The sequence below is a fragment of the Euleptes europaea genome, chromosome 18 (genome assembly GCF_029931775.1).
Source record: "Euleptes europaea isolate rEulEur1 chromosome 18, rEulEur1.hap1, whole genome shotgun sequence".
NCBI classification, from domain to species: Eukaryota; Metazoa; Chordata; class Lepidosauria; order Squamata; family Sphaerodactylidae; genus Euleptes; species Euleptes europaea.
The window spans coordinates 13,780,547-13,851,676 of record NC_079329.1 but is presented as its reverse complement, the minus strand read 5'-3'; the positions used below and the strand labels follow the sequence as shown (position 1 = coordinate 13,851,676).

The 71,130-nt window shown below is 47.9% G+C and overlaps 2 protein-coding genes across 2 annotated transcripts; both read right to left on the bottom strand.

The window, feature by feature from the left end:
• Window positions 1–35,361: 35,361 nt before the first annotated feature.
• On the bottom strand, window positions 35,362–57,312 carry LOC130490444 (excitatory amino acid transporter 2-like). Its single transcript, XM_056864272.1, has 11 exons — window positions 57,269–57,312; window positions 55,898–56,064; window positions 47,921–48,073; window positions 46,037–46,287; window positions 45,762–45,939; window positions 43,751–43,877; window positions 42,470–42,703; window positions 40,670–40,864; window positions 39,518–39,652; window positions 37,767–38,007; window positions 35,362–35,466 (listed from the first exon to the last, which is right to left on the bottom strand). The coding sequence occupies exons 1-11, from the start codon at window positions 57,310–57,312 to the stop codon at window positions 35,362–35,364; spliced, it is 1,830 nt and encodes a 609-aa protein (XP_056720250.1).
• A 5,629-nt stretch (window positions 57,313–62,941) lies between these two features.
• FLT3LG (fms related receptor tyrosine kinase 3 ligand) lies at window positions 62,942–70,730 on the bottom strand. The gene is made up of 6 exons (XM_056864270.1): window positions 70,695–70,730; window positions 69,758–69,868; window positions 68,360–68,413; window positions 66,147–66,299; window positions 65,034–65,172; window positions 62,942–63,129 (listed from the first exon to the last, which is right to left on the bottom strand). Exons 1-6 carry the CDS (start codon window positions 70,728–70,730, stop codon window positions 62,942–62,944), a joined length of 681 nt encoding a protein of 226 aa, XP_056720248.1.
• Between the last annotated feature and the right edge of the window lie 400 nt (window positions 70,731–71,130).

The window sequence follows — 71,130 nt, the reverse complement described above, 5'->3', positions numbered from 1 at the left end:
TAGAGACAGCAGCAAGAGATCGTAGATTCTCTGACAGGAATGGACTGTGATTAAGGACGCCTGTTACCCCCCTCCTTTGTCTGTAATGGGAGGTTTGATGCACAGAAATCGGCAGGTGAAAGCTTCCGTTTTCACCTCTGAATTAGCAGTTGGGGGCACTTTCTACTCACAGGAATGGATAATGAGTTTGGGATTTTCCAGTTTAGAGGACGACAACTAGGGGGACGGGACACACAACACGGGTTTGTAACGTGAACACGTGAAGCCACCTTATTCTGAATCAGACCCTTGGTCCATCAAAGTCAGTGTTGTCTACTCAGACTGGCAGTGGCTCTCCAGGGTCTCGGGCAGAGAAAGGTCTATTCACATCATCTACTTGCCCAGCCCCTTTAACTGGAGTTGCCAGAAGTTGAACCTGGGACCTTCTGCAGGCCAAGCAGATGCTCTACCACTCAACCATGACCCCTCTTCATGGCTCTCCAGGGTCTCAGGCTGAGGTCTTTCACATCACCTACCTGCCCAGTCCCTTTAACTGGAGATGCCGGGGATTGAACCTGGGACCTTCTGCATACTCTACCACTGAGCCACAGCCCCTCTGCATGATAGATGGGGTGGAAACAGTGGATAGAGAGAACGTTATTCTCCTCCTTCCAAAATACTGGGACTTGGGGGCACTCGAGGAAGGCAGAGAGAAGGACCTCTTCACACAGTGCATGATTAATTTGTGGAACTTGCTAGTACAGAATGTAGCTTGGGGGTGGAAAATGCTGGTCAAGTTGCCGCCTACGTATGGTAACCATGAAGGGTTTTAAAGGCAAGAGACATTCAGAGGTGGTTTGCCATTGTGTAGGTTGGCAACCCTATCCATAGATCAAGATCCCCCCCCTCAAGGTCTGATTTCTAGAAGAGTGGCATGACTTAGCAGCAGAGCACATTCCCCACATAGGGCTGCCAACCTCCAGGTACTAGCTGGAGATCTCCTGCTATTACAACTGATCTCCAGCCGATAGAGGTCAGTTCACAGGGAAAAAATGGCCGCTTTGGCAATTGGGCTCTGTGGCATTGAAGTCCCTCCCCTCCCCAAACCCCGCCTTCCTCAGGCCCCACCCCCAAAACCTCCCACTGGTGGTGACGAGGGACCTGTCAACCCTATCCCCGCATCAGGTAGGTTTGGAGTTCAATTGCTGACATCTCCAAAATCTCTGGTGGCAGGTGCTAGAAAGATCCTAGCATACATCAGTCCTCAGGGAATTGTAGGCATGGTGGCAGCAAGCGTCGGAGGATGTTGCCCCCCCCCCCGGTTGCTGACACTGCCAGGGAGTCATTTTCATGCCATATCTGAAGGCAGCCCATCTGGGGGTCCAGTTACAGATAAGAACATAAGAAAGACCCTGCTGGATCAGACCAAGGCCCAACAAGTCCAGCAGTCTGTTCACTCAGTGGCCTCAAACAAGATGGCTGCAGCAGCATTGTCCTGCCTGTGTTCCACAGCACCTGATATAATAGACCTGCTCCTCTGATCCTGGAGAGAATAGGTATGCAACATGACTAGTATCCATTTTGACTAGTAGCCATGGATAGCCCTCTCCTCCATGAACATGTCCACTCCCCTCTTCAAGCCTTCCAAGTTGGCAGCCATCACTACGTCCTGGGGCAGGGAGTTCCACAGTTTAACTAGGCGTTGTGTGAAGAAATACTTCCTTTTATCAGTTTTGAATCTCTCACCCTCCAGCTTCAGCAGATGACCCCGCATTCTGGCGTTATGAGAGAGGGAGAAAAGCTTCTCCCTGTCCACTCTTTCCATACCAGGCATAATTTTATAGACCTCTATCATGTCTCCCCTTAACCGCCTCCTGAGTATCATGTGTAGGTTGGCCTTAATAAACATTCTCTTTTGGGCCACTTGTTCCTTCTTCCATGCCTGCCGTCATTTTGTTCCAACCCCTCTTTCCCCCATGCCCTTCCCCTTTGGCGTCGCCACTCCTTTCCCAATAAAACACAACAGTTTGATTTGCATTTGGTTTCCATATTTGTCCTAAGCGAGAAAATCCAAACCAAACAAATGCTTTCTTTTATTAGCACAGAGGAGGGGAAAAAATAAGCCCAACGGGGCGTGTAAGAAACATGCACAGCAAAGACAGGCACAATGCCCTCGGCCCCCGTAAGTTTTGTTTTTGCTTAAATTGGGACGAACTACATGCTCCAGTATTGTACAGGTCCATCCTGTGTCCACCTATAATGCTGCAGTTGGTTCCAGTTTTTTTTTACAGCAATCTAGTTCTTGGAGGGTATCAGCAAATGGTGTAACACAGCTAGCGGGACCCTCGTTGCCCCCTGTATTGCCCCCCTTGCCCACCACCTCTCCCTCTTACTCCGAGTTCACCACCAAAAACTTCTGTATATAGGAGTTGAGCCATTTCTGCCTCTCCATGGCTGTCAGCATCTTGCTTTTTTCCCGGAAGGCGGCATCGTCCGCCACCACGAGGCTCCGCTTCCCACCCCATCCTTGCAGCCAGCTAGGTGGGAACAGTGCCATTTTCAGGCCTTCGGGAGGCAGAGCTTCCTGTCTCTCTGGGTCCCCGGGACGGGACTTCTGGTTTTGCCCTTGCGCATCTTTCCGTTCTTGCCGTGGAGCTGCGACATCGGAAGACGTCCACTTGAGGCTCCAGTCGCGCAGGGTGATGGAAGGGATGCGGCTGCCCCAGGGGACAAGGAGGGATCTGAGGTCAACATTGCTGTCTGGCGAAGGGTTCTGCGATGCTTCGTGCTTCCAAAGCAAGCTAGGAAAGAAAGCAGGAGGGGGGAAAGCCTTTGGTTTTCCGAACGGACACTGGGATCTGGTGGGTTTAGGGTTGCCAGGTACCTCTTGGCAACCAGTGGGAGGTTTTTGGGGTGCAGCCTGAGGAGGGCGGGGTTTGGAAAGAGGAGGGGCTTCCATGTCATGGAGTCCAATTGCCAAAGCGGCCCTTTTCTCCAGGTGAACTGATCTCTATCGGCTGGAGATCAGCGGTAATAGCAGGAGATCACCAGCTAGTACCTGGAGGTTAAGCAACCAAAATAAACACCTCTGTACTACTACCACAGGTAAGGAATTCAGTACAGGAAGGGCTAATGCTATTAAATCAATCACAAAATTATAACAACAAAGTGTATTAAGTGCAGTGAATAACATACAACATACAAGTCTATATACAATCCTGTGTTAACAGACCTGAAGGGTACAAGTCTCACAACTTCAACTATGAGCAGTCTTCATAGAAGAATAACAAGGGAGTTTGATACAATAAGTCCCATAAAGGTACAAGTATCCAAAACTGCAGAAAACTCTTCATAGAAGAGTAGCAAGGGGGACGATTGTTTCTGTTCTTCTTCAGCCCCGTTTTCTGTGTATAAAAATTCATTTATAATTTTATCTAGCTTAATATTCTCATGAATATGGGAGAAAGGAAATGATATGAGAATACATACAAACTGACTTTAACTGTAAGTAATATATTATTTTGTAATTATATATGTGATTTATATTCATGAGAATACTAAGCTAGATAAAACTCCCTCGTTGATTTAGTACCTGGAGGTTGGCAACCCTAGGTGGGTTTGAGCAACGGGAATATGGCTTTGAGAGGAATGCATCACAGAAGGTCTTTCAGACACTGTCCAAAGATGAATCCCCAAGGGCTAGTCCTAGGGTACACAACTCTAGGTTGGGAAATGCCTGGAGATTTGGGGGGGAGCGAGGCTGGGAAGGGCAGGGTTTGGGAAGGGGAGGCACCTCAGCAGGGTACAATGCCATAAAGTCTGCCCTCCAAAGCAGCCATTTTCTCCAGGGGAACCGATCTCTGTCATCTGGGGATCAGTTGTAATTCTAGGAGATCTCCACTTAGGGTTGCCAACCTCCAAGTACTAGCTGGCGATCTCCCGCTATTACCACTGATCTCTAGCCGATAGAGATTAGTTGCCCTGGAGAAAATGGCCGCTATGGCAATTGGACCCTACGGCACTGAATTCCCTCCCCAAACCCTGCCTTCCTCTGGCTCTGCCCCCCAAACCACCCACCAGTGGCAAAGAGGGACCTGGCAACCCTATCTCCAGTCTCCAGTGGGAGGTTGGCAACCCTGATTCCCACGTATGTTCCAGTCAGGCTTGGACAAAGGATTCCTTGCCACAATTAGTTTCCCATTAATTAAACCTGCATCATTGCCCATCAACTACCAGGCAATATTGGGGTAGGCAAATCCCTGTATGTGTGCCAAACCATTGTACACAAGGGCATTTTGCTGGCACGTAGGACCAGATCTTTGCCCAAGCAGCTAAAATAGGCTCAAGGTACTGGCATGGTTTCTTTTCTTTGCAACTCCATTGCTTCTAGCTGTACCACTCCCAGCACCATCCTCTGCAGGATTACACCCTCTAAGCCCATTGACTTCAATAGATTTGTTTAGGATCACACTTGTCAATCTGCCCCTTGCATCTCACACACTCTACCCAAGTCTTCCCAGCCAAGTTCCCACCCCCAGATATCCAACTTTCCCAACAAATGACTAAATATTTCGGCAAAAATGTCCAGCTCTCTGTTATGAACTTGCTTCCTTTGGCACCCCTTTTTGTTTCTCCTAACAGTCTCCCCTCCTACAGAAGGGAAGAGGAAATGTTTGTGGGCTCTCAGACTAGGGTTGCCAGGTTCCTCTTTGCCACCGGCGAGAGGTTTTTGGGGAGGAGAGTGGGGTTTGGGGAGGGGTGGGACCTCAATGCCATAGAGTCCAATTGCCAAAGCGGCCATTTTCTCCAGGGGAACTGATCTCTATTGGCTGGAGATCAGTTGTAATAGCAACTGTTTCTACCTGGAGGTTGGCAACCCCTATCTCAGACTGGTCTAGGAGTTTCCTACATGTCTGCTGAAATTACAATCCCCAAAACATGGAACAAATGAAGACTCCTTCAGATAAAGAATTAGCAGCCCAAGGTTGGAAACCAGAGTGGGGAAGCTGCTAGAAAGGGGCTGTGTATGTGTTTCCCCCTTTAAAATCCCACCATCTACACAATTGAAGAAGAAAAAAAAAACCATTAGTAGAGAGAACCTCTTTTTAACTTCCTTCTTTGCCACAGACTCTTTTGCAGGACCTTGGTCATGTTCCTGAGCATTCTCCCAGTTCTCCGGGGGTTAGCAGGGAAGGAAAGAGAAACCCCCACCCCCCACACTCCACTTACCTGCCTGAATTATGCAGTTTTGGAAGCAAGGTCCCAGAGGAGAACAGCACGCATGAGCTGAGAAAGAAGGTGATGAGCCAGAGGCCCCTGCAGCTTCCGATCTCAGGTTCCATCACCCCCGATCCTAGGATGGGGAAAAAAACTGAGATGGAAATAGGGCTGATCATGGGCAGATTTACTTACAGCGTAGTGCCCTCTTCCGGCGAGCTCCCAGGGATCCTTACCAGCGCGTGAGGGCACAGCAAAGTTTCCTTGTAGCCAAAGTCCGTATCCCCCTTCAGCCGCCTCCTGCAGGGGCATTTATACCCCGGGTCCTCTGCTTGTGACGCAGACGAAGAGCCTAGTGTAGGGGCAGGTGGAGGCGTCGGGGTCCCGATCAATGGGAAGGCAGGCCACTCTCTTGAAGTAGGAATGGATTGCTCCACATCACTCCAGCCAAGAAAATAATGAGGATGTAAAATGGGAGGGGGGAGGACACAAGAATTATGATGGTGGAGGTCAGGAGAAAGAATGGTTTGTATTTAAAGTGTAAACAGGAGGGAAAGAACGACCTGATGATCAATTGATGGAAGGAAACGTACCGAAGGGACAGTGTAAGAGGAGTGAAGGAAGAATGGAAGAAAAAAATGTGTACATGGAAGAGATCGGGAGCCCCTCTCTATTACATTTTTATTCCATCTTTCCTCCATCCCAAAGCGGCTTATGGTGAGAGAGCCAGCATGTTGTGGTGGTAAAGAGCGGGTAATGCTCCTCAAGATCAATGGATCAAGGAGCTTCTAAGGGATAAAGGAAAGGGAAGGTAAAGAGCGGTGGTTTGGAGCGGTGGACTCTGATCTGGAGAACCGAGTTTGATTCCCCACTTCTCCACATGAGCGGTGGAGGCTAATCTGGTGAACTGGATTTGTTTCCCCATTCCTCCACATGAAGCCAGCTGGGTGACCTTGGGCTAGTCACAGCTCTCTTAGCCCCATCTACCTCACAGGGTGTCTTGTGGGGAGGGGAAGGGGATTGTAAGGCAGTTTGATTCTTCCTTAAGTGGTAGAGAAAGTTGGCATATAAAAACCAACTCTTCTTCTTCTTCTAACATTCATTCTCTCAGCCTCCATTTTATCTTCACAACAACCCTGTGAATTAGGCTAGGCTAAGAGAGAGAGAGAGTGACCTCAAGGTCACCTGGGGAGTTTCATGGATTTGAACCTCAATCTCAAAAGTCCTTGCTCAATATTCTAGCGACCCAATGCTCTCACGTAAGGGTAGTTTGATCATTTTGACTAGTTTGCCAAAAGGTGAGGAGGCTTTTAGTTCATGCTCTGGGCAGCTTTGGAAGAATCTGTGGTAAAATGAGCTGTCTGGATAGCCTCAAGCTTGCCTATGACAATTCAGACCCTGAGGTAAAAAGGCACCTCTGGTCCCATGTTCAGCAAACAGTATAGGCCACAATTCAGCAAGAAGTTGCTCATGTGTCTCCTAGGGTTGCCAACAGCCTACAGGGGAAAAAATATCTCCCACCCCTTTATTAGAGGCTTAATGGGATATTATTTAAAGGTAAAAGTCCCCCGTGCAAGCACCGGGTCATTCCTGACCCATGGGGTGACATCACATCCCGACGTTTACTAGGCAGACTTTGTTTACGGGGTGGTCTGCCAGTGCCTTCCCCAGTCATCTTCCTTTTACCCCCAGCAAGCTGGGTACTCATTTCACCGACCTCGGAAGGATGGAAGGCTGAGTCAACCTTGAGCCGGCTACTTGAAACCAACTTCCGTCAGGATCGAACTCAGGTCGTGAACAGAGCTTGGACTGCAGTACTGCAGCTTACCCCTCTGCGGCACGGGGCTCTTGGGATGTTATTTACCAGGCAATATTATTTACTTTCTGGCCATGAAATGCCCTCAAGTGCCCCCCACATCATAACCTTGTGTGAGCTTTGTAGCTGAGTACAGGTGTTGGATGCAAAGGCCGGACCCCGTTCTGTGCCACAGACCCACCAAGAACGAGGACGACTCAGGTTCTTCTTTGGAAGCAAGAGGTGACTTTATTATGCTAGCAGGAAGAGCTTTGTCTCAGGACAGCAAATGCAACTCTTCAAAAAGCATGCCGTACAGGTGAGTATTTATATCTCTCATGAATCCTTTGTCTAGTGCACCCTCTTATCTTTGGTTACTTTCTACGCATGCCCATGATCTCACATAATCAATTCTGGGCTTACTTTAATTGGCCCTGGCCTTTGGCCTTTTCCCTACCTTCTTTGGTTCATTGTGCCAACTTTACACCTGTGAGGCTTCCCAGATACCTTCACTATCTTCCCTGAGTGAGATAACGCACAAGAGATGTTAATCTTGGTGTCATCTTGGCATACCTTTGTCCAGTTAGCCAGATGCGTTATCGGACAGTCTATAAACTACTTCATGATTTAATGTGTTCTTGGATAAGTTTCTGAGCTACTGTCTTATCTAGTGAACTTTTGTGCTCTATCTGCGCTCTTACTTCTACCTCTCTGAGGCCATTAATCTAGTTTAGGTGTACATCTAAGGATTAAGCATACATTTTCTTACGTGCTTCAGTGAAGTATGTTACCCCCTACGTGGGAACTGGCTATTATCCTGCATAAATTTATGGCGATTATGTAATATTCAAGCTGGTGACAGTACATGATGACTGATTTTTGTAAGTATATTTATAATGCTTGCATTTATATAATTTTGGACAATTGTCGGGATGATATTACATCAGTAGATATTATGTTTTATATATCAAAGGAGGGACTGATGAAGAATTTAAACGCAAGAATTCGAAACGGCCGTATCCCCTCTGTATTCTTCGACAACTTTCTTATGATGACATCACACAACACACAAAGCTGCCTTCTACTGAATCAGACCCTCGGTCCATCAAAGTCAGTATTGTCTACTCAGACTGGCAGCGGCTCTCCAGGGTCTCAGGCAGAGGTCTTTCACATCACTGCCTTGCCTAGTCCCTTTAACTGGAGATGCCGGGGATTGAACCTGGAACCTTCTGCAGGCCAAGCAGATGTTCTACCACTGAGCCATGCCCCCTCCCCAGAGAAAGGTGCTCAGGGGACTTGGCTTCTCTTCCTGGGAGAAACATCATTTTTAGAACGTCTGAAACATAATCCTAAAGCTTGAAGAGGATACAAGCATTTCCCTTTGAGGATTGAAAGTGATATCATGGACTCGCTTAGATACTGAATCCTTTGTCTGGTTTGTTCCAGCCCAGTTGTTGTTATATTGTATATAGTAGGATAGTTTGTTGTGATTGTTATATTTAGTACCTGGAGGTTGGCAACACTACAGTTTCCCTAGGCTTAGTTCAGTGTTCTAACCACTGCACGCACTGCCCCTCTGATGGACACAAAGAGAGGAGGAAGAAACGATGGAAGTTGCTAAGGGACAGACAGGCACATCCGTGTCAAAGTCAGACATAAATGCCAGAATCATCTTGTTCCCCCCGGAAATAACACACGTTAGAAAACGATGTGAATACCAACAAGACGGGGAAAATTAGAATGCCCGTTTCCCCTTTGATTCCTATTATTAAAACATCTCTATCGCAGCCAATTGACCCCTCTGGAAGGGTCATTTTCAACACTGCCACTAATGAAGCCCTCTCCTACGCCAAGACGTGACTCACAGCTTGGGTATCGACGGAGGGTGGGTGGCTAGTGGTCTTCTTTCTCATTAAAATAAGCGCTCATTAGTAGGCATGCTAGCAAGCCACAGTGGGAAAGGGGGTTGCGCCTCTATAGAGGAAAAAAAAGCATCTCCTCTAGGGTTGCCAACCTCCAGGTAGTCTAGCTAAACAAAAGACTGTATTGTACAAAGACCACATTAACATACATACATATACAAGAGTTTCATTTCCAAGAAATATATTGTCCCGTTATTCCGAACTTTCAGTCCTATAGACTAATAATCTTTTCTTTTGTTTGTCTTTCAGGTACCTGCTATTCATACCTGAAAGACAAAGAAAAGAAAAAATTATTAGTCTATAGGACAGAGTTCAGAATAACGGGACAATATATTTATTGGAAATGAAACTCTTGTATACGTATGTTAATGTGGTCTTTGTATAATACAGTCTTTTGTTTAGCTATACGAGGCATATAGTTTGTCTGTGTCAAATTTTGAATAACTACATTTGTACACAGAGGTGTCTGCTTTGGATTACTAACCTCCAGGTACTAGCTGGGGACCTTCTGCTGTTACAACTGATCTCCAGCAGATAGAGATCAGTTCCCCTGGAGAAAATGGCCGCTTTGGCAATTGGACTCTATGGCATTGAAGTCCCTCCCCAAACCCCACCCTCTTTAGGCTGCACCCCAAAAACCTCCTGCCGATGGCGAAGAGAGACCTGGCAACCCTAGTTTTGAGGGAGAAATGGGAAGAACCATGTAGTAAGCAAGTATACACACAAGTAGTCTTTAGATCTGGATTTTATAAACTCTTTCTGATCTACAGAAGGCCAAATAAGGTAAAATTATGGGCTGGGACTGCTAGGGAAGCACCAGGGGGACAGATTCTGAGGTAGGGTTGCCAACCTCCAGGTACTAGCTGGAGATCTCCTGCTATTACAACTATCTCCAGCCGATGAGATCAGTTCACCTGGAGAAAATGGCTGCTTTGGCAATTGGACTCTATGGCATTGAAGTCCCTCCCCTCCCCAAACCCCGCCCTCTCTTGCCCCACCCCAAAAATTTCCTGTTGGTGGTGAACAGGGACCTGGCAACTCTATTCTGAGGGCTTCTGAGTTCTCTAGGAAGGGATCAAGTGGATTCGAATTAGGGTTTCCAGCTCTGGTTTGGGAAATTCCTGGAGATTTTGGGGGTGGAGCCTGGGGAGGGCAGGTTTTGGGGCGGGAAGGGACCTCAGCAGGGTATAATGCCATAGAGTCCACCCTCCAAAGCAGCCATCTTCTCCAGGGAAGCTGATATCTATAGTCTGGAGATCAGTTGTAATTCTGAGTGACTGCCAGGCCCCACCTGGAGGTTTTCAAAACAAGGAATAGCGCTCACAATATTTCAGCATATGCAAAATTTATAAAGAAGGAACTACACTGAAGCACCTAACTAGCTAACTTATCTAATGACATGCAATATAAGCAAACATGACAGAAGACCTATTTCGTTTGGAAATGCTGGACCTCATTTTGAGGCTATTGCGAATTATTCTGAGACGTGCAAGGCTGACGAAGCCTTATTTGGTGAAACGCAAAATAATACCTGGGAATTGCGCCCCTTTTTTGCGGTCCTGAACAAATCTTCTTTGTGGGTCCCACCGGACATGAGAAGTTACCCTTTTAAGGGACTCTCGCTGATCTCAATACTACTAGTGAAAACGGAAGAAAGCTAACGTGCTCTGAAGATTGTTTAAGCCCGTTTTTAAGCCCATTTAAGGTTTTTGATTTTGTACATTTAAGACTATTATTGATATCTTGTGGGACTACTTTTGGCTATCACAGCCTGCTGTATACATTTGTACATATTTGTTGTCCAGTACCACCTTGCATGTATGTTTGCTTATATTGCATGTCATTAGATAAGTTAGCTAGTTAGGTGCTTCAGCGTAGTTCCTTCTTTATAAATTTTGCATATGCTGAAATATTGTGTGTGCTGTTCCTTGTTTTGAAATTCTCATTACAGCACCGGGTGACTTTTGCTTTTGTATTCCCACCTGGAGGTTGGCAAGCCTAATTAGAGTGGAAGCGGACGCCAGGGATAGCTAGTTTTTAAACATCTTTTTCCCACGTCTTGAGTGTTTGTTGGTTGATGTTTTAATCCGATATTCCGACGCAGACTTCGTGGGAGAGAGAGCGCGGTTGTCGGTGTCTCTGAAGTTATCGATAGTGCCTCGGCCGCCAGAGCTGACCCCCGATGCAACTAATTGGGCCCTGGGCTCAGAGATGCGGAGCTAGATAGAAAATCACTTTAATAAATTAGCAGAGTTGCGGACAGCCCCCGGATGCTCAGTGTTCTCAGACGTAGCCAGCGCGGGAAGGTGGGCGCTTGATCTTTAGCCTAACACGCACGCACGCAAACTCAGCCTTCCAAGGCAAAAGAGGTCTAAACACCCGAACAAAATACAATAAAACATAGGCTTTCACACCAGAGATTGGTAGGGTTGCCAACCCCCAGATAGTAGCTGGAGATCTCCTGCTATTACAGCTGGGGTTGCCAACCTCCAGGTATTAGATGGAGACCTCCGGCTATTACAACTGATCTCCAGCTGATAGAGAGCAGTTCCCCTGGAGAAAATGGCTGCTTTTGCAATTGGACTCTATGGCATTGAAGTCCCGCCCCTCCCCAAACTCCACCCTCCTCAGGCTCCACCCCCCAAAATCTCCAGGTCTTTCCCAACCCGGAGCTGGCAACCCTAGAGATTGGCCATGAAAACAGATGCAAACTTGTTGGAAGAGGGCGGTGTGAATGTTAACAGCTAAAGGATTTCTTTACTTATTTTATTAAATATACCATACCTTTCCCCTCACCAGGAGCTCAAGGAGGCTGAGGGAAAAGACTGCTCATGCAAAAGAATGAGGTGGTAGAATCCTGAGGTGGCCAAGAGGACTGTATCACCCAATGGCGAGTGCGGGGGGGGGGAAATATAATTTTTTAATGCTCCCCCCAAGGACAAAGTCCCCTATAAACAGAACAACATGAACAAGTGCATTAGAGAGAAAGATTCTATCCCAGCCTGGTTTTTGCTGTGCTAGTTTTCTAGTAGCAAAGTTAAAAACAGAAGAAGAGTTGGTTTTTATATGCTGACCTTCTCTACCATTTCAGGGAGAATCAAACTGGCTTACAATCCCCTTCCCTTCCCCACAACAGACACCCTGTGAGGTAGGTGGGGCTGAGAGAGTGTGACTAGCCCAAGGCCACCCACCTGGCTTCATGTGGAGGAGTGGGGAATCAAACCCAGTTCTCCAGATCAGACTCCACCGCTCTTAACCACTACATCATGCTGGCTCAAATGTTAAAGGTTAAAACATTTTTTAAAAGACTGAAAGACATTGGAAACAGCCAAGCATTAAAGACCTTTCATGCAAGTAAGCCAAGCTGCCACAGGCCTGGAGAAACATGCCCCGTTCCATTTAATAGAAGCTCAGTGTGTAGAAATAGCCAGCTGAAGCTTTTCATTTCATTGATAAATAACATCCCATTAAACCCTCTATTAAAGGGACAGGGCATATTTTTTCTCTCTAGGCAGTTGTCAAGTCCAGGGCTACAGTTTCATGCATGCTTATTTAAGAATGAACAGGGGAACTTGGAATAAGATCTGAGTAATCACATAGGGCCTCAAGCCTTGTTCAGCGTAGAGCATTCACCATCAGTTTTCTTTCCCTTTAAATACCCCCCCACAAGTCACAACCAATAAGAGAATCTGTGATCTTAGCTGAGATTTGCTTGACCTGAAGATGAAGGGGGTGCTGGTTATATTATTTTGTGTGGGCCTCTTGGTTCCTCTTGAGTCTTCTTCCCAGTTGGCATTGGGTGAGTGTCTTAGAAAGGCCATTGTGGAAATTGTTTAATAGGGAATTATACCCTTTATCTCTCTAGGGTTACTCGCAGTCATGGTGACTGAAAGGCATATATCTCACCTTTTAAATGCGTGGTTAGGTTTGCCACTTAAAAAGTCTTGAAATTTTAAGCCTCACTGAAGAGGATTTCTGTGCCACTGCATATTTATATTGAGAAAAGCTGTACTTACTGAATTTCTTTTCTATGCTGTTCAGGCAAAAGAGCATTTCCAGGTGGTAACTCTGTTAGGAGTGTTATGTGAATACAGAGCTATATTGGGATGGTTGGTTACTAGGATTGTTTCTCTGTTTGTATGCATGTAAGGGTTTAGCTCTCTCATGGGGATATATGATACCTGATTTTTCAACTTAACATAAAAGTGCTCTGCACTTTCCTTTACAAAAGTATTAAACGGATAGTCAGTGTACAGTGGGAATCAGTTAATGATGATAGTAGATGTTTATAGGAGGATTTATTGTTAGTACTATAATTGTTAGGATTTATGACTGATAGGATTTATTGTTAGTACTGCAATTGTTAGGATTGATAACTTTAAGTAGGCTAATAAATTGTTTGTGTTAAGTTGAGCCGTTGTGCTGTTGTTTGGTTTGAAACATTGTTAATTCAGCATAAGTTATTTTGTTATTATCCTCCTCCAGGTACTAGCTGGAGATCTCCTGCTATTACAACTGAACTCCAGCCGATAGAAATCAGTTCACCTGGAGAAAATGGCCGCTTTGGCAATTGGATTCTATGGCATTGAAGTCCCCTCCCCTCCCCAAACCCCGCCCTGCTCAGGCTTTGCCCCAAAAACCTCCCACCAGTGGCAAAGAGGGACCTGGCAACCCTAGTTCTAAACCCTTGCTTGATAAAGGGTTGGCCAATAAAGGCATGAGAAAGGGTTGGCCAGTATATAGGCCAATGAATACAAATGTGTTGGGGTAACTTAACAGCAAGTATCTGTACAGACCTGACAATTGGTTAATTGGCAGAAGGATATGGGTTTGTGCGTACGGAGTTGGATTGGACAGTATATCTTGTGAGGGGGTTGAGAGACAGGTTCCCTTTCCCTTATTTCCCCTTTCTTCCTTCTCTCCTACCCTCTAGATTATCCCATTTCCTTTTATTTCCGAGATTCCCGGCTCTCAACTGTGCTTTGGTTCCGCCCTCCCTATTGCCTGTATGAGCTATGGACTCTGAATGCCCTGGATCCCAGGCAGGCCACCCGGCAGACAGCCTTCGTAGAGATGGAGGTGAAACTTGAAGGTATGGGGGGGGCGGATAGGGATGGAGCATGTGAAAAGTTGCTGGAGGGTTTTGTCTGCACAAGGGGAGGCAACCTTTGTGAGCACTTGGGCACCTTTGGAGTTTTGAGAGAGGATGGTGAGCACCACACCAAAATAGCTGCCACAAGAGGTGGAGCCAAACCAAAAATTGCTGCCTTGAGAGACAGAGCCAAGAGGAATACTTTCCTCCAGCATAGTGTAGTGGATAAGAACGGTGGACTCTGATCAGGAGAACCGGGTTTGATTCCCCACTCCTCCACATGAGCGGCGGGCTCTAATCCGGTGAACTGGATTTGTTTCCCCACTCGGATACATGAAGCCAGCTGGGTGACCTTGGGCTAGTCACAGCTCTCTTCGAGTTCTCTCAGCCCCACCTACCTCACAGGGTGTCTCCCCTTAAGGGGGAGGGAAAGTTGGCATGTAAAAGCCAACTCTTCTCCTCACACCTTCTAGAAAAGAAGGCAATCCCGAAGGGGAATGAAACCACACACTGGCTAAGGAAAACCCAGTCTTCCTAATTCTCCATTGGAAAGCTTCTTCATTTGAAACAGGGCAGCCAGTAACAAGCCCTGTCGCAGAATGGCCCCATCCACTTTCTGAAAAGCTTGGCGGGTGCCAAGAGAAATACTGTCATAGAATCATAGAGTTGGAAGGGACCACCAGGGTCATCCAGTCCAACCCCCTGCACAATGCAGGAAATTCACAACTACCTCCCCCAACACCTAGTGACCAGAAGATGGCCAAGATGCCCTCCCTCTCATGATCTGCCTAAGGTCACAGAATCAGCATTGCTGACAGATGGCCTTCTAACCTCTTCTTAAAAACCTCCAGGGACCACCTCCCGAGGAAGCCTGTTCCACTGAGGAACCGCTCTAACTGTTAGAAAATTCTTCCTAATGTCTAGACGGAAACTCTTTTGATTTAATTTCAACCTGTTGGTTTCTGGTCCGACCTTCTTCTGTTGGGCACCTGGTCTACGCATGGACTCTCTTTTGCCTATTCTGAGGACTAAAGCTGTGTCAGTTTCCTTGCATGGCTCCTCTGGCAGCTGGGACCCCCAGTACTGGGCTAGAGGGGCTGGTAGTTTCCTAACGCAGCTTCTTGTGTTTCTGAGCTTTCTGGCACGTTCTGATTGGCTAAATATTGGCATAAAGGAATTGCCTGCCCTCCTAGGCTTTAAATAGACTGGCCGGAGGATGGTTTTGGCTGACGACCTACTCGGGAGTAATCCCCACTGAACAAAGTGGCACATACTTCTGACCAGAGCTGGTGGCGACGATTGTATTGAAACAGTTGCTCGTGTCTTATTTTATCGTAGGTTCGATACAGAATCTCACAATGGTCTTTTAAGACCCCCGTTGATTGATAGACAGAATGTCCCAGATTCTTTTTAATGTCGCCTATTTATTGAATAACCATTCGCCTCAAATATTGGAGATGGTGGCGCAGTTTTTAAAGTTTGTTTTAAAAGCCCGCCAAACAGTTAACTAATGGTATTATCAACAAACAGTGTTGAACACATGAAGCTTCCATATACTGAATCAGAGCCTTAGTCCATCAAAGTCAGTATTGTCTACTCAGACTGGCAGAGGCTCTCCAGGGTCTCAGGCAGGGGTCTTTCACATCACCTACTTGCCTAGTCCCTTTAACTGGAGATGCTGGGGATCGAACCTGGGACCTTCTGCATGCCAAGCTGATGTTCTACCACTGAGCCACAGCCCCTTCTATTCCTTTCGTATCCTTTTGTACTGTGCCTTTTTATGCCAATAAAGGATTGATTGATTGACTAGAACTGTTTAGTTTTTTTTCTCTTCTTCTAGGGGACTTTTGGGTGTACAAAGCCACCCAAAGATTCCCTATACCCATTTGCACCCCGAGCGTATCACAGTCTTTGGCCTTGGGAGACCACGCGTGTGAAATGGGGCCCACTCTAGCTTGCCTTAATGATACCTGCACAACAGCTGTCCTTCCTGATCATGAGTACAGGTGAGAGGTCTTCTGGGGGGTGGGGCACATGAACACATGAAGATGCCTTATACTGAATCAGACTCTTGGTTCATCAAAGTCTACTTTGGTACTTTGTACCAAAGTCTTGGTACTTGGTCCATCAAAGTCTATTGTCCACTCAGACTGGCAGTGCTCTCCAGGGTCTCAGGCAGAGGACTTCCACATCACCTACCTACCTATTCCCTTTAACTGGAGATGCTAGGGATTGAACCTGGGACCTTCTGCATGCCAAGCAGACGTTCTACCACTGAGCCACAACCCCTCCCCTGGGGTTATTAATTACAGCCAACTTCTTATTCATAGGCAATGGTGTGCAAGGGTCAGACTTACCTACGAGCCCAGTTTTCTGGGATGGGTTGGGAGCCGGCACAAGGTTCAGGGGCTTGTCTGGTGAGGCGGGAGCTCAGCTGGGTGGCCAGCATGCTGCCACAAAATGGCTGCTGATGGGGAAGCTGGAGAAGGAGCCATCGCGTTTATAAATCCAGCTGGAACTTTTCCTACCCTGCTGCATACCTTCCTGGCCCACCCTATATTTCAAATGGACCAATCTGGCCCTGGCTCAATAGGGGCGGGGTAGGCAGAGCGCTCATCAGGCCAGAAGAGGCAGCCACCCCCCTCATCCCGATCTGGGCTGGCGAGGCATGGCCTGGCCCAACCAAGTAACATTTACGTCATATCCGGCTAGGGTTGCCAACCTCCAGGTATTAGCAGGAGATCTCTTGCTATTACAACTGATCCCCAGCCGATAGAAATCAGTTCACCATGAGAAAATGGCTGCTTTGGCAATTGGACTCTATGGCATTGAAGTCCCTCCCCTCCCCAAACCCTGCCTTCTCAGGCTCCGCCCCAAAAACCTCCCCCCAGTAGCGAAGAGGACTCTTGGCCATCGGCGAGAGATTTTGGGGGTGGAGCCTGAGGAGGGCAGGGTTTGGGGAGGAACATCAATGCCATAGAGTCCAATTGCCAAAGCAGCCATTTTCTCCAGGTGAACTGATTTCTATCGGCTGGGGATCAGTAGTAATAGCAGGAGTTCTCCTTCTATTACCTGGAGGTTGGCAACCCTATATCCGGCCCTTGTAACAAATGAGTTCGACACCCCTGGACTAGACAGATTCGGAGAGGAGAGGTCTTTCAATGGCTACTAGTCATGGTGACCAAAGAGAACCTCCACATTCAGAGGCAATAAAACCTCTGGACACCAGTAGCTAGAAGGCAGCATCATCACTTGTTTGTTGGTGTTCTAGAGAAACTGGTTGGAAATTTCACCATTAAATGGATTGTGTGGGAGATACCAAGGATGCTGGGATTTTTGGGGAGAAGGGCAAGGTGCAAGTAGGAAGATGGATATGTGTGGGGTAGAGTCTTAAATTACTTGAAACCTGTTCTTGTCTCCCCCACCTGGACAGTATCAGATACCTTCTCTACAATCAAGACCATACTCTGCTTGTTGCAACCGACTGGTCCCATGGTTTCCGCACACGGGGTGAGATTCTGGAGAAGGAGCGAATGGCTGCCTCTAATCTAGGGTTGCCAGCTCCGGGTTGGGAAATACCTGGAGATTTTGGGGGTGGAGTCTGAGGAGGGCAGGGTTTGGGAGGGGAGGGACTTCAATGCCATAGAGTCCATTTGCCAAAGTGGCCATTTTCTCCAGGTAGGGTTGCCAGGTCCCTCTTCGCAACCAGCGGGAGGTTTTTGGGGCGGAGCCTGAGCAGGGTGGAGTTTGGGGGGGAGGGACTTCAATGCCATAGAGTCCATTTGCCAAAGTTGCCAATTTGCTAATAGCGGGAGATCTCTAGCCTTCCCCCATGTCTCTATTAAAGCAGACGCGATCTTTTTGGATTACCTTCCAGCATGGTGTAGTAGTTAAGAGTGGTGGACTCTGATCTGGAGAACCAGGTTTGATTCCTCACTCCTCCACATGAGCGGCAGATGCGAATTTGGTGAACTGGGTTGGTTTCCCCACTCCTGCACGTGAAGCCAGCTGGGTGACCTTGGGCTAGTCACAGCTCTCTTCAAGCTCTCTCAGCCCCACCTACCTCACAGGGTGTCTGTTGTGGGGAGGGGGAGGGAAGGTGGTTGTAAGCTGGTTTGATTCTTCCTTAAGTGGTAGAGAAAGTCGGCATCTAAAAACCAACTCTTCCTCTTTCGGCATTTGATTTTTCTTTAAATGTTCCTGGTGGCTACCCTCTGTTGATATACCGTAACTTGGATGAAGCACCCCTGAGTATTTGGGGGTCCTTCTCCTTTAATTAACCCCTTGATGGAAATATTAAACTGTTCTCAGATATATGGCATCCACTGTTTCTTCTTTTCCCCCTACTTTAGAGCTGCCCCATGATTTCCGCACCATGGATATTGACTTTGGAGACCACCATACTGGGATGGTGGTTGTCACGTCGCTAGCAAGCACTGCGGAGTTTATCCTGTTGGGAGCTGCCGGAATAGCCCTATTTGTGAGGCCGCCGTGAGCCTTTTCGATCAGAAGCCCGCCATGTCACTCTGAAAGGAATCTGGCCCCGGAGTGGATCCTAGCTAGATCTCAGCTCTCTAGACCCGCCTTACAGATATTTTGACAGTAGCCTAATAAACACGACTCGCATCTTTCTGAGGCTCTCGGCTGGCTGTTTTGTGACCTGTGAAGTGAATCAAATTTTGAACACGTACGCGAAGCTGCCTTCTGTTGAGTCAGACCCTTGGTCTATTGAAGTCACTCTGACTGGCAGGGGCTCTCCGGGGTCTTGGGCAGTGGTCTTTTGTATTATTACGATCTGGTTCCTTTAACGGGAGAGTGAACCTGGGACCTCCTGTATGCAAAGCAGATGCTCTACCCATGCAATGTCTCAGAAGCTTCTGAGGTGACCTTCCACAGTGAAGAAATGTTGGTTTTTATACCCTGATTTTCTCTAAGGCAGAATCAAACTGGCTTACAATAACCTTCCCCTCCCCACAACAGACACCCTGTGAGGTAGGTGGGGCTGAGAGAGTTCTGAGAGAGTGTGACTAGCCCAAGGTCACCCAGCTGCTCATGTGGAGGAGTGGGGAATCAAACCTGGTTCTCCAGACTGGAGTCCACTGCTCTTAACCACTACACCACACTGGAGGAAGAACATGGACGTAGCATTGGAAGAACAATGAAGCATGCCGTTCTCTTGTGCACCACTTCCTTATTGCTACCACAGTTTTCCCATGGGGAAATGGAAGCCCAACCCATCATCTCCACTCAGGGCAGGGCCCTTTACCAGGCCATACACCTCAGCAGATGCCCTGATATGCTGGCAGCTAACACCAGCCCCTGTTCTTCCCACTCCGCTCATATGCTCAGAATTCACTAATGGCTCCCACTTCCCTGTGAATATAGTTTGCCATTGAACTGAAGGATGATGGTTTGTGCCAAGCACAAGGGGTGGGGGACGCCAACATGAGTGCAGGCTCATTCACAGTGACTACACTGTGGTTTGACATCATGTCTGAGTCATGCTGATTTCCGATCTGCATAGGGTTGCCAGGTCCCTCTTCGCCACTGGTGGGAGGTTTTTGGGGCAGAGCCTGAGGAGGGCAGGGTTTGGGGAGGGACCTCAATGCCGTGCAGTCCAATTGCCAAAGTGGCCATTTTCTCCAGGTGAACTGATCTCTATCGCCTGGCAATCAGTTGCAATAGCAGGAGATCCCCAGCTAGTACCTGGAAGTTGGCAACCCTACACATGGGGTGGGGTGGGGATAAGAGCGCCATGCTATTGCCCCAATCAGGATTGGGCTCCAGTGGCATTTTGAATTGACAGCAGGGTTCTTGTGGCAGCCATGAGGATGCCGTCACATTTAGTTTAGCCCTTTGGGGAGTTACAGTTAGAGCGGTTCCTCAGTGGAACAGGCTTCCTCGGGAGGTGGTAAACTCTCTTTCCCTGGAGGTTTTAAAGAAGAGGTTAGATGTCCATCTGTCAGCAATCCTGATTCTATAACCTTACGCAGATTATGAGAGGGAGGGCATCTTGGCCATCTTCTGGGCCTGGAGTGGGGGGGAGGTAGTTGTGGGTTTCCTGCATTGTGCAGGGGGTTGGACTGGATGGCCCTGGTGGTCCCTTCCAACTCTAATATAACAGCCAGAGTGTCCGACTAAAATCTTGGGGGTGGGGGGGGGGCAGTTCGAATCTCCACTTTGCCATAGACTTTTGCTGGGTGATCTCAGGCCAGTTTCACTCTCTAAGCCTAACCTACCTCATGGGGTTGTTGTGAGGATAAATTTGAGAAAGGGGAGAAAAGTGGGGTATAAATGCTGTATACCGTGCAGTAAATGCAGGATAAATCCTGGTGTAATCCTCATTCATGCCATTGTGTTCACTATTACTATGTATGGGTGTGAAAGCTAGACGATGAAGAGAGCTGATAGGAAGAAAGTAGATTCCTTTGAAATGTGGTGTTGGAGGAGAGCGTTACGGATACCGTGGACGGCCAAAAAAACAAAGCAGTGGGTTCCTGATCAAATCAAGCCTGAACTGACCCTAGAAGCTAAAATGTCTAAACTGAGGCTGTCGTATTTTGGTCACATCATGAGAAGACAAGAGTCACTGGAAAAGACAGTCATGCTAGGGAAAGTTGAAGGCAGCAGGAAAAGAGGAAGACCCAACCAGAGACGGATTGACTCAATAAAGGAAGCCCCAGCCCTCAATTTGCAAGACCTGAGGAAGGCTGTTAAGGATAGGACATTTTGGAGGACGGTGATTCATGCGACTTGACGGCACTTAACACACACACACACAATCCTTACAGTAAACTACAATCTTGTTCCGCTGTAAAAGTCCTTCTGGATGCTTCTGTCCTGCCACAGTTCTAATCCCTTCATACAAATGCCCTCTTGAACATTAGCCGGGTTGCTAAGCAGTTGTTCTGTTTCCCTCGGGGCTTATGTTATGCTAGATTCTTCTCTCTGAGGGGGAATAGGATGTTTGGGCTGGGGCAGCTCTCCTTCATTGCATCTGACTGCGAGAGGTTCCTTTTAACTTCATCTGTGCCTGTCCCTATTCTTTAGGTAAGTGTTTGCAACCGTCTGAATGGGAGACTTCAGCTTGTACTGGGCGGTGTACATGCTAACCTTTTACAATTTCTTCCTTTATTGATGCTTTTCAAAAAACCCTAACCGCTTTCTCTGTGTTAAGGTGTTTAGAAATCTTCTAGGAGTTTGAGCCCTTCTTCGGTTTATTTCTGGGTTTAAGTGTCTTGTAGATGCCTTGGTTAAATTTTCCAGAAGCGGCGATTAAATTGACTTGCTCTCTGTGTGAGCCCCCTTTAAATAAATTTCCTAGATGTGTCTGTTTGTAGAAACTCTTGAGCATCCTGATCCACAAAGTCAGTTAAATGTAGGGTGTGGAACTGTGACTGGGGGAGGGAGGAGAAGAGGAAGAGACCTGGGTTCAAATCTTCACTGGGCGATGAGCTATGAAGCTCGCTGAGTTACAGTGTCTCTGGGATAAGGTGCTGCATTTTTTGACAAGTCCGGTCTGGGTTCCTCCTACTTGACTCCCTTTCCCAACATCTAGTTTGATCTTCAGCCCAATCTACCTCGCAGGGCTGTTGGAGGATAAAATGGGGGAGGAGACCCTGTATTCTGCCCTTTGCTCCTTGGAGGAAGGATGGGATAAAAATAAAGTAAAAATGGCATTTTAAAGGCATTCGTGTGTCTTCTTGGAGGGTGGTGTAGTGGTTAAGAGCGGTGGTTTGGAGCGGTGGACTCTGATCTGGAGAACCTGGTTTGATTCCCCACTCCTCCACATGAGCAGCGGAGGCTAATCTGGTGAACTGGGTTGCTTTCCCCACTCCTCCACATGAAGCCAGCTGGGTGACCTTGGGCTAGTCACAGCTCTTAGAGCTCTCTCAGCCCCACCTACCTCAGGGTGTCTGTTGTGGGGAGGGGAAGGGAAGGTGATTGTAAGCCGGTTTGACTCTGCCTTAAGTGGTAGAGAAAGTCGGCATATAAAAACCAATTCTTCTTCTTTTTTGAGTGACACCGTCAAGCCTGTTAAACACCATGTATGGAGACCCTGGCTGAAATATACATTTCATTTCTGATATGAGCTCTTTCTCATGCTTTGCATTTCTGCATTGATGTGTTTCTGGCTTGAACTTCAGCCCAACATCCCCCCCCCCTCTGAAAACCTTTTTCCCTCTCCACAAAGATAGGGAGAGAAAGCATCAGAGTCTTGTCTTGGCTTGCCGCTACTCAACAGTAGACGAGCTGAAAGCTGTAAACAGGGATTTCCCAAAGGGGCATTTGTCGACACGCAGGAGAGTTTGATTCCCCATTTTGTATCTAGGGCTGTGCCTTGCCTGAGAGGGATGGGCTTAACTTCACCGAGGGTACGGCTTCAGAAACTGTTCTGTTCTGAATGCAAATGCTCAGCCATGGATACCTTATATATATATATATTTTAAAGTGCATGCTGTTTTCTGTCTGTCATTCAAGGCATGCACAAAATGGTTTGGAGAGAGTGGACAGGGAGAATTTTTTCTCCCTCTCCCATAATACTAGAACGCGGGGTCATCTGCTGAAGCTGGAGGGTGAGAGATTCAAAACAGATAAAAGGAAGTATTTCTTCACACGACGCATAGTTAAACTGTGGAACTCCCTGCCCCAAAATGTGGTGATGGCTGCCAACTTGGAAGGCTTTGAGAGGGGAGTGGACATATTCATGGAGGAAAGGGGTATTCATGGCTACTAGTTAAAATGGGTGCTGGTCATGATCCATACCTATTCTCTCCAGGATCAAAAGAGCATGCCTATTGTCTTGGGTGTTCTGGAACACAGGCAGGATGCTGCTGCTGCAGTCGTCTTGTTTGGGGGCTTCCTAGAGGCACCTGGTTGGCCACTGTGTGAGCAGACTGCTGGACTTGATGGGCCTTGGTCTGATCCAGCGGGGCTTTTTATGTTCTTATGTAAAATCATTTTAAAATACAAGCGATACCTACAATAACACCACGAACGTTAAAAGTACATCAAAACTGTTGTGTATATATGTAGGTAGGCGTATGGTTCTAGGGGAAACAAGCACCTTGTGGAGCTTGGAATTCTTCGGGCTCCTGAACTGCATGTTCCTATTGGCTACTGGGGTTATCTTCCCCAATCACGGACTTGGGGGGGGGGGGAGTGGCCGCAGGTGGCCAAGCGGACATATAAGCAGGGGTCTGGTCACAGTAGTTCTGTTCTGCCTGTTCTTAATAAAGCGTTGCTGTTGGAACGCCGTCTCCGTTCTTCGTGTCTCGCCCACCCGACACAACAAAAACCACAGCTGAATAAAAAGCTCAGGCCAGACTGACCGGCTAATTTCCAGCCTCCAGACCAAAGCCTGCTGAAATAAAAATGGCTTGCAAGTAGGGTTTGGGAAATCCCTGCAGGTCTGGGAGTGGTGTGAGGGAACAGGTGGAGTTTGGAGAGGGAGCTCAGCAGGGATGATGAAGAAGAAGGGTTGGTTTTTTATATGCCGACTTTCTCTAGCACTTAAGGGAGACTTAAACCGGCTTACAATCACCTTCCCCTCTTCACAACAGACACCTTTTGAGGGAGGTGGGGCTGAGAGAGTGTGACTAGCCCAAGGTCACCCAGCTGGCTTTGTGTGGAGGAGCGGGGAAACCAATCCAGTTCACCAGATTAGCCTCCCCGGCTCATGTGGAGGAGTGGGGAATCAAACCCGGATCTCCAGATCAGAGTCCACCGCTCCAAATCACTACTCTTCTCCACTACACCACGCTAGCCCTCAAAAGGTAGAGAAACTCTGTTGGAGGTGCCATGTCTTGGCTGTATTGTTTTTGATTCTTTTTTGTTGTCCTCTGCAGAAATTCCCTGGCGCGACTGTCTGAAAATGAATCAGTATCACCTTCTCTTGGGCTCCTTGCTCATCTTCAGGACAAGCTATGCTATAGCTGATACAACCCCTAGCACGTCTCTTCCTTCCTCCTCATCCTCGCTCCCAACTACTTGGTCCACCACCCCACAATCGTCCGCTGAATCCACGTCAGAGCCTGAGTCCCTCCTTGCTCCTGGGCCTGACACCACATCTCCACCTTCCCTGCCTCAGCAAAACCAGACTCAGCCCGTGTTCTCCACCAAGCGGACCCTAAAGGCCGGGCTTTCCCAGGAGAAGACAGGCCGTGCTCCCTTCAAGATTCCTGCTGACCCGGAGAGACACAATTCTGGTGCAAGCCAGCCATGGGTGGCTGCAGCAGGCGGAGTGGAGATTGTGCTAATGGAACCAAAAGGTGAAGCAGTTTAGCTGTTTTCTGAGTTTCCTTGGACGGAGGGTTTGGGATCATTGAGCTGGATCTGGGATCGGTGGATAGGGTTGCCAACCTCCAGGGACTGACAAACCATCTAAATCCAACAGTTTCTTGTTTATTCTACTAAGCAAATGTTAAACATCACTCTAATTATACAAATACCAATTATACCTGAAGGTACTAACTGGAGATCTCCTGCTATTACAGCTGATCTCCAGCCGATAGAGATCAGTTCACCTGGAGGTTTTTGGGGCGGAGCCTGAGGAGGGTGGGGTTTGGGGAGGGGCTTCAATGCCATAGAGTCCAATGGCCAAAGCTGCCATTTTCTCCAGGTGAACTGATCTCTATCAGCTGGCGATCAGTTGTAATAGCAGGAGATCTCCAGCTAGTACCTGGAGGTTGGCAACCCTAACTATATGGCCTTGAAGTCCCTCCCCTCCCCAAACCCTGCCCTCCTCAGCCTCTGCCCCAAAAACCTCCTGTGGGTGGCGAAGACGACCTGGCAACCCTAGGTGGCATGCTCAGACTCCTGACAAAATGTAGGCAAGTGTCTAGGGTTGCCAACCTCCGGGTACTAGCTGGAGATCTCCCGTTATTACCACTGATCTCCAGCCGACAGAGATCAGTTCCCCTGGAGAAAAAGGCCGCTTTGGCCATTGGACTCTATGGCACTGAAGTCCCTCCCCTCCCCAAACCCCACCCCCTCAGGCCCCACCCCAAAAACCTCCCGCTGGTGGCAAAGAGGGACCTGGCAACTCTACAAATGTCATGTACCATATGCAAACCTAAGTGATTTGGGCTTAGCTGATTGTACCAAACAGACCCTGGGAATCAGAACTTGTGTGTGTGTGTGTGGGGGGGGGGTTTGCTCTCTGTACAACATCTTTCTTTTTCCTTTGCAGGCCGAGGGTCGATGAGGGAACCCCGAGAGGCGGCCAACCATGCAATGGGGCTCTTCCTGGGAGGCTGTGGTTTGCTGCTGTGTCTTTTTATCGGCATCTATTGCATCTACAGCCGCGGGGCCAAGAAGGAGCCCTTTTCTCACCATCGACTGTACGAGGATGGATTTGACGATCCCGGTAAGTGGGAAGGGGTTGCACTTGCCAGGTCCCTCTTCGCCACTGGCAGGAGTTTTTTGGGGCGGTGGCTGAGGAGAGCAGGGATTGGGGATGGGAGGGACTTCAATGCCCTAGAGTCCAATTGCGAAAGTAGCCATTTTCTCCAGGGGAACTGATCTCTGTCGCCTGGAGATCAGTTGTAATAGCAGGAGATCTCCAGCTGGAGGTTGGCAACCTTAGCCACCTGCAGGAGGGTTTTGGGGCGGTGCCTGAGGAGGGCGGGGTTTGGCGAGGGACTTCAGCTCCATAGAGTCCAACTGCCAAAGCAGCCATTTTCTCCCAGTAAACTGATCTCTATCAGCTGGAGATCAGCTGTAATAGCAGGAGATCTCCAGCTAGTACCTGGAGGTTGGCAACCCTATAAGTGGGGTCTGTTAGGACTTTGGGATGGGAAGTATGCCCTGGAGGGTCTGAATAGAAGAGGGAAGTTGGGAAGGCAGTGCGCATATGTGCATCATGTCCCATAACAGGAGGGTGGGGATTTTCCAGCAATTAATCTTCCATCTGATACTAACGTTTCCAGCCAGGTAGTAACCCAAAAGTCATCTAGGAAAGGACTTTACCCCAGTAGGAAGAGAGGCCAGCTGGCTCCTTTTATGGCAACGTAAAGTTGTCAGGTTTTTTTGCCAGTTAGGTAGCTGAGACTTCAGCTTGGTCTCAGTACCAGGAATTGCTCAATGAAACTAATCAGCTGTAGGTACGGAGGAGATAAACGGAAGAATGTCTTCTCACAATGTCTAAATAATGTATGGAATTCACTAGCACCAGATGTGGTGATAGCCTGTAACTGAGATGGTTTTTAAAACAACAACTGAATTCATGAAGTAGAGGTCAATACGCTGTGGGTCAGTGGTAGAGCCTCTGTTTGGCATGCAGAAGGTCCCAGGTTCAATCCCCAGCATCTCCAGTTAAAGGGACCAGGCAAGTAGGTGATGGAAAAGACCTCTGCATGAGACCCTGGAGAGCCATGGAGAGGGGCCGTGGCTCAGAGGTAGAGCATCTGCTTGGCAGGCAGAAGGTCCCAGGTTCAATCCCTGGCATCTCTAGTTAAAGGGACTAGGCAAGTAGGTGATGTGAAAGACCCCTGCCTGAGACCCTGGAGAGCCACTGCCGGTCTGAGTAGACAATACTGACTTGGATGGGCCAAGGGTCTGATTCAGTATAAGGCAGCTTCATGTGTTCATGTAGTTATTGGGCATGACAGCAAATTAGAACCTCCATAGCCAGAGGCAGCACACCTCTGAATCTTGATGAGTATTTCCACACACCCCTCCAGATTTCCAGTGCATCTTTAAGGGTCGCGTAGGCATTCTTTTCGCTGTTGCTATGCCGTGGTGAGATTACATCTTTATAAAGTGGGATCAGAGGGAATTAAGAGGTAACCAGTTCAGGTCATCTTGTTTGTGCCTCCTGAATGTATACCTAGCAATTGCAAAGGAATCCTCATGGAACGTTTAGCGCTGAAGACGTGTGCCCAAAGCCAAAAGTGGAACCTCGACGGTACGGACAGCAGAATTTTTATTTTGTTTTAACTCCCTCGTTTCCTTCCCAGCTCTTTTCCTGGACAACCCGAAGGATTACGACTGGTTCTTCTACGAGACAGATGGTTACGTATACCCCACGCCCTCCCAAAGCCACCCCAAACCAGTCCACGCCCTCTCCGTCCCAGCTCTGCAACAGCCTGCCCCTGCTCTCGAAATGTCGCCTGGGAAGCTGGAAACGTTGGCGGCTGCACCAGACACCAAGCCGCCCCTGCCGAGGCTGGAATGTCTCTCCCCTGCCAACCTGCATACCGGGAACTTCATCTGAGGCTCCCATCTAGGGTTGCCAGCTCTGGGTTGGGAAATACCTGGAGATTTTGGGGATGGAGCCTGAAGAGGGTAAGGGTTGGGGAAGGGAGGGACTTCAGGGGGGGGGGGTACAATGCCATAAAGTGGCCATTTTCTCCAGGTAGGGTTGCCAGCTCCGGGTTGGGAAATACCTGGAGGTTTTTGGGGCAGAGCCTGAAGTGGGCGGGGTTTGGGGAGGGGAGGGACTTCAATGCCATGGAGTCCAATTGCCAAAGCGGCCATTTTCTCCAGGGGAACTTATCTCTGTCGGCTGGAGATCAGTTGTAATAGCAGGAGATCCCCAGCTAGTACCTGGAGGTTCAGCAAACTAGAAACAGCACTTCACAAAGCTAGGCACAATAACTATATAGTGGTGGTATTTAATAACATATCCACCACTGATAGTGTGTAGGCAAAAACATGTGTTGTTAATTATTGCCTTAAAAGTAACACCGAAGAGAGGACTATGCCTTGTTACAAACAAATAACAACATTATAGGTAAGTCCATGAAAGGGGGTGCCAAGCTCCCTTTCTTCCACAGATATGCTTCTTGAGAGTAGTAATTCAGTAGTACAGTTGTTCTCAACAGAAGCCCGGTGATCTTTCTGTTTCGGCGATTGACGCCTTCTTCAGGGACCAACGCTGGCTGTTATTAACAATCTCTGAGGGGGCCATGATTAGGTTTACCAACCTCCCGTTGGGGCGTCCCGGAAATACAACTGATCTCCAGATGACAGGGATCAGGTTCCCTAGAGAAAATGGCTGATTTGGTGGATAGGCTAGACTCTATGGCATTATACCCTACCCTACTGAGGTCCATCCCCTCCCCAAACCGTGCCCTTCCCAGCCGCCACCCCAAAACTATCGGGAATTTCCCAACCCAGAGTTGGCAACCCTGGCATAGTTTATTAAAGGTACCCTTATCTTCTTTGCCCCCGCCAGCGCTTTGCAAAGCATTCTGGGCCAGTTTTGAGAGTGCGCTCCCAGCTTTTGTGGAGGGCTGGCTAGGCCTGGTTCTGGGTCTAGCGGTCACCCTGGCAACCAGAACATGCTCACATTTCCTCTGTGCTGTCCACTGCAGGGAAAATCTGTAATGATATGATGTGGGCTATCGGGTGGCTTCTCTGTAAATACCAATCTTTCTTTGGAAGAAATCCTGATATGCTTTTGAGCAAAGCTGACTCCTTTCTAAAACTTCTTTGCTATCTTAGGTCTTTTGTGCATAGCTGTTTTCCTCGCCGTCACCCCTCCGACGACTTTGGGTCTGTGTTGATTATGCATGCCGTCTCTGACTGTCAGAGGTCGCCTCGCTCCCCCCCTGCGTTTCCCCACGTTTTGCCTGCGTTTTCAAAATTTGAGATAAAACGGGTCTCTAAAACCGTGGGCATAATGCGGGGAAACTCGGGGAGAGTGAGGCAGCCTCTGACGGTCGGACACGGTATGCGCAGTCAATGCAAACAGCCGAAGTAATCGGAGAGGGGACGGAGAGTGAAACAGCTGTGCATAAAAGACCTTAGACAGAGAGGAATAAAGGGGCGGTTGATTGAAGAGGGCGGCTTGTACCCAGTTCATAGGAGTAGTTGCTGTGATGGGTACCTTTATAACTCCTGCCCCCCAAGAGCTGTCTAGCCTGTCCTGTAGGGTAGAGCCACCTCTCTGTCTAAGGCATCCCACACTGTTGGAAACCCACTGGTCTGGATCAAGTTCCCCCTATTTTATTCTTCTCCCCTCTAGGGGGCGCCGGCTCAGGCTTTTAGGCTGCGCTCCGGTACATGATTACTTGTGAGTGAATCCCATTTAATTCAGTGGGACGTCCTTCCAGGTAAATGTGCGTAGGATCATTAGCAGCTCCTTCCCACAAGAATTTGCCGAATCCCAAGAGATGTGGGAAGATCACTTACTACTTTGGGGAGCGTGGTATGGGACCAAAGGGTGTACATTTTGCTCTAGGCTGAAACTTTAATAAAACATTGATGCTTAAACATGTTTCTGTCTCTGATTCTTGATTGCTCAAATTGCCTGTTAAGGACACAGACACCCAGTCCGTTGAACTTGCGATTCATTCATGAATGTATGTAAAAGCCTGTCACATTCTGAGTGTGTTAAGACTGAGGAAAGGGTAGATTATGCTATTCTGTTTGAATGTGGGCACAGAAAGCATCCCAGTTTGCAAATGACAGCAGTATTAGTAAAAAGAGAAAATGCCAGAAACATTACATGTCCAGATATAAAGTTGCCAGCTGACCAGCGGAAAGGCAGATCTGCTCCTGTGCCTTCCTTGAGCGACAGCAAATCTTCAGGCAAAGGTTTCACAGCAAGTAAGCAAGCGCCATCGCCTGGTAAAGTGGTTGTAGGGGCAAGCGGCTATAAGAAGGCCAACTGAAAAGTTGGCAACCCTATTTCACGGGAAGCTCATTCTTTAGAACCCTTATGCAAAGCTTAGTGACATAGAGACACATGACCTGATGGGGGTTGCTCTGAGCATGTTAAAAGATAATCCTTCCACCATCTAATCGGTGGAGGCAGGAAACCTTAAAAAAAATAAAAGGTTGGCCAACTTTTCAAGGAGCCTCCCTATCTGGGCCTTTCACAACAGCTTGATCTGCAGTTGGTCATTATGTATAGTCTCCGTATAGCGCAAAACCTCCCTTGCCCATTTCTGCATAGCAAGAAGGCACGAAAGCACACTTGGTCCCCCCCAAGATCAGTTGGCAACCATTTGTCATGCGTAAGGTTGCCAACTGCCAGGTAGTAGCAGGAGATCTCCTGCTAATACAACTGATCTCCAGCCGATAGAGATCAGATCACTTGGAGAAAAATGACCGCTTTGGCAATTGAACTCTATGGCATTGAAGTCCCTCCCATCCCCAAACCCCGCCCTCCTCAGGCTCCGCCCCAAAAATCTCCTGCTGGTGGCGAAGAGGGACCTGGAAACCCTAGTGGTGCGTGATGTTAAATATTATGAGTGAATGTGATATCCAATATGAACAGCAGGTGGCGATGTCATTCCAAGATGTCGTTCTAAGGCGCTGCAGGGCCAGTCTCGAAGAAGGGACCACTGAAATCTGGAAGCGCATTTGCGGCGCGGAACCAGGATGAGATCGGAGCAGTGCCGTCTTGTTTGCAGGGCTGTTTCACTCGCCATCACACCGCCGACGAATTTGCGTCTTTGTGTTGATTGCACATGCCGTTTCCGACTGTCAGAGGTCACCTCGCTCTCCCCCTGCGTTTTCAAATTCGAGATAAAACAGGTCTCTGAAAATGCGGACAAAATGCGGGGGAAATGCAGGGGGAGAGCGAGGCGACCTCTGACAGTCGGAAACGGCATGTGCAATCAACACAAAGACCCGAAGTTGTCAGAGGGGCGACCGCGAGGGAAAAAACCATTCATAAAAGACCCCAGGGAGGAAGAGTTCCTGACGTGCCAAAGGGCCTTCACTTCAATCGCTGGCGCAAGAAACAATGTGCAAGGGCCTGGGTCTCTTCGCCTTTGCTCACATGGATTGCGTAATGCGCCCGCCCAGCTGCTCGCTCCCTTGGCGACCCTTTCCTGCAATCCGACTCGGCCTCGCCGCTGGGATCACCGGCCGCCAGCCGCTGCACAGGATTACGCCGGCGGCTTGAAACCATTGCAGCGAAGCAGCCTTTTGCGTCATTGCCCTCCTGCCTCTCCCCAGGCATTGATTAAATTCCTAGCTTTCTGCTGCTTAAGCCCAACAGACGGAGTCGCCTCCACCCCCCCACCCCCCATCTCCCTGAAATCCGTTTCTGTGTCTCTTCCTCTCCTTCAGAGCTGGGCGCACCACTTTCAGGGTGCCGCCTCTCCCGCTGAGCGCAGCGCAGCCCACGGTTTGCACAAAGGTCCTCTCGGGGCCACCGCCTGGCCTCGCCAGGGAAAAAGGATCTCTTATAGTTGGTGTCAGGCAAAGGCCTTTCTCTGCCTCAGACCCTGGAGAGCTGCTGCCAGCCAAGATGGGAAACGTGTGCCAAAATGCACCACCCTGTGCAGGGCAGCTTCTTAGATTCTTATGCCTATTGACCTGAAAGGAAAACCAGGGGGGATTTTTCCTGTCAAGGAAAAGGGAAGGGGTTGCCTTTAACGTGCATACAAGTTACATCCAGCCAGGGTTACCAACCTCCAGGTACTAGCTGGAGACCTGGATGGCCCAGGCTCGCCAGATCTTGGAAGCTAAGCAGGGTCAGCCCTGGTTAGTACTTGGATAGGAGACCACTGAGGAATACCAGGGTTGCTGTGCAGAGGAAGGCACTGGCAAACCACCTCAGTTAATCTTTTGCCTTGAAATCTGCCCTAAGTCCACTGTGACTTGGTAGCTCTTTACACACATATGCTTAACTTTGTTTTAGGGAAACCATCTTACATATGGGGGGTCATCTTCCTTTGGAGGAAAGATGGCATTTGCTCAAATGTGCAAGGAAGCTGTTTCTGATCCCTTCCCTGAACATGCCCCGGTGAGGGTTTCCTCGTGGTAGTGAGATGTGCTCTCCAAATACCGATCCAATTCCCGAGAAGGAGATATGGGGACAAGGAGGCGTCAAGGTTGCATTTCCCATAGCATGGCTTTGGCGTGAGGACTGTCATTTCCTCCTGCAACTAGAGGGCTCACTTTTCAGCAATGGTCAGTTTGGTTGGGACGAATGAGAGATCTCCCTAAAATAAAGGAGCAGTTACAGATAGTAACTGTATTAAGAGTTAACGAAGGGTTCTCGTGGACAGAAATGGGTAGCTGGAATGACTTTGTCAAATGCAACAGCCGCCATACTCTCCGCCAAGGTGGTAGGAAAGATCTCCAGCTAGTATAGGGTTGCCAACCTCCAGGTGGCTGCAGGAGATCACAACACAGATCTTCTGCTATTACAACTGATCTCCAGAGATCAATTCACCTGGAGAAAATGGCCGCTTTGGCAGTTGGACTCTATGGCATTGAAGTCCCTCCCCAAACTCCGCCCTCCTCAGGTCCCGCCCCCCAAACCTCCCACCGGTGGCGAAGAGGGACCTGGCAACCCTAAGCTAGCACCTGGAGGTTGACAACCCTAACCTGTAGACAAATGGTCATTTCCAGCGTGAGAAGTGATCAGACAGGAAGCCCAAGAGATGTGGATTGCTTGCTTATTGTTTGCGGACAATCACTAAAGTAAGTAAGTAATCGCTAAAGTAAAGTAACTTCACCAACTGAAGGCAGGCTCCTGGCTGACAGGCAGAAACCCACTGAGGCTGGCAAAACGCTGAGTAGGAGACATGGGATTTTGCGGCGGAGGTCTCTCTCACTGTGAAAACTGGACCGATATAACTGTTTAATTAATGGTAGAGTGCCTAAGGCCCTGACCCGGTTGGCCCAGCCTAGCCTGATCTCATCAGAGTTTAGTACTGGTTAGTACTCGGATGGGAGACCACCAAGGAAGTCCAGGGTTGCTACTCAGAGGCAAGCAATGGTAAACCACCCATCTGTTCATCTCTTGCCTTGAAAACCCTGCGGGGTCCCCATAAATTAGCTGAGACTTGACAGCACCCCCACAGTGTCTAAGAGCCGGGCTCAAACCCTTTTACCGGATCCTCTGGAAGCCCACTATCTTGTTTATAAATTAACCAGAATAAGTTTACCAGATCTAGGCTGCTGGACAGCTCAGATCTACAGTCTTGCATCACTTGCTGGCAGGACTTTAGATCTGAGCATTAGATCCGCCTGGAATTAGCAAAAGCAGTTAATTAAATCCAAATTAGCTCTACAGAAAAACAGATGAAGGCCATTTATGCAGGGCTGTTTCTCTTGTGGTCACCCCCGCTGACTGCTTCGGGGCTTCATTTTGATTATGCACACCTTTCCCGACCGTCGGAGGTCGCCTCGCTCTCCCCCTGTATTTTGCCTGTGTTTTCTGGATGCTGTTTTAGCCCGAATCTGGAAAACGCAGGCAAAATGTGCGGAAACACACAGGGAGCACGGGGCGACCTCTGATGTTGGGGAAAGGCATGCATAATCAAAAGGAAGCCCAGATAATCAAAAGGTGGGGATGACCGTGGGGAAACAGCCTTGCATAAATGGCCCATGTAAGAGGCACTCAGAAGTTACTCATAGACCAGAATAATACAGCAGGCCACCGAGAGAATATTCAGAGTTTTTCCAAAAATTGGAAGTTTAGGTGAGGGCTGTCAGCCAGTCTGGAAATCAGGCTTGCAAGAGTCCATTCACCCTCGCCACCAGAGCCCATTTCCCTAATCAAAGGGTCAATAATATTGAAGTTGGCTGACTTGTAGAAAATACATGCTCAATGGTTTCCAGCTCCTCAGTATTACACGGGCAAAGTCTCTCCACCCTGGGCAAAGTCTCTCCACCACTTCTTAAATCTCCCTTCTAATATGGCAGATGGTAGGGCTGCAAATCTGGCCAGTGTACAGAGGCATGCAAGGGAACGAAAGCCTGAAAGAACTGTAAAGAGACACACCTCTGAATTATAAGAGCTGTTTTGGAAATGTGATAAAGTGCCCAGGGAAGCTATGGGGAATAGTCTCATAAGAACATAAGAAAGGCCCTGCTGGATCAAATCAAGGCCCATCAAGTCTGTCCACACAATGGCCAACCAGGTGCCTCAAACAAGATGACTGCAAGCCCACAAGATGACTGCAGCAGCACCATCCTGCCTGTGTTCCAAAACACCTAAGATAATAGGCATTATAATATTATAATAGGCATTGAACCCCTCCTGGAGGGGTTGAAGAGAAGATTGACTAAGGATACTACAGTACCCATAAACAATCCTCTTGTGGGACCATATAAGTCTGGATTAGAAGAGATCCCCTTGGAGTTATCCTCTGAGATGCTGAAGCTCGATGGCTTTGTGCAGAGATGAATGGATCACTGGAATTTAATAACAATACTTAGTATTTATATAATACTTTTCTCCAAAGTGCGTCAAGCATGTCATGTACATTTCGCTCCACGTGGCTTACAGTCATCCCAAAACATTGGCCAGAAATATCATTTCCGCATTAGTGATAGGAGAGAGGGGAAAGTCAAGGCCTTCCTCCCTGCATAGTGGTGCTGAGGCATTGGTTGTGGTCTGTCTCTGAAGATGAAGCACTGGACGGATTGATAAAAAGGAGTGCACGGCTGGAGATGGACTGACTGAATGAATGGACGGAGAGATAAAAGTATATTGATTGGATGAACCAGTTAGAAACGTCAGGCTCTGGAGGAGGCTGGAGTAACTCTCTTTAGGATTGCACTGTAAGTTGGCTAGATTCCTGGCTTTCAGTTGGTGGGCTGGGACCCAAATGGGGATCATAAGCCAAGTTAAGGTGGTTTGCAATCCAGGCACAAATACTGGGGTGGATCCATCCAACTCCCCTCCCCCAGTCTTGCTCGATTCCTCTCCTTCCTACAGCTAGGGTTGTCAACCTCCAGGTAAGTAGCTGGAGATCTCCCACTATTACAACTGATCGCCAGCTGATGTAGATCAGTTCACCTGGAGAAAATGGCCGCTTTGGCAATTGGGCTCTATGGCATTGAAGTCCCTCCCCTCCCCAAATCCCTCCCTTCTCAGGCTCCACACCAAAATCCTCCCTCCGGTGGCAAAGAGGGTCCTGCCAACCCTATACATCCTGTACACAAAGCTTAAATCCTGCCCTCCCGGGCTGATATTTAGGTGTTTCCCTCCAAAGAAAGAAGGAGCGGCCTGTGCTCTGCTGGCGTTTAGACTGACCTAAGCATTGGACAATTGCACAACTGTGCTCTGTAGCAATAGCTGCAGACATAGTTAAAAAACAACAACGAAGAGCATCCCTTCTTCCCCCCCTCTCCAAAAAGACGATCTCCTGTACTTGAGATTCCCCAGTGATAAACAGAGCAACATCCCGAGGGCAAGACTGGCGGAAGAGAGACACCCCTCTGCCATTCCAAAGCACCTGCAAAAGGTATGCCCCCAAATATACTTTTCTCTCTTTCACTCATGCATTAAAGGCAGTGAGTTGATTCCCTGGCTGGGTATAAATAGGACATTTGCCAATTTGCCAATTGAATAAAGATAATCGGTGTGTTTTTCTCCCACCCCTCTGTCTTGCAGAGGCCAGCAGCAGCTAGTAGGGGGGACCTGGGGGGAGAGATGTTTATTCCTCATCTTCCTCTTTCTTCTCTTCATCCTCTTCGTCATCTGCAGGTCCCCCTTCGTCCTTCTCGCTGTATTGTGATGCCGCATCTATTTTCTCTGGTGGCTATAAGGGAAAATGGAGGAGGGCATTATCATCCATCCAGGCTGGTGTGGGGTTGCGTCCAGGATCTCTGCTGGAACCCCGTCTGTAAATCCTGTGGTTGGCAAAGAAGGATTCCAGAGACTTCACTTAACCCAGGCTGTTGGGCCTTCAACAGCTTCATGATTAGGGTTGCCAGGTCCCTCTTTGCCTCTGGTGGGAGGTTTTTGGGGCAGAGCCTGAGAAGGGAGGGGTTTGGGGAGGGGAGGGACTTCAATGCCATAGAGGCCAAAGCGGCCAATTTCTCCAGGTGAACTGATCTCCATCGGCTGGCGATCAGTTATAATAGCAGGAGATCTCCTGCTAATACCTGGAGGTTAGGAAATTAGTAAAGGAAAAAGCTGACACTAGCATAGCATAACAAAATTGTATTGACTTGCTTCAAACAACAAGTGAAAGGTATATACAGTGATAACGGGTTACTATCTGTATCCCAGCTGGGAACCTGTTGACTCGATACCAGATGCTGTGAATAGTTGGCTGAACTATTGCTGAATAACTGTTGTCATTAAATGATATAATATCCCTACTTGGGAATATTGGAGAATTGTATATGCAGTTACAGCAAGTTTCCCTACGGGGATTTTTTTGTGAAAAATACTGAATAAGTTGAACTTGGAACAAGTGTGTGCACTGTTGCTGATATAAGTGGGACTGAGTAAGACTCCGAAACGATTGTATTCCATTTTACTCTTCATTTTGAAGATACCATTTTTGGACAGATTGATATTGTGGAAACCATCTACGTGGACTTCTTTATTACATTGTGCATATTTTATTTCATTATCACTGTATACACCTTTCACTTGTTTGAAGCAAGTCAATACAATTTTGTTATGCTATGTTAGTGTCAGCTTTTTCCTGTACTAATTTCCTAATCTTTGGTAAGAGTACAGAGGTGTTCTTTTTGTAGAGAATACCTGGAGGTTGGCTACTCCATTCATGATGGCAAACATGTAAGCAGAGCAAACTTAGCAGAGTGTAGGGTTGCCAACCTCTAGGTACTAGCTGGAGTTTGGGGAGGGACTTCAATGCCATGGAGTCCAATTGCCAAAGCGGCCATTTTCTCCAGGGGAACTCTATTGGCTGGAGATCCGTTGTAATAGCAGATCTCCAGCTAGTACCTGGAGGTTGGCAACCCTAGGCAAAAGCCCCACCTGGCTCCACCCACTTTTAAAAACACTTGGTCGGCGCCAGGAAAGGTGTTGGCCCACAGGCGTCACATTGGGGACTTCTACTCTCAAAAACTCAAATGATGTAAATCAGGAACTATTTGATTTATTTTCATACAATTGTGTTGCATATTCATGGGGGGGGGGGCATGGGACAATTAGGATTACCACATCGAATAGTAAACCAAGAGTCAGCATGCTGAAGTGGTTCAGAGCGATGGACTCTAATCTGGAGAACTGGGTTCGACTCCCCACTCTCCACATGAAGCCTGCTGGGAGACCTTGGGCCAGTCACAGTTCTCTCGGAACTCTCTCAGCCCATGCTAGGGTTGCCAACCTCCAAGTAGTAGCAGGAGATATCCTGCTATTACAGCTAATCTCCAGCCAATAGGGATCAGTTTACCTGGCGAAAATGGCTGCCTTTGGCAACTGGACTCCATGGCATTGAAGTACTCCCCTCCCCAAACCTCGCCCTCTTCAGCTTCCGCCCCTGAAACCTCCCGCCAGTTGTGAAGAGGGACCTGGCAACCCTAGAATGTCTCTTGCCTTGAAAAGAAGATGAAGAAAAAGAAGAAGAGTTGGTTTTTATGTGCCGATTTTCTCTACCTTTTTAAGGAGAATCAAACCGGCTTACAATCTCCTTCCCTTCCTCTCTCTACAACAGACACCTTGTGAAGTGAGTGAGGCTGAGAGAGTCTAAAGAGAGCTGTGACTAGCCCAAGGTCACCCAGGCAGGCTTCATGTGTAGGAGAGGGGAAACCAACCCGGTTCACCAGATTAGAGTCCACCGCTCATGTGGAGGAGTGGGGACTCAAACCCAGTTCTCCAGATTAGGGTCCACCTCTCTTAACCACTACACCACGCTGGGGGTGGGTGGGTTTCGCCATAAGTCAGCTGTGACTTGACGATACTTTCCAACACCACAACAGTAAACTCCCAGTGTCAGGCGCGGTTTGGCTGTTGGAAGACCACCGAGGTAGACAGACATGACTAGACCCCATAATGTCAGTTTTCAAGTTTGTGTGACCTCAGCAGTTGGGAGTCCATCCTGGTTCATTTTGGTACGTTCATTTTAAGATTACGCTTCCTCACCTCTTCTTCTTCTTCCTCCTCCTCCTCCTCATGGCTGGGGAGGGCTGTATACCCGGCCCCAATGGAACCTTCCAGAGGGCCCTGGTGATTGCCCACAGCCTGCAGTTTGAGGGCGATGGAGTCCGGCTCGCGCCCCTCAGACCGGGCATCAAGGATCGCCAACTCTTTCTGAGAGAGGTGATAGATTATGCCGGCGCCAAAGGAGTCACCCACCACGTTGATGGAGGTTCTCATGCGGTCCCTTGGAAGGAGAGTTGAAAACAGGGGAATGTATTAAAATGATATGGTCCCCCCCCCCCAACCCATCCACGTGTCTTTGTGGTTGCAAATGGTTTCTTATTGCAGAAACCCATTCTGGATTTTGACAGAAGAAGAAGAGTTGGTTTTTATATGCCGACTTTCTCTACCGCTTAAGGGAGACTCAAACTGGCTGACAATCACCTTCCCTTCCCCTCCCCACAGCAGACACCCTATGAGGTAGGTGGGGCTGAGAGAGTGTGTCTAGCCCAAAGTCACCCAGCTGGCTTCGTGTGTAGGAGTGGGGAAACAAATCCAGTTCACCAGATTAGCCTCCGCTGCTCATGTGGAGGAGTGGGGAATCAAACCCGGTTCCCCAGATCAGAGTCCACCACTCCAAACCACTGCTCAACTACTACAACACGCTGGCTCTCTTGAGAGCCATGTATGCAGGTTGTTTCCCTCGTGGTCACCCTGCTGACTGCTTCAGGGATTCCTTTTGATTATGCATGCCTTTCCTGACCCCCAGAGGTCGCCTCGCTCTCCCTGCGCATTTTGCCTGTGTTTTCCAGATGCTGTTTTAGCCAAAATCTGGAAAATGGGGCAGCGAGGGGACCTATGACGGTCGGGAAAGGCATGCATAATCAGAAGGAAGCACCAAAGCAGTCGGTGGGGAAACAGCTCAGGCGCAATTAACCTGGATGGATAACAAGCAGGGTCTTTTCAATGGTAGCCCCTTCAGGGAAGCATTTCCTCTCTAGAGAAGTCTGCCAATGCCCATCTTTAGCTGTCTTCAGAAAATTCTTAAATACCACTTTAGTAAACATTTTAATGAGGCACTCTATGATAATGCTGTTTCCTTATTAAAGTTTTTGTGTTCCTCCAGAACAGTGGAAGAGTTCCAGAAGAAATGGGCATTCTATTTTGATTAAAGTAGAAATTAGAACTCAGTAAAGAAGGGCGGAGGCATACTAATAAATAAAAGAATATTAATATTAAGGTAGCAGAAATACTGTGTATACGAAATAGTTAAGTTTAGAGCAGCAGACAAAGAATAAAAGGGAAGTATAGAATGGGAAATATGAATTGTATCACGTAATAAATAATGCTTTGATAGATAGCCGGGAAAGTAGTGGAAATATGGATAAAGGATTTAGGTAGATTACTGATTAAAAACAAATGTCCAGTATAACACGATTAATTCAAAATGAACTCCCTGAAAGATTGCGCATATTGTATGTATCTGAACAATTGGGATTGTTATGTTTGTCTCTCTGATTGGTTTTGAAAACATTAAATAAAAAAATTATTGTAATTTTTTTTTTAAGTTTCTGTGTTTCTTCAATGGCTATGCTAAGTGCTTTGACGTTTATAAGCAGAAGGATCAGAAGAAGAGGGATAAGTCAGATGAATAAATCCATATGGGGAAAATGCATCAAGTTCAGGTTCTGGCCAGGTCCCACCTCCCGCTTCCCAGACCAGACATTTTGACTCCCGTCCTTGGGGACACTCACAGTAGCCAGTCCACGGCAATGAGAAGGCTGATATCCTGCGTAGGGAGTCCCACCGCTGTCAGGATGAGCAGCATGGTGACTAACCCTGCACTAGGTATACTGGCTGCCCCAACACTGGCCAATGTGGCTGTCAGACTGCAAGAAGAAAGAGAGAGAGAAACGGGATTAGGGACCTTCACCCCCACCCCTATGGTTCACTGTATCTGACTCACGAGAAACAAGCTGTCCCAAAAACATAAGTGTTGTTTGCGCATGGGAGTTTTACCTGAGGTTCGTTGCTGGCTGGACCCACACTTTCCTGCTGGGAATCTATGCACCAGCAGTCTCCAAGCTCAAATCAAGAAGCATTGGAGTCCCCGCCCCTTGGAATGCTGCTTTGTAATTGGCTTACTTGTAACAAGGTAAAGGTCCCCTGTGCAAGCACTGTGTAATTCCTGACGCATGGGGTGACATCACATCCTGACGTTTACTAGGCAGACTTTGTTTATGGGGTGGTTTGCCAGTGCCTCCCCCAGTCATCTTCCCTTTACCTCCAGCAAGCTGGGTCCTCATTTTACCGACCTCGGAAGGCTGGAAGGCTGAGTCAACCTTGAGCCGGCTACCTGAAACCAACTTCCGTTGGGATCGAACTCAGATCGAGAGCAGAGCTTGGACTGCAGTACTGCAGCTTACCTCTCTGCGCCACGGGGTTCTTGGCTTACTTGTAGTGTGAGAAAAAAATCCCCCCAACCCAACTGCCACATAAAAAAACATTTTAAAAACAACAACAAAATGGAGCAATCTGAAAGGAAAGTGTGTGTGTGTGGGAGAAATCCAAGCCTTGGTTTTAAAAAGATTTTCTTCAGCTCAGAAAGAGCTCCGAGGAAACAGGAAGTCTTTGAATCCCCACCTCTGTACACGCTGCTTTGTAATTGGCTGTGAGCAAAACAAGCTTCCGTGTCCCGCACTTTGCCTTCTGCACGGAGATTTCACCCGGGCTTTGCTCAGGGAAGATGGAAGAGTCAGGTTAACAGAGGAATGGGAAGACCTGGACATGGTGGGAGCTGGGAAGGAGGTCATCTCTAATGGATGGAAAACTCATGCATAACTCCAAGGAGCAACCAATTCAGACCGGGGGCGAATGTGAGTGAAAGTACCCATGCGTAAACTCACCTGACTGTTGCAATCTGTCCGCTGTCCAAGATTATATTGTTCATCTGGGCAATAAAGATGGCAGCCACAGCCTCATAGAGGGCAGTGCCATCCATGTTGATAGTGGCGCCAATGGGCAGCACGAAGCGCGTCACCCGCTTGTCGATTTTCAGGTTCTCTTCAAGGCAGCGGAAAGTGACGGGCAGCGTACCCGCACTGGCAGGAGGCAGCAGGAGTGGGGATGGGACACAGGGGAAACAAAGGGGGTATTAAACCAAACAGACCCAGTTCTTTATAACTCACTCCAATTCAGTTTCAAAAGAATTCACTACATCAAGAAATGACGAAGGAAGGTCATGAAACTTTTATATTGTCTGGCACCAGTGGGAGGAAGAGGGGGAGAGGGGCTCAGCAGGAATGTGCCTGACAGGGACATTGCCCGATCAGAAGAGTTGTCCAATGTTTTCATTGAACAGGATCCTCCCAATAGGGGTTTCTTCATGCAGCATTTCCACTTTCCACTAATCATTGTACATTCACTACCGATGGTGGCGACAGACTGAAAGGAGAGTCACAAGCCTAGGATTCTCCACCCACTCCCTGTTAGAGCTTAATAGTGATCAAGCAAAACAACTAATCAGGCAGAGGCTTTTTGAGATTGAACGCCAAAATGAGCTTGTGAACTCTCCGGCGATTTTGGCCCTAGTCAGCGATAGGTATGTGCTAACGCAGCAGAATATCTTTCATTCCAGGAATCGAACAAACAGAGAAGGGCTTTTTCGCTTGCTAGAAGTTTTGCCCTGCCCTCGGCGATTCTAGATTGAAGAGATTACCAAAATCAGAATAGGGATATCTCTGCAAGTCCGGTGAAGATGAGTCTATTGCACATGTTGTTTTTTTCAGGTGCTCTTTCTACAAGGAAGTCCGATCCAAGCTAATTTCCCCTCTCCTTAATCTAAGGCCATTTATCCACGGGGAAACTTTGCCTTGGATTTGCTGTTCTCTTAGATGCACATTTCCCCCATCTGAATTCTCAAAACTCTGCATGGGGGCTTATTGTTGAGTTTTGAGAATGTGGATGGGAAAAATGTGCATCTATAGAGCAGCAAATCTAAGTCAAAACCTCCCATGCATAAATGGCCTAACAAAGGACAGCTCTGAGGAAGGGAGATTGAGGAGTCTCCTCTGGGAAGGGTCAGACCAGATGGGGCGAAAATGCATGGGAGGTTTTGCCTTGGATTTGCCACTCTCTAGACGCACATTTTTCCCATCCACATTCTCAAAACTCTGCACAGGGGCTTATTTTTGAGTTCTGAGAATTTGACTGGGGAAAATGTGCATTTAGAGAGCGGCAAATCCAAGGCAAACCTTCTCATCCGTTTTCGCCCATGGTGAAACAAGTAGCTAAATTCTGTGCTGCAATATATAGGATCCCTCAGACAAAGCTGGGGCTCGGTAATTTAACTTAAAAAGGAAAACGTTATATTAATTCGAGGCCTTTTAAATTGCTTATACTATCTAAGAATCGTATATTATATAGTTTTAGATACTGTATTTTTTCTCTTTTTTTCAATTCTATCCTGTAATTGATAGGAATGTTTTAACGGCAGTCGCCGTATTAATAAATACCTACCTACCAGTGGTAAATTGTGGCAAACACTTTCCTCCAGTTTGCAGAGCTCTCCAAAGCTGCCCCAAAGAGCTTTGTAGGCTGTTTGTAGGCTGAATGAAGTTTGTGTTAGCTCGACCCCACCTCCCAGATTACTGTCATGTCAACCATGCCCAGTGAAGAAAAAAAAAACCCAGCAAAGTTGCCCACACCTGGAAGCTGTGCCAAGGGCAGTGATCCAGGCCTGGAAGATGCCCGCGTAGAAGATGAAGGGGTTCTGGCGGGTGATGACGAAAAAGATAAGAGGCAGCACCAGAGCACCGTGGATGAACAAGCCCACAATGACTGTCACCATGTACATGCCCAGCTGCCGGGCCACCGTCTCCAGGTCTTTGATAGCGGCGATCTTGCCGCAGATCAGCGAGCCAATGCCGAACGGCGAGTACCTGTGGGGAGGAAGGGCAAGGGGTGAAATTTCAAATCGTGTGTATAGCCACTAAGTGAGGAGGCAACCTCTTTCTGAAGAAGAAGAGTTGGTTTTTATATGCCGACTTTCTCTACCATTTAAGGAATAATCAAACTGGCTTACAATCACCTTCCCTTCCCCTCCCCACAACAGACGCCCTGTGAGGTAGATGGGGCTGAGAGAGCTCAAAGAGAGCTGTGAAGACGAAGATGTTGAAGAAGAAGAGTTGTTTTTTATATGCCGACTTTCTCTACCACTTAAGGGAGACTCAAACCGGCTTACAATCACCTTCCCCTCCCCCCAACAGACAACTTGCGAGGTAGGTGGGGCTGAGAGACCTCTAAGAGAGCTGTGACTAGCCCAAGGTCACCCAGCTGGCTTTGTGTGCAGGAGCGGGGAAACCAACCCGGTTCACCAGATTAGCCTCCACCGCTCATGTGGAGGAGTGGGGAATCAAACCCGGTTCTCCAGATTAGAGTCCACCGCTCCAAACCATCGCTCTTAACCACTACACCATGCTGACTCTTTAGCGTGGATGTGCCGCATCAGCAGTGGGAATTAAGGTTGCCAACTTCTGGTTTAAAACTGAATTGGTTTTCCACTGCAAAGGAATATACAAGTTTCACCATTAGGGTTGCCAGCCTCCAGGTTCTAGCTGGAGATCTCCTGCTATTACAAGTGATCTCCAGCCGATAAAGATTGGTTCACCTGGAGAAAATGGCCGCTGTGGCAATTGGACTCTATGGCATTGAAGCCCCTCTTCTCTTCAAACCCCGCCCTCCTCAGGCTCCGCCCCAAAAACCTCCCACCGGTGGCAAAGATGAACCTGGCAACCCTATTAACCATAGAGATGACGTGAGGCCACCTTGCATCCACACAGAATTGTGGTTAATGGCAGATGGAAATTCAGGCTGTATACCACTCTAGGCTTATTCTCTCTGTGTGGTCTAGCTCTGGGAAGATCCTGGCAGGCCTCAGCCCTGGTGCTTCTTTCTCTAGGCTGCCTACCTGTGTTCAGGAGACTCACCACATGATCATAGAGACCAGCTTCATGATGATCTCATTGAGGATATTGAAGAAATCGGCCACAGGCTTTGCCTGTTCCCCCATCTTTCCCATGCAGATCCCAAAGGCGATGAAGAAGCCAATCAGGCCTGTTAGGGTGAGGTGGGAAAGGGGAATTAGAGCAAGATGAAATCTCCTTCTCTGTAAACTGCCTTAGAACTCAGGCCCCACAGGATGGTGAACAGTATGCCAAGCATTAATCCATGATGGTGAGGGGTCTGGAGACCCAAGCCCTATGAGGAAAGGTTGAAGGATCTGGGTATGTTTAGCCTGAAGAGGAGAAGACTGAGAGGGGAGATGATAACCATCTTCAAGTACTTGAAGGGCTGTCACATAGAGGAGGGTGCCGAGTTGTCTTCTGTTGACCCAGAAGGTCAGACCAGAACCAACAGGTTGAAATTAAATCAAAAGAGTTTTGGTCTAGACATTAGGAAGAGTTTTCTAACAGTTAGAGCTGTTCCTCAGTGCAACAGGCTTCCTCGGGAGGGGGTGAGCTCTCCTTCTCTGGGGGTTTTTAAGAAGAGGTTAGGTGGCCATCTGTCAGCAATGCTGATTCTATGACCTTAAGCAGATGATGAGAGGGAGGGCATCTTGGCCATCTTCTGGGCATGGAGTAGGGGTCACTTGTGAATTATCTGCATAGTGTAGGGTGTTGGAATAGATGACCCTGGTGGTCCCTTCCAATTCTATGATTCTATGAACACATGAAGGCCTTTTATTCAGGGACGTTTCCCCATGGTCACCCCCGCTGACTGCTTCGGGGCTTCCTTTTGATTATGGATGCCTTTTCCACCCGTGCAAAGGTCACCTCACCATCCTGGTGCGTTTTGCTCGCATTTTCTGGATTCTGGATAAAACAGCAACTGGAAAACACGGGGAAAATGCTTGGGGAGAGCGAGGCAGCCTCTGACGGGCGGAAAAGGCATGCCTAATCAACAGGAAGCCCCGAAGCAGTCAACGGGGATGACTGCGGGGAAACGTCCCTGCACAAAAGGCCGAAGCTGCCTTATACTGATTCAAACCAGTTTGCCTACTCAAATTAGTAGCAGTTCTCTAGGCCTCAGGTAGCAGTCTTTCACATCACCTACCACCTGAATCTATGAAGTGGAGATTCCGGGGATTGAACCTGGGACCTTCTGCAGGCCAAGCAGATGCTCTACTGCTGAGCTACAGCCCCTCCCATGCATTTCTCCTTGCTCTGCCTGACCTAGAAGCTGAAGGAAAACGGAAGACTCCAGTAATTAAAAACACGGGTGAATGTTCAACATCCAAATCTAAACTTGCTTTGGTTTGTAAAATTTAGCTTGAAGGATAATTGCCCCACTCAGATTCTGGCATCAGATATATGATGTCTGATGAAGGGAGCTTTGATTCTTGAAAATTTATACGCCCAAACTTTTGTTGGTCTCTACTGGAAGTTGAGTTGCCAACCTCCAGGTACTAGCTGGAGATCTCCTACTATTACAATTGATCTCCAGCCAATAGAGATCAGTTTACCTGGAGAAAACAGCCGCTTTGCCAATTGGACTCTATGGCATTGAAGTCCCTCCCCTTCCCAAACCCTGCCCTCCTCAGGCTCCGCCCAAAAAACCTCCCGCCAGACCATAGAGTCCATTTGCCAAAGTGGCAATTTTTTCCAGGTGAACTGATCTCTATCAGCTGGAGATCGGTTGTAATAGCAGGAGATCTCCAGCTAGTACCTGGAGGTTGGAAACCCTATTTCAGGGACCTGTTTTATCTCAAATTTGAAAACCCGGGAAAAACGTGGGGAAACACAGGGGGAGAGCCAGGCGGCCTCTGATGGTCGGAAATGGCATGCATAATCAAAACAAAGACCCGAAGTCATTAGAGGGGTGACCATAAGGGAAACAGCTATGCATAAAAGGCCAAGATCAGGCTAGCTTGGGCCATCCAGGTTAGGGTGCGAACCTGTTTACTTTCTGTCAAATGTCACAGAGTATCTTAAGGCTCACCCAAAACATTCATTCCAGCTTTGAATTCCAACCGCTTCTGCGTCACAGTGCTGGGGCCCACGTTCACTTCCGTGATGGTAGCATTGAGCACTGAGCCGTTGGTCCGGACTATCTGACTGATGTTTTCCTTACGCACAACCACCGGCGGTACAGAGACCTTTGTTGATACAGTTTGGATCTAGGTGCAGAAGAAGGGAGGGCAGAGACAATTATGGCAACAGGGTACCCGCGGCCAAGCTCCCCCTGGCCCACATGGTACCAGCGAGTTGTGTTACCTGCTGGAAACAGGCCTGCACCAGGTTTTCTGGGAACAAATTCCGGATCAAGTCCAGAAAAGCATCCAAACTGGAGACTTCCTCGTTTTTGGTCATCACTGAAGGTGTTTTCCTGAGTTTTGGGTTGCCAGGGTGGATGGTCAGGACAAGAATGACCCCCAGTATGGCGGCCAGCACTGTGGTTGATATATAATAGACCATGGCGCGAGTGCCCATGCGCCCGCTGGATCTGGCGTCAAGGCCAGCCAGACCTGCCGACAAAAGAAAGTTTTGTATAGTATAGTAGGGTTGCCAGGTGCCCGGTGGTGGCAGGCAAACCCCCAGTAATTCACCCCTCTGCCCACAGACCACCTAAGGGTTGGAGGGCAAACGTGCACACGCACGTACACCAAGTGCGCATGGCACTTCCAGTTTACAACCGGAAGTGCCGCCTCGCGAGAGGCCTTATATCACTCAAACTCTTAGTTTGAGTGGTAAAGGGCCGCTTTACCACTCAAATTAAGAGGTATAAGGCCCCTTGTGAAGCGGCACTTCTGATTGCCACGCACGCGCAATCCTGACCACAGCCCCATAGCCTCCCGCCGGAAGAGAGGGGGGACCTGCCAGCCCTACAGTATAGAGTTAAAATGGACAGAGAGGCTTTGTGTAACCCCTCCCCTCCCCTTCTCCCTATGTTATTTTGTTCATGAGAACAAAAGGAAGAAGAAATGCTGTATCAGACCAATGTTTTATAAAACCCAGCATCCTGTTTCCAACACTGGCCAGCCAGACCCTAGAGTTGGAAGGGACCACCAGGATCATCTAGTCCAACCCCCTGCACAATGCAGGAAATTCACAACTACCTCCTGCCTGCAGGAGGTTCACAAGCAGAGTATAGGGATGCCAGAATCCAGGTGGGACCTGGGGACCCCCTGGAATTACAGCAAATCTCCAGACTACAGAGATCAGCTCCCCTGATAGATGCTTTGAAGGGCATCGAGCGGTGTTCCACCTCCCTATGCCCCCTCCCACAAATCTCCCAGGATTTCCAGGCTTATGCCTGGCAACCCTAGCATGAAGTAGCCCTTCAAAGGCTTATTCGCAGCTTGTCCCTCTGTGGATGGAAGTTCCATTTTGCTAGCATGGTTAAATAGATATTGATAGACCTATGTGACTTCTTCCAATGCCTATCTTGTAAATATGAGTTCCACAAATTAACTATGCACTGTGCAAAGTATCTTTTTGTGTGTGCCTGATTTGAATTTACTGCCACTCAATTTTATCAAGCATCACCATATTTTAATATCAATGAAGAAGAAGTAGAAGTAGAAGTAGAAGAAGAAGAAGAGTAGTTGGTTTTTTATGCCGACTTTCTCTACCACTTAAGGAAGAATCAAACCGGCTGACAATCACCTTCCCTTCCCCACAACAGTCACCCTGTGAGGCAGGTGGGGCTGAGAGAGCTGTGACTAGCCCAAGGTCACCCTGCTGGCTTCATGTGTAGGAGTGGAGAACCAAATCCAGTTCACCAGATTAGCCTCTGCCACTCATGTGGAGGAGTGGGGAATCAAGCCTGGTTCTCCAGATCAGAGTCCACCACTCCAAACGACCGCTCCTAACCACTACACCATGTTGGCAATCCGTCTATCCAGCTCCCCACATATCAACCCACACAACCTTTTCTGCTCCACAGAAAAGGTAGGAGGACCATCTCAGATGCTCTTCAAGGATAGGTGGCCATAGGCTACCTGTTGAGAAATGGAACACTCTTTCCTCTAATCCCAGAACTCCATGGGTTCAGTTTCCTGCCTGGACTAACCAATGTGAATTCCCACTGGGGTGGAGGACAGAGCAAAGGCCTGGGGCGTGGTGCCTTCTGCCCCCCTCCCCTGAGCTCGCTCTTACCCGAGATGAGGCTGGAGATCACGAGAGGCAAGATGAGCATTTTCAGCATCCGCATGAGGATGTCACCAGGAAAAGAAATCAACATGAGCAGGTCACTATCCAGTGGCGGGAGCAACCTCAAGAGACTGCCAAACACGGAGCCCAAAATTACCCCTAAAAGGAAGAGGGAGAAACCCATAAAAGTCAGCTCAGGATGCAGCTGGGGCGGGAGAAGAAGCCACTGTTGATACAAGGATCGGCTAGCTGATATGTACGCCTTTGTACCTCCCACATTTCACAGATGCGAAGAGGGGCTTGGAACACCCCTTTTCTTGTACCAAGGATTGCTGTCATAGCCCTTTCCACATTAGGCAAAGGTCTTTTATGCATGGCTGTTTCCCTCGTGGTCACCTCTCTGACAACTTTGGGTCTTTGGGTTGATTATTCATGCCGTTTCTGACCGTCAGAGGTTACCTGGTTCTCCCCCTGCATTCCCCCCATGTTTTACCCGTGTTTTCAGGGACCTATTTCATCTCAAATTTGAAAACCTGGGGAAAATGCGAGGAAATGCACGGGGGGGGGGGGGCACCAGGCGACCTCTGATGGTTGGAAACGGCATGAATAACCAACACATAGACCTGAAGTCGTTGAAGGGGTGACTTAAAAGTTTTTTTTTTAATCAGTTGGTTGGATCCACCTCTTTATTCTTGGGTCCCTTAAAAGTCTGCCATCTCTGCCCTTTTATGCCTGGCTGTTTCCCTCACAGTTCCCTCACAGTTAAAAAAGGTTTTTTCTTCTTCTTTTGGCATCTAAAGAGGCTATGACAAAACCCGTGTGGAATAGGGCATGAAGTAGCCCTCAAACCAGGTTTGATTCTCCACTCCTCCACACCATAGTACAAAACAGCATTTTTTGGGAGATATTTACCTGTTATCCTATCACACTTCTCAGCAAAGCATAAAGCCCTCCTCCGGCTGAAGCCCTACGGTGCCTTCCTCCAATTTAAGTGGCTCTTCTGGCACTGGAAGTCTTCAAACTTTGCTGAGCAGAGAGGTAGGACTTAGGTGGTTAGATTGCATCCCATCAAGCCCCTAAGCTAACTGTTAAGACTTCCTCCGGCGGCAGGAGCATATCTTCACCAGGAGGGGCTCTTCCTTTGCAGGAAAGCCCCACACTTGGCTGTGTGGAGCAACTGGAGTGACCAGTGTCATCCGATGGGGGAAGAAACAAATAAACTGTGCTCCAAGTTACAATTTGTTTGCCCCACAGTGAATTCCAGATTATGCCCAAATAAATCTGATAATAATAATAATAATAATAATAATAACAATAACAATAACAATAACAATAACAATAACAATAACAATAATAATAATAATAATAATAATAATAGATTCCAGGTAGCCGTGTTGGCCCAAAGAGCAATCTGTAGAGAAAAGCTATATAATACTAAAACCAACCAACCATCAGTGTGCAAACCTTTCGATATGGGATCAGTGCAAAGAGGCCGTGCCCTACTTGGAGAACAGCCAGGCTACAGGGGTTCACGCCCCTGAATCCTCACTGGGAAAACATCCAGAATAAGAATGGCTAGATACAACCGGAGCAAGATGCAGAGCCAACACCCGGGTGGGGTGGGGAGTCGAGGTGGAACAGCAGCCCTCTTCTGATGCCACTTGCATGTACTGACATAAGATCCCTTTATATGTTTATATTTTGCAAAGACATCCCCCAGTTCTTTAGAAAGGAAACCAAAACATGCATTCAGAATCAGCTGTGCAAATGGGAGAATTTAAGCAAATAGAGTTGTTTTTATTCTGAACTTTTGGAATGTACCACTTGTAGGGTTGCCAACCTCCAGGTACTAGCTGGAGAGCTCCCACTATTACAACTGATCTCCAGCCAATAGAGATCAGTTCACCTGGAGAGAATAGCCGCTTTGGCAATTGGACTCTATGGTATTGAAGTCTCCCCCTCCCCAAACCTGCCCTCCTTAGGCTCCACCCCAAAAACCTCCCGCTAGTCGTGGAGAGGGACCTGGCAACCCTAACCACTTGGGAACTGTGGGCAACAAGCTGGGTGAAGCCAGACAGGAGGGGGCAATCAGGGGAGATTGGCAGAAGGGGTGGGGAGCAAAAATGGTCTAGATGCTCCCTCCACTGCTTGAACACTATTCTAGAGGGTGTCTTCTTTCCTCAACAACAGCGAGGGCCAGAAACTTGCAGATCAATAATATTTAGGATGGTCAGCTCCAGGTTGGGAAATACCTGGAGATTTTGGGGGTGGAGCCTGAGGAGGGTGGGGTTTGGGGAGGGGATGGACTTCAATGGGCTATAATGCCATTGAGTCCACCTTCCAAAGTGGCCGTTTTCTCCAGGTGGACTATCTCTGTCGCCTGCAGATCATTTGTAATGCCAGGAGATCTTCAGCCACCACCTGGAGGTTGTCAATCCTAATAATATTAGAAACTGAGGTTTTTCAAGGATCTGAATATGACACAAATAACATGCTCCCTGCCCTGGCCTGGATGGGCCAGGCTAGTCTGATCTTGTCAGATCTCAGAAGCTAAGCAGGTTGAGCCCTGGCTAGTACTTGGATGGGAGACCACCAAGGAAGTCCAGGGTCGTGATGCAGAAGCAGGCAATGGTAAACCACCTCTGAATGTCTCTTGCCTTGAAAACCCTATGGGTAGGGCTTGGGGCGGAGCTTTGGGGAGGGGAGGGACTTCAGTGCCATAGAGTCCAATTGGCAAAGCGGCCATTTTCTCCAGGTGAACTGCTCTCTATTGGCTGGAGATCCGTTGAAATAGCAGGAGATCTCCAGCTAGTACCTGGAAGTTGGCAACCCTACTGACAACCCCAGGTGAGGAACCGGTCAGCCTTCTCTCTAATCTAATCTCATAGCTCTGATTTAAACACATGCACCCCATTCTTTTTCATATGAATGCTTTAAAAGCATGTTGGGAAGCCATCTGACTATTCTCCAGCATCACACCCTTAACCGATATTAACCCTGAACCAGAAATAACTCTCTTTTTGATTTAGATCGTCCCCCAAATTACTGCCTTTCCCCACAACCATTCCTGGAACACATTGGCTCCTGCTCCGAGTTGCTGTTATTATTAGATTAACTCAAGAGGAGACCCCTTAATCCTACCCACACCCCATTCCCCGCATGTCATTATCTGTCCTTTCTAGCACGTGAAGAGATTCTTTGGGCCCTCTTGTTTCAAGCTGATTAGGATCTGGCAGCGGAGGCACGGCGGGGAGGCTACAGCAGTCGGGAGGGATTAGACCATGTTTAATTTTCTTTCTCCCAGGCAATGACGTCAGAGGAACAATAAGAGACTAATGAAATCCTGGCCCTTTCCCCCATCCGTCTCTGGGTTTGCAGTCACTGGGGAGCTGGAGGGCTGTGGAATACACATGATCTATTGAGCAAAACAGAACTCTGTGGTAATGGGGGCAACAGCGGGCAGAGGTTTTGAGATCTGTTGTAGGGTTGCCAACTCCGGGTTGGGAAATTCCTGGAGATTTGGGGGTGGAGCCTGGGTAGGGCAAGGTTTGGGGTGGGACCTCATTCCCTTCTGGTAGCCAGGGGGAACCTGGCAACCTGGATATAATTTCTTGTCAATATTGCGTGTGTGTGTGTGTTAAGTGCCGTCAAGTCGCTTCCGACTCATGGCGACCCTATGAATTAGTGTCTTCCAAAACGTCCTATTGTTAACAGCCTTGTTCTGGTCTTGCAAACTGAGGGCCTTGGCTTCCTTTATAGAGTCCATCCATCTCTTGTTGGGTCTTCCTCTTTTCCTGCTGCCTTCAACTTTTCCTAGCATGATTGTCTTTTCCACTGACTCTTGTCTTCTCTTGTCAGTATTACTGCTGTGAGATTCTTGTGTTTTGTTTTGGTGAGGAAGGGGAAAGTAGTGTGGAGTTACTTTACAGGTGTGTCTCAAAAGGCAGATTAAGTTTAGAAGTGGATCCCATTATAAAAATTTGGAGAGCCACTACGTTTACAGTTTTTTAGAGGAGGTATTTTTTTTTTTTAAAGCTTGCCTAGTTCTTTACAGGTGAGAAAAGCTGTACCAACCATTCCTTCTTTCATACAGTCTTAAAGCTACAGGGGTCATTCCCCCTGTTGCAAATCTATGTCACAGAGTTGTTTTTGTGAAGATGAAATGGAAGAAGGCAGAATGATATTGTAAGCCACTTTGGATGCCCATCGAGGAGAAAAGTGGAGTATAAATAATATCTAAATAAAAATTACAGACCCTAAATTTCTCTCCAGTTAATGAGCATGATTAATCCTCGTTGGGCCGATGGTAGGGTTGCCAGCTCTGGGTTGGGAAATACCTGGAGATTTTTGGGTAGGAGTCTTGGGGAGGGGAGGAACTTCAATGCCCTAGATTGCCAAACTGCCGAAGCGTACGTTTTCTCCAGGTAAACGGATCTCTATCAGCTGGAGATCAGTTGTAATAGCAGGAGATCTCCAGCTAACACCTGGAAGTTGGCAACCCTAGCCAGTGGGAGAGTCTTTTTTTTGTTAACACATATAAAGTCATATTTTGATGCATATCTTGGGAGTTCCCAGGTCACCTGGAACCCTGATCTTGTCTGAGAATGAATCAGTTTTGCTCCCTTGTGACACGCGTTCAATTGTAACACTTGCTAATGCAGGGAACGAGCTTGGCTGGAGGCATGATGAAGAAGAGTTGGTTTTTATATGCCGACTTTCTCTACCACTTAATGAAGAATCAAAGCGGCTTACAATAACCTTCCCTTCCCCTCCCTACACAACAGACACCCTGTGAGGTAGGTGGGGCCGAGAATGCTTTAAGAGAGCGGTGACTAGCCCAAGGTCACCCAGCTGGCCTCATGTGTAGGAGTGGGGAAACCAACCCAGTTCATCAGATTAGCATCCGCCACTCATATAGAGGAGTGGGGAATCAAACCCGGTTCTTCAGATTAGAGTCCACCGCTCCAAACCGCCGCTCTTAACCACTACACTACTCTGGATCACACAGGAAAGATAAATGGTTTAGAAATTCACCTACAAACAAGGCTAGGATTCTAGGATTCTACAAGATCTCAGGGGCTTGAGCACACCAATTTCTCCACAGATGCCCGCCTCCTGCTACTTATGGGCCTAATACCTGAAAACATCTATCATACCAATAATCATGATGATGTGGGTAGGGAACAGATGGACTTTGCTTGTGATCTTCCAAAAACTGTCTTCTCCACCATTTTGGTTCTGCTCTAAATCCCTTTCTCTTCCTCCTCCGCTTGCAAGAAATAGACAATCCTTTTTTTAGTTACTCTGCTGTTTCAGAGTAACTAAAGAGGTCACTGGAGGCCAAGAACCCAGCCATGTTGCAGGGCAGTGGTGCGCGGGTGGGCGTGCCAGGCTGCTAAACATGGCCGGTTGCCCAGAACTGGAGATTAGATTGGGGCTATGGAGGGTTAACTGCCCAGTCTGGCTTGAGGGAGGGGGAGAAGGTCTCATTGATAGATCATTCACCATTTATTTTTGCCAGGGTGGGGGAGCAGCTCTGGAACCACGACCGTCTCAGAAACTGTTGTGAGGCAGTGTGGTCCAGTAGACAGAGAACAGGCCCGCTATCCTAAACATACTTTCAAGTAAATTGCATTGAAACCAATGAGACTGGGAAGGGCAGCCACGAAGGAGCTAGAAAAGATTCTGAAGTGTAAGGATGTGTCACTGACAACCAAGATCAAGTTAATTCAGGCCATCGTATTCCCTATCACTATGTATGGGTGTGAAAGTTGGACAATGAAGAAAGCTGATAGGAAGAAAGTCGATTCCTTTGAAATGTGGTATTGGAGGAGAGTGTTACGGATACCCTGGACCGCCAAAAAAACTAATCAGTGGGTTATAGATCAAATCAAGCTTGATCTGATGCTAGAAGCTAAAATGATTAAACTGAAGCTATCATACTTTGGTCACATTATGAAAAGACGAGTCACTACAAAAGACCATCATGTTAGGAAAAGTTGAGGGCAGCAGGAAAAGAGGAAGACCCAACAAGAGATGGATTGACTCTATAAAGGAAGCCACGGCCCTCAGTTTGCAAGATCTGAGCAAGGCTCTTAAAGATAGGATGTTTTGGAGGACATTGATTCATACGGCCGCCATGAGTCGGAAGCTACTTGACGGCATTTAACACACACACAAACCGATGGGACATTTCCAGAATTAAAATAGAACTTTCTTCAACACGTTGTGGGGGAAAATTCCTCGAGCTACATCCTCTAATAAAGTTGCCAAGCTCCAAGACTTATAACTGTTCTCTAGACTATGGATATTAGTTACTCTGAAGAAACTGGTTGCTTTGGAGGCTGGATCCCACTACAGCTGTACCCTCCCCCCAAACCCCACCCTTCCCAAACTCCCCTCCCAAATCTCCAGGAATTTCCCAACCCAGAGCTGGCAACCCTAATTTTTGTTTGCAATTTTCAAATTTACATTATCCTAACAGGACATTTTACCCAATGGATGGATTTAGTGTAGGACTAAAAAGGATTGTGTTTGACACGTTGCCGCTGAGCATTTTTTGCCTTCGAATTCCTTGATGAGATTTATTTAAAGTATCCCTGAAAGACAAATTTCAAACGCAAAAACTTGTACAAGTTTAAATTTCAAGATACCAAACTGGTATTCTGAAATTTTGCTGAATATTGAATTAGTGTGTCTTGTTCTGGCTATGATAAAAAATTTCCAGATGGATTTGAAAAACAATTGAGACTATATCCAAGTTAATGATAGAATATATGATGAGTCCCCTTGACCTATAGCAGATCAGCAACTACAATGACTAATGGATCAAATGGAGCCAGCCAGCATGGTATAGTGGTTAGAAGGTTGGGCTAGGATCTGGGAAACCATATTTAAACCTCTGCTCTGCCATGGAAGCTTGATGAGTAGGGTTGCCAGGTTCCTCTTTGCCACTGGTGGGAGGTTTTTGGGGTGGAGCCTGAGGAAGGCGGGGTTTGGGGAGGGGAGGGACTTCAATGCCATAGAGTCCAATTGCCAAAGCGGCCATTTTCTCCAGGTGAACTGATTTATCTCGGCTGGAGGTCAGTTGGAATAGCAGGAGATCTCCCCCTAGTACCTGGAAGTTGGCAACCCTATTGATGAGTGACCTTGGGTCAGTCACTCTTTCTCAGCCTAACATACCTAGAGTTGCCAGCTCAACGCTAGCAACCACTAGGAGCCTTTGTGGGGAGGGAAGTAATGATGACTCTTGGGACTTCATCAAAACATTGCACGTCATTGCTTTATATTGCTCACCCCACCCTTTCTTTGAAGCCTGGCAGAACCTGCATCCCCAAAGCAGGAGCTTGCCCATTAGGGTTGCTAGGTCACTCTTTGCCACCGGCGGGAGGTTTTTAGGGCGGAGCCTGAAGAGGGGGTTTAGGGTGGGGTTTGGGGAAGGGAGGGACTTCAATGTCCTATAATCCAATTCCCAAAGCGGCCATTTTCTCCACGTAAACTGATCTCTGTTGGCTGGAGATCAGTTGTAATAGCGGGAGATCTCCAGCTACTACCTGGCAGTTGGAAACCCTATTGTTGGGTGACCTTGGGCCAGTCACACCAATTGGACTCTATGGCATTGAAGTCCCTCCCTTCCCCAAACCCTGCCCTCATCAGGCTCCGCCCCCAAAATCTCCCGTTGGTGGAGAAGAAGGACCTGGCATCCCTACCCAGCAAGCTTCCATGGTGTGAGTGGGGATTCGAACCTGGGTTTCCCAGGTCCTAGTCAGACACCTTAACCACTACACCATGCTGGCTATCATGGTCATGGGTTACCACTGCCAGTTGCCTGTCTCACGATCTATACAGCTGTCTCATTACCTGCTACTATTTGCTCATTATTTAGGCTCATTGACGGTGTGCTACACAGACCGTAGAAGGGGCAAGATCTCTGCGCAGAAGATTGTAAAGGACGTTTTGTGCGCAAGCTGCACTGTGACTTACCAAGTATGGTCAGGGTGAGGAGCGCATTTCGCATCAGCCAGCCGCAGTACTTATCCAGGCAAGGTTTCGGTAACTCTTCCAGGCTAATGTGGGGAGGGCCGTCTGCCATGGGGACCTCCACATGGTTAGTCATTTCCGGGGCCAGTTCCGAGGCCCCTTGGTTTTGGCTTGAGAAGAGGAAAAAAGAGGGGGGAAGTAATATTTGGAAGATTCATAGAAATCATAGAGTTGGAAGGGACCACTAGGGTCATCTAGTCCAACCCCCTGCACAATGCAGGAAATTCACAACTGCCACCCCCAACACCTCCAGTGACCTCTACTGCATGCCCAGAAGTTGGCATCAAAAACCCTCCAGGATCCCTGGCCAATCAGTCCTGGAGGAAAATTGTTTCCTGACCCCAAAGTGGCGATCGGCATTTCCATGGGCATGTAAGAGACGGCAATGAGAGCCAAACACTGATGCATCCCTTCCTCCCCCACCCCCCCATGAACACATGAAGCTGCCTTATACTGAATCAGACCCTTGGTCCATCCAAGTCAGTATTGTCTACTCAGACTGGCAGCGGCTCTCCAGGGTTTCAGGCAGAGGTCTTTCACATCACCTACTTGCCTAGTCCCTTTAACTGGAGATCCCGGGGATTGAACCTGGGACCGTCTGCATGCTGAACAGATGCTCTAACACTGAGCCACAGCCCCTCCCTAAAGATACTGCATGCCACATGAACACATGAAGCTGCCTTACACCCAATCAGACCCTTGGTCCATCCAAGTCAATATTGTTTACTCAGACCAGCAGCGGCTCTCCAGGGTCTCAGGCTGAGGTCTTTCACATCACCTCCTTGCCTAGTCCCTTTAACTGGAGATGCTGGGGGTTGAACCTAGGACCTTCTGCATGCCAAGCAGAGGCTCTACCACTGAGCCACAGCCCCTGATCTGCCTAAGTTCACACATGATCTGCCTAAGTTCACAGAATTGGCATTGCGGACAGATGGCCATCTAAAAAGGTAAAGGTCCCCTGTGCAAGCACTGGGTCATTCCTGACCCATGGGGTGACGTCACATCCCGACGTTTACTAGGCAGAGTTCTGTTGGGATCGAACTCAGGTCATGAGCAGAGAGTGAACTGCAGTACTGCAGCTTACCACTCTGCGCCATAGGGCTCATCAGATGGCCATCTAGCCTCTCTAGCCTTTGCCTAAAAACCTCCCAAGAAGGAGAACCCACCACCTCCCGAGGAAGCCTGTTCCACTGGGGAACCGCTCTAATGGTCAGAAAGAGAAGCCCTGTTCTTCACTGCTGAGAAGTGCTGGGATGGCAGATGGTTTGGTAACCACAGGTTGCATCTTACCGGCTCTTGGTGCTTTGCTCTCACCTGAGTTTTTGCCGCAGCCCCGTAGCCACGTGGATTTTATCCATTCAAGTCTGCCAAGTGGAAAAGCGGGCAGTTTCCAACTTCACATCCTTTGCTCCGGAGACTTTGCTCCCAAACAACAGATAATGAACATAATATTTTAAAAGGTAAAAGTAGTCCCCTGTGCAAGAGTACCCAGCCGGGGGTAAAGTGTAGACATAATATTTAGCATACTTTCAAAGTTCAATGCACACTATATATTCATCTCAGATGATGAATGGGGTCAGCTTCTGGGAGCCTGGGGAATAAATTTGGCTTCTGAAAGGCCACCACCTGGTACACCAGTTCCAAATCTAAATATGTGAAGGGTCGGTGGGTGGGTCTTAAAAATTATGCTTAAACAGAGGTGGTGTGATGTAATGCTTGGCCAGCGTGGTCTCCACCCCCCGCCCTCCATCTGACAGACTCAGCCCAAGGGGTCTGAATAGAATCCATTCAGCACACCATGAAGGAAACAGAAAAAGAACAGTAATGTATATTTACACCTAGGGATGGGGAATAAGGTACTTCAGAAAAGAGTCTATTTACAGGTATAACACAGTCTTGCTGGGCCCATTTACTCATAAGGTTACAGTTGGCAATGAAGAAGAAGAGTAGTAGTAGTAGTAGTAGTTAGTTTTTATATGCCAACTTTCTCTACCACTTACGGAAGACTCAAACCAGCTTACCATCACCTTCCCTTCCCCTCCCCACAACAGACACCCTGTGAGGCAGGTGGGGCCGAGACCTGGGACTAAGTCTGACACCTTCACCACTACACCATGCTGGCTCTCTCTCCAAGTTGGTTTGCCAACTTTTTAAAAAATTCACGGTGCTTCTGTGCTTTCACCAGCAGTCCTTTGGCAAGCAAAAATTAAGCGAAACTTCACCTGGTATATTTGTCCTGGACTGATGGTAAAACACAGGAGCAAGGCCACAACAAAGTTGTAATATTAGACACACACACTCACCGAGCATAATAATTACAATTCCATATTCTATTCCCTGGTTTTCCCACCCCCAATAACCATATATCCTGGGGTACCAGTGCCTCTACAGAACCCAGGTACTCCTACCCAATTCCCTCCTTGGTTTATCCCATAAGGGAGAGAGCGCCCACTAGAGGGGAACATCCCCATAACCTCCTCTTCACCCTTTGAACACATGAAGCTGCCTTATACTGAACCAGACCCTCGGTCCATCAAAGTCAATATTGTCTACTCAGACCGGCAGCGGCTCTGCAGGGTCTCAGGTAGAGGTCTTTCACATCACCTACTTGCCTAGTCCCTTTAACTGGAGATGCCGGAAGTTGAACCTGGGACCTTCTGCATGCCAAGCGGATGCTCTACCACTAAGCCATGGCCCCTCTTCATGGCTCTCCAGGGTCTCAGGCAGAAGTCTTTCACATCACCTACTTGCCTGGTCCCTTTAACTGGAGATGCCGGAGATTGGACCTGGCACCTTCTGCATGCCAAGCAGATGCTCTACCTCTAAGCCATGGTCCCTCTTCCTGGCTCTCCAGGGTCTCAGGCAGAGGTCTTTCACATCACCTACTTGCCTGGTCCCTTTAACTGGAGATGCCGGAGATTGAACCTGGCACCTTCTGCATGCCAAGCAGATGCTCTACCACTGAGCCACGGCCCCTCCCCTTCTCCCAAAGTGTTATACAGACTGTACAAGATGCTGTGCCCTACACAGCATCTCACCCTCGCCTCTTTGCACCCCTCCCTGCTGATCATTCTCCTCCCCCCGTTGCTCCTTACCACAGCTGGGGAGGGGGCTGGTGATCCGTCTCGGTGGAAGGCGAAGGGGGATCTGGAGAAGGCCAGTGGCAAAAGGGGAGCCGGCGGCAGCTTAGTACCCCCGTCACTCGACGACGTCAAAGTCCAAGTATGGGGGGGGGAGGAGGAGGTGGTCAAGAAAGATTAAGACCAGAGAAAGGAGCAGAGGAATGACATAGAAGAAATGAACATGAGGATAATACCCCTAACTGGGACTGATCAGACGGCTCTGTTTAATCAGTGGCCCAAAATGGGAAGTGGGTGTGAGGAGGGGGAGACGGTGGGTCAGGGTGGGCTCCTGTTTGGTTCGCAAAAGATGTGAGAGAGACACTTGGTCCTTCTGCCATTTCGCAAACGACGGCTCGGGGAATACTTCCAGACCATGCCATCTGTCCTGAGACGCTAGCATACAAATCACCCGCATCTTCCGTTGTCTCTGGATCTAAAGTCTAAATCCATTTAAAAAAAAATAGACTCCAAGGCGCAGTTAACTCCTACAGGTCTGACAGTCAAACAATTGGCAAGATGCCCCCCCAGATTTATTAATAGAAGTAAAATGAGTATTTGGGGAAGGGCTGTGGCTCAGTGGTAGAGCATCTGCTTGGCATGCAGAAGGTCCCAGGTTCAATCCCTGGCATCTCCAGTTAAAGGGACTAGGCAAGTAGGTGATGTGAAAGACCTCTGCCTGAGACCCTGGAGAGCTGCTGCCAGTCTGAGTAGACAATACCGACTTGGATGGACCAAGGGTCTGATTCAGTTTAAGGCAGCTTCATGTGTTCATGGGGGGGGGGGGCAGGAAGGGATGCATCAGGGTTTGGCTCTCATTGCCGTCTTTTACATGCCCATGGAAATGCGGATCGCCACTTTGATGGACCGAGGGTCTGATTCAGTATAAGGCAGCTTCATGTATTCATGCTCAACTGGTATAAAAGTGGGTAAGCTTTGGAGTGACACAGAGTTGTTCCCCAGATTGGAAAAGGCAGGAAGGGAAGGTGGTGGAGGACCAAAGGAGACAAGACAGAGGGATTGGTGTATATCCATTCACATCTCTACCCATTCACGCACAAAATGGATGGAATTTGGTGGGGTTTTTTTTGTTTTTTTTTAATAGAAATCAGATGTGCTGGTAAGGGCAGGAAAACCCCGTACCATCCTTTGCTTCTTATGTGATATTGTTTGAAGCATCTTAAAGCAATAGAAGACGGAGGGAGGGAGCAATGTTGAGCTCCCCTCACCTGTTTGCAGTACCCCCTTTATGTGTAAACAAGCAGACATGTGAATCCATAAATATGTATGGATTCCGCTTGTCATGTCCACTTTGGTCTTCCGGCCTCATCTACAATTGCATCAGAATGAGGCAGTGGAGTTCCGAGGTAGTATCTCGCGGTCTCATTTTTATCCCGCCCAAGGAGCTCAGGTGGCATAGATGGTTCTCCCTTCCCTATTTTGTCTTCACGATAACTCTGCAAGAGAGGCTAGGCTAAGAGAGAATGGGCTGGTTCCAGTCAGATTTCCCCTTCAGTGTGCACAGCACACATAGCTGCCTTATACTGAATCAGACCATTGGTCCATCACGGTCGGTATTGTCTACTCAAACTGGCAGCAGCTCTCCAGGGTCATAAGAACATAAGAAAGGCCCTGCTGGCTCAGACCAAGGCCCATCAAGTCCAGCAGTCTGTTCACACAGTGGCCGACCAGGTGCCTCTAGGAAGCCCCCAAACAAGACGACTGCAGCAGCATCATCCTGCCTGTCTTCCACAGCACCTAATATATTAGGCATGCTCCTCTGATCCTGGAGAGAATAGGCATGCATCATGACTAGTAGCCATTTTTACTAATAGCCACGGCTAGCCCTTTCCTCCATGAACATGTCCACTCCCCTCTTAAAGCCTTCCAAGTTGGCAGCCCTCGCCACATCCTGGGGCAGGGAGTCCCACAGTTTAACTATGCGTTGTGTGAAGAAATACTTATATTTAATCAGTTTTGAATCTCTCACCCTCCAGCTTCAGCAGAGGACCCCACGTTCTAGTATATACATAAATGACCTAAGTGGAACTGATACCAGAAGCAACCGTTCCAGAGGCGCGACTGGGTAAACCCAAGAAGCCCTTCGAGTAAGGCCACTTAAATAAGACATCCGCATCGGTCCTAAAATTGTTTTTATTTATACAAAATAAAAAATATATATTAAAAAAATCTGTCGCTGTCAGTATAAAAATTGTAATACAGCACCATCCTCTGACACAACATGGTACTGAAGCATCTGTGTCTCCCTTGTATATATTCTGCAAAGTCCTGTCTCTCCTCCGTTTCCCACTTCTCCAACCAGGTGTTTCAGCAGGAACATACGACCTTTTTCCCCTTGCTTTTTTGTTCTCATACCTTGCCATCATAAGGCCTTTTCGGTTTTCCTGTGCTGGTTGTCGGAGGTTCCCAATTTGTTTCAGCTTATATGACATTTTTTACACTGTTTTTTTTTTTTTTGAACAGTTCACAACATTTTTACACCGCTCAACACACACTCGACACCGCTCGACACATGCGCGGGGCAGAGTTCGGGCAGAAAGAAGTCGACCAAATTCTATTCGTCTGGTCAGCAAAAAATAAGAACGAGGACTGCAGATTTGTCCCGCGCGGGGAAAACCCGTGCCAGAAGGGGGGGATTTTTGAATCGAAACGGCGTCTTCACGGAATCTGGTGAAATCCCCCCACTTGAGGCCTGCAAATTCAACCCCGCAGGATGTGAAAACAGGAAGCATCTCACTGTGGAAGGCGCATAACCGGAAGGACACCGTCCTTTTCGCTTTGGGACAAGATCGTCCCCCCCAATTCGCTCATACTTGAGGCTGCAAAAGACAGGCAAGGAGGAAAGTGGGTTACGGAGCCCAAGGACAACTGGAGCCCTGTGTTGCAGAAAACAGGACTTTGGATCTCTGCAAGATCTCCCTGGTTATTTATTTATGTTAACTCCTTGTGCCCCACATATTTTTTTAAATTTCTTCATGCTGAACCATCATTCCAGAAGTCACTGTGAAGCCAGCGCACACCTGCTTTGCATTTCTTAAGAGTCTCCTCCTGCTACTGCTCATCAGCTTCCTTGGGAGACCCAGAATTCTCAAATTTTCCATATAATTTCTCCATACCATGCCAAGTTTTAGACAACTTGATTATGAAGAAGAGTTGATTTTTATACCCCGCTTTCTCTCTCTGTCTCTAAGGAGTTTCAAAGAGGCTTACAACCGCCTTCCCCTCCCTACAACGGACACCTTGCGAGGTAGGTGGTGCTGAGAGAGTTCGGAGAGAACTGTGACTAGTCCAAGGTCACCAAGCATGATTCATGTGGAGGAGTGGGGAAACCAACCCAGTTCACCAGATTAGCCTCTGCTGCTGTTGTGGAGGAGTAGGGAATCAAACCCGGTTCTCCAGATTAGAGTCCACCTCTGTTAACCACTGCACCACGCTGGCTCTCTTATGTCTCATTTTAGGTTACCTTTTCTCCCTGCCCCTTCACCACTTACTTTTTTTTTTTTTGCTCTTTGCTGTATTTCTTCTGCTTCTACATCTCTTATTGGATGTGGTGTGGTGGTGTAGTAAAGAGCGGTGGACTCTAAACTGGAGAACCAGGTTTGTTTCCCCACTCCTCCACATGAGCGGCAGACTCTAATCGGGAGAACTGGGTTTGATTCCCCACTCCTACATGAAGCCTGCTGGGTGACCTTGGGCTAGTCACAGTTCTCTCCAAACTCTCTCAGCCCCACCTACCTCACGAGATGTCTGTTGTGGGGAGAGGAAGGGAAGGTGATTGTAAGCCCGTTTGAAACTCCTTAAAGGTAGAGAAAATTGGGGTCTAAAAACCAACTGTTCTTCTTTTTCTTCATGTCAGACTTACCGGCAAGGGCTGGGCTGGGATCCGGCCTGAAAATTTCAAAACGCTGAAAAGGCAGATCAGGAAGGCAATTGGAATCAGAAGCCAGTGATGCCTTCGAAGGATGGTTGATTTGGATGTCTGGATGTTGTCCAGCATTTGTGAAGAGTACCCGGGGTATGGAGTGCTAAGAGAATCTGTAAAAAAAAGAGCAACTGGTTAGAGGAGGAGGAAGAGAGCCAGCCCCTTCGGGTAGCAAGAACAAGCAGTAGGCAATATTGAGATGATTGACGAAAAGGGTGGCGGTGGTGTGGGACGGTGGTTTTAAGAGGAGCTGGGAAATCCCGAGTTCAAATCCTACCCCAGCAACAAACTCACTAAATCAAGGCAGCCATTTATGGTCTCTGCTTCAGTTGCCCATTTGCCGATGAGACTGCTAACATCAGGAAGGAGCCAGAATACCCTGATTTGCCGAGTCTTATCAATGCTTGAAAACTACCGGTAAGCAAGGCAGGCCCTGCTTAGTACTTGGCTAGAGACCACCAAGGAAGCAAAAGCAAGAGGAAAATGGTTGCCACCGCTTACTTTCAGTCACCTGGTAAAGATCCTAGTGCTGTGGTGGCAGCTGCTGCCAAAGCAACGTTTTTTTAAAATCTGCACAGCCAATCAAATATCCAGCATGGTGTAGTGGTTAAGAGAGGTGGTTTGGAGCGGTGGACTCTGATCTGGAGAACCGGGCTGGATTCCCCGCTCCTGCACGTGAGCGGTGGAGGCTAGTCTGTTGAACTGGATTTGTTTCCCCACTCCTGCACACGAAGCCAGCTGGGTGATCTTGGGCTAGTCACAGCTCTCTCAGCCCCACCTACCTCACAGGGTGTCTGTTGTGGGGAGGGGAAGGGAAGGGATTGTAAGCTGGTTTGCCGGTTTAAGTGGTAGAGAAATCCGGCATAGAAAAACCAACTCTTCTTCTTCTTCAGTGACCAATCAAAAGCCTTGCTGGGCAAAAGCCCCATCTGTCCCCACCTTCTAAAAAAACATTTGGCGGGTGCCAGAAAAGGTGTTAGCAGACGCCAAGGTGCCCCCCTGCACTAAGCTATATCTGCCATTGACTGAAGATAACTGATATATAGATATTGTAGACAGATTTTTATCTTTGTTGCAAATGGGATCTTTATTTTTTAATAGGGGGAGAAAATAGGTTGTTAAGAAAAGATGATGCTTCTTGTTCAATCAATCAAATTCTATTTTGATACCATCTCAGCTCTGAATAAAAGTCTTTCTGTGTAAGCTGGTCTTTGACCGTAATAAATAAATAAATGATGATGATGATGATGATGAATGAAAGTCAAAGAAGTTAAAACAATAAAATAAAATAATAAAAGTTGATGGTTCTGGGAGGGATGATTTGAAGAAGAGGGGGAAAGATCTTGTAAGGGGAAAGGTTTTCGATCAGCCGTTTACGAATCCTACTAGACCGGAGGCAAAATTTGGCTACTTGAGTGGTTATCTCCTGAGGGGAGTCTGCTAAGAGAAGGGAAACTTTAGCTTCTTATCTCCCAGGAAAGGATGACAATATGGGGAGAATGTACTGCGATATTGATATTGTTGACAGGTTTTTATCTCCCCCCCCCCAAGATATTTTATTAATTTTTTAACAAGAAAAAAACCCACATACACACATTTACAATCACGCAGATTCTATTCCTTCAGGGAATAGAATAACATCCCATTTGCAACAAAGATAAAAATCTGCCTAAGAAGACAGGTTTTTTATCTTTGTTGCAAATGGGATGTTTATTTTTTTAATGGGGGGAGGAAATGGGTCATTAGGAAAAGATGACGCTCCTCGTTTAATCCGCTGCATTTTTTGACATTTGTTTTATATTAAAGCTTGGTAAAATAATAGTAGAAAAAAGGCAGCAGGGAAAAATTCACCTCTGTCCTCTTCCTAAAAATTCTGAAACATGGATGCGCAGCCGAATTGTCTTCATCGCTTGGCAGAACCAGCTCAGCATGGAGAGTCATGTCCACTGCAGAAAGTGACCACTCAGCCAACGGGCATCTGCATTCTACACTCCCACCCCCTGCCTGGGAATCTCACCTGGTTGGCACCGGATAGGGGTGCAACTACTGTAGTTGGTGGGAGGATGCGACATGTTGGCTTTCACTGCTTCAAATATGTCAGGAATTGAATCCAGGAACATAGAGATGTTTGCCCTCTCAAAATCCACGCAGTCACTCTGTGAGGCATAGAAGAAGAAGAAGAAGAAGAGTTGGTTTTTATATGCTGCTCATTTGGAGGAGTGCGGAATTAAACCCGGTTCACCAGATTAGAGTCCACCGCTCATGTGGAGGGGTGGGGAATTAAACCCGGGTCACCAGATTAGAGTCTGCCGCTCATGTGGAGGAGTGGGGAATTAAACCTGGGTCACCAGATTAGAGTCTGCCGCTCATGTGGAGGAGTGGGGAATTAAACCCGGGTCACCAGATTAGAGTCTGCCGCTCATGTGGAGGGGTGGGGAATTAAACCCGGGTCACCAGATTAGAGACCGCTGTTCATGTGGAGGAGTGGGGAATTAAACCTGGCTCACCAGATTAGAGTCCACCACTCTTAACCACTACACCACGCCCTTGTCTAAAAGACTAAACATTATACCAACCCAGGTTTCCTAAAAAATAAAGTGTGGATAACTGGGGAAGGCAATGGCAAACAACGCCATAAACATAGGCCTTTTATGCAGGGACATTTCCCTGTGGACCCCCCTGTTGACTGCTTCGGAGATTCCTTTTGATTATGCATGCCTTTCCCACCCATCAGAGGTCGCCTCGTTCTCCCTGTGCGTTTTGCCCACATTTTCCAGATTCCGGCTAAAACAGTATCTGGGAAAAGGGGCCAAAATGTGTGGGGAGAGCGAGGCGGCCTCTGGCGGGTGGAAAAGGCATGCATAATCAAAAGGAAGCCCTGAAGCAGTCGGCAGGGGTGACCGCGCAGAAACATCCCTGTATAAAAGGCTTTTGCCTACCAAGTAAACGTCATGAGGTGATGTCACCCCATGGGTCAGTAATGGCCCATGGCATGAATAGGGGACTACCTTTACCTTTACATAGATTCATATACAAATATTGCTATCTGCCCTAACCCTCAGGACAGGAGAGGCTACAAACACTACTGAAGACAACAGGAATCCCTTTTAAATATCAATTCATAACTTACTTCTATTGCACAGTTTTCAAACAGGTCATCTAAATTCATCCACGTTTCTAAGTCCGAGATGTTTTTACGCAGTTCAGACCCGGCCACCTGTAGCATGCGGCTCAGCTCCCGGGAGACGAAATGAAGTTGCCAAAAGTTGAAACAAAGTCCATCCTAGGGGAAACGGGGCCAGGGGATGTTAGAGAGAAATATGCAGGTAGGAAGAAAACGAGGCTGGGTGTGTTATAAACCTGTTTCTCAAACCAGGAGGTGGAAAAGTACAGGCCATCATAGCAGACTGCACCAAATTCTTCACTCTTTGCCAAACCTGAGCAGTCACCCTCTAGTGGTGCAAAGTGCTGTCAAGTCGCAGATGATTTATGGTGACCCCGTAGAGTTTTCAAGGCAAGAGACATTCAATTCAATTTCAATTTATTACAGACATTGACCAGCAAAGTAAACATTCAAGAAATTAACATTGATTAAAAAAGTAAAATCTAACAATATATCTGTGGCGCAGAGTGGTAAGCTGCGGTACTGTAGTCCAGGCTCTGCTCACGACCTGAGTTCGATCCCGACAGAAGTCGGTTTCAGGTAGCGGCTCAAGGTTGACTCAGCCTTCCCTCCTTCCGAGGTCGGTGAAATGAGGACCCAGCTCGCTGGGGGTAAAGGGAAGATGACTGGGGAAGGCACTAGCAAACCACCCCGTAAACAAAGTCTGCCTTGGAAACGTCGGGATGTGACGTCACCCCATGGGTCAGGAATGATATTCAAAAGAATTAAAATTTGATTAAAAGGTATAAAAATATAACAATATCTGTACATAAAAACATCAGTTAGAATAAAATGTTTACAATAAAATTAAATATTTACATTAATATTACCCATTCAGTTATACATTCCATTTCCCTTGTCAGAGTTAGACCAAGTACTTCTAAGCTTAATACCTAGCCTTGCATACTTGGCAACTTTATGAGTTGTCTCACTATTCCTGTCTGAAAGTGTTATCTTTATTTGGGTGGATCTTTGGCTAGTTGGAAGGCCAGCCAAAATGGGTCGTATCAGTTCTTGCCGAATTTTATTATAAATCCTGCAATCAAATAACATATGTTCTATTGTTTCTACACTACCATCCTGGCAAATGCACACACGTTCCTGAAAAGGGATCTTTTTATATTTGCCTTCTATCAGTGCCGATGGGAAAGCGTTGGGTCGCGTTGAGGTGAAAGCTCTCCTACATTCTGAATTACTTATATTAAGGAGGTAAGACATCGGCGATAATTTATTAAGATCAGAGACATCAATGGATTTTTAATAGCAAGACACATTCAGAGATGGTTTGCCATTGCCTGCTTCTGCGTAGGTATCCTGGTCTGGACTTCCTTGGTGGTCTCCCATCCAAGTACTAACCAGGGCTGACCCTGCTTAGCTTCCGAGATCTGACAAGATTGGCCTAGCCTGAGAAACAGAGCATAGTCACACACCACATTTCCGCTTTGGACAAACACAGGCTAGGCTCAACAGATATCACCAGGAAACTAGGGATTAATTAGTCTAACTGTGGTTGAACAACTCATGGAGTTGCCTTATACTGCATCAGATCACTGGTTCATTAAGGTACATGGAATCTGCTCGAAATGGCAGTGCTCACCAGGGTCTCAGACAGAGATCTTTCCCATCATGTACTATCCAAGATCCTTTACCTGGAGATGTTGGGGATTGAACCTGGGACCTTCTGTATGCAATGTGGATTCTCTACTGCTGAGCCCCCACCTGTGTGATTGTCGGAATGTGGCTTACTCCACTATTGTTAGTTTCAGGTGGGTAGACCTGTTAGTCAGAACAAAATTGGAGTCCCGCAGCACCTTAGAGCCCAACAAAATGGCAGCAAACTATGGTTTCCCCTCATATCTGAATGATGTAAGGTCGCCAGCTCTCAGCTAGCAACCCCTGGGGGCGGGGACGCTACAAACAGGCATTGCTGAGGCCATGATGTCACTTCCAGCTGCCTACCTGGAAGTGTTGTCACAGCATTATGCGACACTCTAGGAATTCTCCAAATCTCTATCGTAAAATCCATAGAGTTTCGAGAATTTTTGCTCCCACTGCTCCATCAAGCGGCAGTGCGAGCATGACAGGCAACCTGGATGATGCCCCTTTCAATAACATCAGAAATCTTTTTTTTTGTATGCCCAGCTATTTCACTAAATAACAGAATGTTTTTAATAACTTACTGATTTCAGGTTGGACGGCTGTGATACTGGGTAATCCAAGAGCATGAGTTCTTTCTGAAGAGAGACAGAGAGAGGCAGGTGAGGGTTGGATGGGGGGAGAGGAAGGAGTAATAAGTGGGAAAGGCCTGAGTGGGTGTATGTTTACATTTTGAAGTACAGAGTCTGAAGGTCCCTCTTACTCCTATACAAGTCAGACTTTTAAAACAATGCAACAAAAAATATACATAAGAGGAAGGAAAGTTACTGATGCCAAACAAAACAGAAAAGTTTTCACCCTCTGGCTGAAGACAGTGATTAGAGTTGCCAACCTCCAGGTGGTGGCTGGAGATCTCCCGCTATTGCAATAGATCTCCAGCCGATAGAGATCAGTTCACCAGGAGAAAATGGCTGCTTTGGCAATTGGACTCTATTGAGGTCCCTCCCCTCCCCAAACCCCGCTCTCCTTAGGCTCCGCCCCCAAATCTCCAGGTATTTCCCAACCAGGAACAGTGACAGAGGGGGACAAAAGAATCTCCCTGGGGTAGGGGGCCAGGTGTCCCATTATAATGGAAGACCTCCCAGCAGCATCCCCCTATTCTCTGCCGTCACTTCACAAACTAGCAGGGGGAAGGGGGGGCTTGCTGTCATCGCACTGACGCTTCTGGCACGGAACCAGAAGTGACATCATCGAGTAGGCGCGGAACTCTAGTATTCACCCAACGCTTGATGGGTAAACCACAGAGTTTGGGCTAAATCCTAGTGCGTTGCCCTGATGTTATGATGCCACTTCTGGGTTTGCGCCAGAAATGAAGTCATGCATCAGTGCAGGGCCAGCAAGCCTGTTCCTGCCCTCCCTTCTACAACCCTACCCTGGGAAGGGAATTCGATAATTTCCGTGCCATGATTGAGAATACCAGGAGAGTCAGCTAGTACCTGGAGGTTGGCAACCCTATGGTGGAGTCATGGATGTAGGGCCTCCAAAGATGACTGTAGTGGTTGGGTAGGCTTCTTTTTACTCTATAGCACTGGCTACACTAAATGATCTCCCTAATAGGAACTAGTAATGGATTGAGTGAAGTCAAATGAAGATATCATGTGGGCAACATAATTTCTTCAAGACAGAGCGGACACCAACCTTGCTTGTATCACTAAATCTGGAAGAACTATCAAGATTAATTTTTAAAAAGCATAGAAGGTTGTATTTTCAAGACAAGAGATAAGCAGACGTGGTTTGCCATGGCCTTCCTCTGTGTAGCAATCCTTCCTTGTTGGTCTCCCATCCAAGTACTAACCAGGGCCAACCCCACTTAGCTTCTGAGACCTGAGGAGATCAGGCTAGTCTTGGCTATATAAGTTTATGTTGAAACCTCAGAGGAAGCACTGTGAACATCTGTGTCAAGGGGGGTGGGATACACTCACCAGTTTTTTGATGTTGTTAGAAATACGAGTTGAAGGAAGAAGCTCGTGGGTAAAAATGCAGTTTTCGCCCAACCCTGAGTGGGGGAAACACAAGAGCAGCAGGAAGGAGACCTAAGAGAAGGGCACAGGCAGGTTTCTTTAAATCTCAAATGACCGAAAACTCATCAGCTGAGATCTGCTCCAAATTCACATGGGGTTGCCATCCTCCAGGGGACAGAGATCAATTCACCTGTAGAAAATGGCCACTTTGGAAGGTGGACGCTATGGCATTATGCTCCATTGAAGTCCCTCCCATTCCCAAACCCCGCCTTCCTTAGGCTCCACCCCAAAAATCTCCAGGTATTTCCCAACCTGGAGCTGGGAACCCTTCCCAGCAAGCATCCAATGCAAATGTTATTTGCTCTCGGCTTTGAGCAGTGGTGGTCTGTCTATCTAACTTACAGGGAAATTTCCCAGTGGGCAGAAGAAGAAGGAGAAGAGGAAGAAGAAGAGGAGGAAGAAGAGTTGGTTTTTATATGCCAACTTTCTCTACCACTTAAGGAAGAATCAAACTTGCTTACAATCACCTTCCCTTCCCCTCACCACAACAGATACCCTGTGAGGTAGGTGGGGCTGAGAGAGCTCGAAGAGAGCTGTGACTAGCCCAAGGTCACCCAGCTGGCTTCATGTGTTGGAGTGGGGAAACAAACCCGGTTCACCAGATTAGCATCCGCTGCTCCTGTGGCGGAGTGGGGAATCAAACCCGGTTCTCCAGATCAGACTCCACCGCTTGAAACCATTGCTCTCCACCACTACCCCATACTGGCTCTCAACTGAAAACACATTTCCACCTCTCTTTCTCTCTCCTCTTTTTCTCCCCAGTTTGGATGAACACCACCATCTTGGTTCGGAAGGCGTGATGCCCCTTCCCTGATTCAGCCAATCCTTTCTGACTTACCACAGAAATGTCTGGGATTCCATGATAGCGAATCATCTCCTTGCAGCTTGATAGGTGGCCAGCATGCTGAGGGGTACCCCTCTAAGAAGAGGGGGAGCTGGGGGGGGGAAATATAAAGCCAACTTAGAGAACCAAGCAGAGGAATATTCATCAGGAAAAGACGAAAAGCAGGCCCTTGGAACTCAGAAGATCCTCATAACCGCCTTATCTCTCTACCTCACTAACATCAATCACGCCGTCCTCAAATTCCTGACTTTGTTCCTAGCTAGATGAAGGCTGGAATCATACGTGCATTGAAAAAAGCACCTTAGGTATTATTTGGGATGATTCCCTGACCTGTATCACCATTCACACCATTCACACATTACCCTCATCAGAAAGGAAGTCAGCCCAGCTGATGGTTGTAGCAAAGTTGGAAGGCAACACACTAGGGCTG

Coding starts and splice junctions, on each gene's coding strand:
- LOC130490444 (XM_056864272.1), bottom strand. CDS start 57,312: ATGGATAAAATCCACGTGGCTACGGGGCTGCGGCAAAAACTCAG. Junction 56,065..57,268: donor GGGCTGCGGCAAAAACTCAG/GTGAGAGCAAAG, acceptor CCTCTTCTCAAG/CCAAAACCAAGGGGCCTCGG. Junction 48,074..55,897: donor CCTCACCCTGACCATACTTG/GTAAGTCACAGT, acceptor TCTTCCTTTTAG/GGGTAATTTTGGGCTCCGTG.
- FLT3LG (XM_056864270.1), bottom strand. CDS start 70,730: ATGATTCGCTATCATGGAATCCCAGACATTTCTGTG. Junction 69,869..70,694: donor GAATCCCAGACATTTCTGTG/GTAAGTCAGAAA, acceptor CCCTTCTCTTAG/GTCTCCTTCCTGCTGCTCTT. Junction 63,130..65,033: donor CCCTATCCGGTGCCAACCAG/GTGAGATTCCCA, acceptor TTTTTTTTACAG/ATTCTCTTAGCACTCCATAC.